Here is a 60948-nt window from a genome sequence, read left to right as displayed (position 1 = left end):
AATTATTTAAAAGGAGTAGGGGGCTTCCCTGGTGGCGCAGTGGTTGAGAGTCCACCTGCCGACGCGGAGGACACGGGTTTGTGACCCGGTCCGGGAAGATCTCACATGCCGCGGAGCGGCTGAGCCCGTGAGCCATGGCCGCTGAGCCTGCACGTCCGGAGCCTGTGCTCCGCAACGGGAGAGGCCCGCGCACTGAAAAAAAAAAAAAAAAAAAAAAAAAAAAAAGGAGTAGGAATTCGGATCATCAGGATGAATGTGACCTAAAGTTGATTGAATTAGTGTTGAGGACATTGGTTCAAGTTTAGGGATTGTGTGGCATCGGAGCCTTTTCTACCCTGCTCATTTATTGCAAGTTCCCTTTAAAAGGGTAGACATGTCTTCCAATTTAGGGACAAAAGTGCAGTAAAAATTCAGCCTGAGGAACCAAGTGTTCCAGGTGGACTGTCTGCTTTTTGTTGGATCACCAAAAATATCATACAATTCCAAAATCATTTTGGAAGACTTCTTCTAGAACAGGGATAAGTTCAAATACTGGGAATCTGGGAGAGAAGTTTTTAAAAAAATGTAACTGAGAAAAACTCCAGCATGGATTTTTCTTTCAAAACACGTCATGGGGTACATAGGAACCTAATGTAATCAAGTCTGTGTGTGTGCACACATGAGTTGTAGTTCCCAGGGAAGCCTCTATTAATTACACCCTAGAACTGTTCTTGCCTTGGACAGACAAGAGCAGAATAAATAAATTCATATTTTATTATTTTGCAAAGGATCTGGGTTAAATAGCATCACCAAAAACGGGCACCACCCTTTTGAGCCATGTGCATCAAAGCGCAGACATGCAGACAACACGCATACCTTTCCACTGCCATTTGCGGCCGAATGGCAATGCCAGCTGGACAGTGGGGCAGAGCTGAGAATGTCTCCCTTCACACCTGGAGAGCTACAGTTCCTGACCCTCAAAAACTAAACCCAGTTCCAAAGTCACTTCAAATAAAACAGTTTGGTGACGGCTTCAGCAAGCAAGGAGGCAGGGTTGGCAACTCTACACATAAAGCCTTCTCCAGGAAGCGTGAGCGGCACCGCAACAAGAAGCTATTTGAGTAAGGAGACCGTACACAGCTGACACAAGGATGGATTGAAACAATGGCAAGAGTGGGCTTATTTTTTTGTTTTTCTGGGCTCAAGAACTCCTCCTATATCCCCACACACCAGGCAGGGCCTTTGTTTTGGAGGAACTAGTTAAAATCTATACATAATGGCAAATAGAAAGGCTGCATCTTAGACCCCAGGTCTGAGTGTCGTGGTTATGTAGGTCAGGAGCCTTTGCACAGAAGCTCTGACCAGAGTTGGAGTAAGATCCAATCCTCGCCTGCCCCCAGAATCTCATTCTACAGATTGGGGTGCCAGGGCCACTTCAAGACCAAAACCCTCACTAGGACAAAGGGCACCTTGGAAAATTCTCGAATTGGTCAGCATCGTTAGCTGCTGGTAACAACACAGGGAAATGATGGATGACCTCAGCTCTCGGAAGAAGAGTGTGGGCTCAGCTATGTGCTACTGTGGCTTGATGTGTCACATAAATGAGCGGTTTCCAGTGACCGTGGATGGTGCCAAGGCTAAGTCATAGACTATTTCTCTACTGTGTGTCCTTACAGGCCACAGGATAATGACACAACCTCCAATGACATCTTCAAACTGGTAGGGACTTCTGCTGTCAGCATGACTTGGTAGAAATGAATGCATAAATGAAAACAAGATTCATGCTTTTCTTTCTTCTCCTCCATCTTTCCTCATCTACCAGTCTGAGAGGTGCTCAATCTGTGGAGACAGGAAATCAGGTTAGCACTCTTCAGGAGAGCTGTTCAGCCATAGGATGGGCCACATTCCCATCTGGAAATGGATTATGCAGAGACGCGAGGTGCCAAACCTATGAGGTCATGGGGATACCTTTATAGGTTTTCCATTTTTGTCGTACTGGTACACCAGCATCTTGATACAGTGTGAGTTGGCCGGCGAGATCCAAGGGCTACTTGTTATGGAAAAGTTATGGTTGGTGTAGAACTGTATTGGTTGCTTCTGGCACTTGAAGAAGGCCTTGAGGGTAGCGGCCGCCATTTTGCGGAACCGCTTGCTGATGAAGCAATAGAGGAAGAAGTTGATGGCCGTGTTCAGAAGGGCCAGCATGTTGGCAATGTCGGACATAACGTGCATCAGCCAGCGGTTCTGGATGGGTGCCCCATACAGGTGGTAGAGGATCATGATGATACGTGGGGCCCAGAGTGTGGCAAAGATGGAGGTAATGGTAAACAAGATGGCAGTGGTTTTCCCTGTGGAGTAGCCACGGAGGCGAAAATTGCTCTTCCGCCTGAGCTTGTATACAATGATTGAGTTCAATATGAAGAAGATGGAACAGGGCACCAAGTACACAGTGAAGCAGTGAATCCAGATAAGGACATGGTGCACGGAGGTGCTGATGTAGTCTTCAGTCCAGATGTTGGGCCACCAGTAGTAGGGGATGCTGGTCAGGAAGCAGGTGACATAAACACTTACGATGACTTTCCGGGTGCGGGCTGGGTAGGAGACCATGTGGTACTTGAGCGGGTGGCAGACCGCAATATACCGGTCAATGGTTAATGGAACAGTAATCCAAATTGAGGTGTGGATGGATGAGAATTCCAGCACTTCTATGATCTTGTCGGGAACCTGAGGCATCTGCATATTCAAGATGAAATCTTCCAACAGGAAGTCCACGAACACAATGAAAAAGAGGACCAAGATGTCAGCAGCAGCAAGTGCCAAGAGATAGTTGTAGGAGGACTTCTGTCTCCTGGCCACCAGCTGAGAGAGGATGATCACGGTTAGGATATTTGCTGTGGAGAGAAGAGAATCTGGCTTACGTCTGAAGCAAGATGACTTTATTGGCTACTAGGGGCCCCTAGGCATAGTGTATCAGGCACTCCCACGGAAATCAAAGGGACTGAACCCATGCTCTTGAGGGACAATCTCTGCACTGCAATTGCACCTCATACAAACATCTGGATACGATTTTGACAAAGTTTCCTGTTCACATGGTACTTAATTTGTCCCTCACACAGTCATGACAGTGGTGCTGCCGTTGTCCTCGCTTCAGAAATGAGACTGGGTCTCAGAGAACTTAAGGAACTCACTTAGAGCCACAGAGTTAGTCATTCATGGTGACAGGGACCAAACCCAGATCCTCTAATCCCCAGTCCTCTGCTCTTTCTTTTGTCTGACTGCATGGAGAATATGGGGCTGGGATGGCATTTCCTGTTTCCCGTGCTCAAGTAGGACATTGGACTATACAACCTCTTAAGAACCTTTAGAACTTGGATTTTAAGACCTTTCTTTTTTAAGTGGGTTCAGAATTGAAGGAATGGAGAAGATCATGACCTTTAGATTAATTTAAAAATAAATTATATTTATTTTTAGAGTTGGTACACATGGTACATAATTAAAGTTAATAGAAAAGTAAAATTTCCTTCCACTCTTATTCTGCAACCACCCAAATACCCCTCCCTCAGGGCATTCATAGTTAATAAATAATCTGTGCTTATGCATGTCTGTATAATAGGTGTGTATATAGGTTTTGCAAATATAGTAGCAATACATTATTTTTCTGGGGGTCAGAATTGTTTTGGAATGCATCCACATAATTCTGATCAGTTTTAAAAAAACAAATGTCTCTCTGAATAAGATACATCTGGAAGGTCATTAGGAACTGACTCTAAAATGATAGCCCAACGGATAACATCTGGAAGTCATTCTACACACTTATTCTCATTAAGTCACAACCAAACCTGAAATTTGAACATTATTAATCTTAGTTTGCAAACAAGGGTCTGAGAGAATTTATGTCCCCTGTCTGAAGTGCAGTGGCAGAGCTGGAATCCAGGGCTCTCTTTCTCGCATGTGCCTTTAAAATTATTTCACAATAGTTCACATGTGAAAATGTCTTTAATATGCACACTCTGGTGTAGTCATCACTCAGGTTAAACACATTTTAACACTTTGCCACATATGCTTTAGTTCTTTTTAAATAAAGAAACGACACTATAGATGCAGTTGAAGTCTTCTTTGAAATTGTTCCGGCCCATCATTTCCCTTCCCCCTTTCCCCGCCAGAGGCAGCCACAGTGCTGCGGTCTTCAGGGCCACGTTTGCATACTCTTAACTTTCTTTTATACAGAACCTGCCACTCTACATGCTGCTTTTTTTCACACAAGTTGCTTTTGAGACCTCTTTTTTTGGATACATGTAGATCTATTTCACTCATCTTAACAACTATAGAGCAATTCCATTAATAACCTTATTGCAATTTATTTATTCATATATACACAGACATATTTATACATATACACACGTGTCTATATATGTATATATACACATATTAATGTAGACATATACATCTAGCTGTCTATATGTGTATATATATACACATATACTATATATAGACATCTATGTGTCTTTGTATATGTATATATGTGTGTGTGTATATATATATATATATATATATATATATACACACACACATATTTAAATTGGTTTCAGGATTTTGCTGTTATAAACTGCTGTAGTTAATACCTTGATATGACTCTCCATGAGAAGTAGCTATGTGTCAGAGTTTCTCTCAGGTAGTATATATATATGTAGAAGGGTGTTATTTAGAATATGTGCATCTTCATCTTTACCAGATATTGCTGAATTGCTCTGTAAAGTGGTTTTACTAATCTGCACTCCCAACAGTAGAGTATGAGAGTTCCAGTTGCTCCATAACCTCTCATTACTTGGGCACTGTCAGGTTTTTTTGTTTGTTTGTTTGTTTAAGGCTGTGCTGTCCTTGTTCTTGCTCAAAGCACTTTGAAATAACATTTTGAAGTGGTGGAGAGTTAAGGTACCAATTATATTAATTATCCAGTATTCATTCCCAGTGGTTTAGAGCATTCAATACCCATGCTTTAAACCACTCGGCAATATCAGTACTTCTAAGCGGGAGTGAGGGCACCATGTGAGTATGTTACACCCTGGACAATAAAGAAAAATTATGAGTAAATTTTACTTTAAGTCAATATCTAAGAAAAGAGGTCCATTAAAGCAAAATTCTTTATATTCTTAATCCTGGAATTTCAAAAGTTTACTTATGCATCCAACAGTGTTTTTCCATAATTACTATGAGCTATGCCCTGGAAGGAGATGTTGAACAAAATAGACATGGTCCGTCTTAACTTCATGGAGCTTAGAGTTTACTATGCAAGAAAAGCTTCAACCGAAGAATCACAGAAGAAAATGTGTAACTGGAAGCTCTAGTAAGTGCTATTAGTGATCAGAAGAATTTTTACTGAGGAAGTGATATCCAAGCTGAAATTTGGAGACCCAGTAGGAGGTAAATAGGCAAAAAAGGTGGTTGGAGAAAGTGTTTCAGGCAAAGGAAACAGCATGTGCAAAGGCCCTGAGGTGGGGAAAGCATGAAGAGTTGAGTTTATTAAGGCAAGGAATACTCATATGGATTTCTACTTGCTTTGTATACATTTTTGCACTTCATAGCTCTCTTTTATTAAACAGCCTGTTGAAAAGTGTTCGAAAATGTCTTATTCATTTAGACATCCTTTCAGAAAACATCTAGCATCTTCCTTCTGTGTACGTGGGCCCAAGATGGATACAAATTAGTATTGTAGACATTCAGAGTCTCCACTCAGAGAGTGTAGAAACAGCATGCAAGGGGCTGAATATTAAAGAGACAAACAAGAATACACACAGTGATACATGAGCCACAGGTGCATAGATACAGAATGAAGGGCAAAGGCTTTGGAGGAGGTGATGGGTCAAAAGTTAGGCTACTCCGACCTGACAGTCAGAGTTTCATGGAACTCAAGCTGTAAAACCAGCCGCATAGCACAGGGAGATCAGCTTGGTGATTTGTGACCACCTGTGGGGGGCGGTATAGGGAGGGTGGGAGGGAGAGAGATGCAAGAGGGAAGAGATATGGGAACATATGTATATGTATAACTGATTCACTTTGTTGTAAAGCTGAAACTAACACACCATTGTAAAGCAATTATACTCCAATAAAGATGTTAAAAAAAAAAAAACCAAAAAACCAGGTCTGATGCTTTCCCATCAAGCCAAGAGCATCAGAGCACAGTGATTTAGAATGTGGAGTTTGGGGCCAGGCTGCCTGGGGTTCAGTCCTGGCTCTATTATTTATTGACTCTTTGGCTTTGGGCAACTTTATTCAATCCCGCTGTGCCTTAGTTTCCTTTTTCATAAAACAGGTTTAATAGGGTTATTCTGAGGATTGAGTGAGATAATTTTTATAAAGTGGTTAGAACAGTATCTGGCATGTGGTAAGTTCTCAATGAATGTTAGTTCTTGACTGAGAATCCACTCATTCAACAATTATTAACGGAGCATTTACTATGTGTCAGGCACTGTATGAGGTGCTGGAGATGCAGGAATTAACAAAATGGGCAAGTTCCCTTTTATCATGGGGCTTATAGTATAGTGGGTGAGAGAGACAACACATAAATACAAAAATGTACAACAGCATTTCAGATAGTGATGCTATACAGAATAAAACCAAGGGATGAGACAAATCGTTGGGGGGTGTTGTTTTTTAGATTGGACATTTGAGTTCAATTAAGGATGAGGAGAGGGGATCTGCCATAAAAAATCCGTGAGAAAAGAACTCTAAGCAGGGGGAATGGCAAGTGCAAAGGCTCTGAGGTAGGAAAGAACTTGGTATTCATGGAACTGAAAGAAGGACTCTCATCCGTCCTATTATCATCCTTATTTTACAGGGAAGGAAACTGAGGCTTTGATATTTAGGTTATCTCTCCATAGCCACAAACTGAGTAAGTGGGAGAGCCTGAAGTTGACTCCAGCTCTCTCTGACTTTATGGCATATCAAGTTCCGCTTCGTTTCCAGCCGGAGGAAAGTGATTCCTGTTCTCTCAGTTGCCCCTGACTTAGAAAAGTGCCGTCATTTCTCAGAACCTCTTTTTTCCATTCATTAAACAACGTCCACACACTCTCTCACGTCCCTGCTCTGCTCCCCAGCTTATAAGGGGGGTAGGGATGAATAAATGCTGGGGCGTCCCCAGAAAAAAATGTTATACAGTCATCCTTTAGTATCTGCAGGGTACTGGTTCCAAGACCCTCCTGTGATACCAAAATCTGCAGATGCTCAAGTCCCTTAAATAAAATTGTAGAGTACAGATGGCTCTCTGTCTCCGTGGGTTCCGCATCCACGGATACAGGGGGCTGACTGTATATATTCTGCGGAGAGTCACTTTTCAACACCATCTCTTACTTCCTCATCGAACCCTGTTTGTAATGTGGTGCTAAAAATGTTCCCTATCCAAACTCTTCAAAAATATTCCATCTCCATCTAATTAATGCTTTAAGTCAGGCAAGTCATCAACTCCAAATTAAATTTCCAGCTATTCATATTTGACATTTCCTTAAGTTTCTAGTAATTGCGTCTCTCGAGAAACTAACCCGCAGACATTGAGTTTCCCATTGCTTTCGTGCAGGTCGATTTGCTCCCAAGGCAATATCAAGAACACTTAGAACATCCTTGGGATGAGAGAGATGTGTGAGCCACAGAGACCCAGAGGGGAATGGAACAATGCCTGTGTATTGATTTTCTGAAAAAGAAATGAGAAGGTAGAATTTTCAACTCCCAAGGTCGGCATTTGCTATAATTCCCCACATTGAAAAATCCTTTCATTTCCACTGTGACAGTTTTTTCCCCAAAGAAAAGGAGTGGTATTGACAGGGTCTGTGTGTATTTATAAAGGGTGAATAAGCAAAGAAACGCAAGTCATCACCACCTGAAATTCCATTTCATTGCATTTTTACTTTAAAAAATATTGCATTAGGGCTTCCCTGGTGGCGCAGTGGTTGAGAGTCCGCCTGCCGGTACAGGGGACATGGGTTCGTGCCCCAGTCCGGGAGGATCCCACATGCCGTGGAGCAGCTGGGCCCGTGAGCCATGGCCGCTGAGCCTGCGCGTCCGGAGCCTGTGCTCCGCAGCGGGAGAGACCGCAACAGTGAGAGGCCCGCGTACCCAAAAAAAAAAAAAAAAAAAAAAAAAAGTCAGTGCTTCTAAAAAGCAAATCTTTTCTGTCAATGGTGTCGTTGGACAGGTGGGTAATATAAAGCCCATGTTTTGTGATTGCAAAGCTTCTTTGTTATATTCTTGGGGGAATTCATTTCCTATACTTTGCAGCTTACCATGCTCAAACTTGAGAGGATTTAGGGAGCGCTAAAAGATCAACACAGGTTGAGCTGTCAGACCCCACCACTGGACGGTTGACTGGTGCAGAGGGAAAGGGTCAAGGTCTTCCAGAGGTATTTTCTGTGTCTGTGAGGACTAAGAAGTTCCTGGAGATTCCTTGGAAGAGCCCTGACTGGGAGTTCTGAGTTTATATCTCTTAATTCTGCTACATTTCTTGGTTTTTGGTTGTTTTTTTTTGTCTTTGAAAATTATTTTTTTTAATTACAAAAGTAAAATATACCTTTAAAAATTAAACATATCAGTGTATAATAATATTATTAGCTCACTTTTATTGAGCATTTACTTCTAAGCATCTTACACACATTTAATTTCATTTAATTTTTACAACCACCCTATGAGGTTGGAACAATTATCTGAGAGCATCGAGCCTTAGAGAGGTTATAAGTAACTTGTTTGTGGTCACAGAGCAAGCGAGTGGTGAGCCCAGACATTAAGCCAGGCTTTTTGTCTCCTGAGTTTGTACATGTAACTATTACATTAGACACTGGAAAGTGAAAGTCTGTCCGAATCGCATTTTCTAGAGATATTATGGTATCTAGTCTCTTAGATGGTCCTCAGTGAACCATACCTCCTGGTGTTCATGCCTTTGTGTAGTCTCCTCCCCTTGAATTGGAGCTTGTCCTGTGATTCACTTTTTTTAAAAAATAAATTTATTTATTTACTTTTGGCTGCGTTGGGTCTCTGTTGCTGCGCATGGGCTTTCTCTAGTTACAGCAAGTGGGGGCTACTCTTCGTTGCGGTGCCCGGGCTTCTCATTGTGGTGACTTCTCTGGTGGCTTCTCTTGTTGCAGAGCACGGGCTCTAGGCATGCGGGCTTCAGTAGCTGTGGTATGCGGGCTTGGTAGTTGTGGTACACACGGGCTTAGTTGCTCTGCGGCATGTGGGATCTTCCCCCATCCAAGGCTGGACCAGGGCTCAAACCCGTGTCCCCTACATTAGCAGGCAGGTTCTTAACCACTGCGTCACCAGGGAAGTCCCTGTGATTCACTTTCGACCAATAGACTACTGTGGGGGTGACACTGCATGAGCAGGTTGTACGTGGGCCTTTTGAATACCTGCTTTGGGACGCTCCATCTTGGAGCCCAGCTGTGAGAAGGCCAAGCCACATGGAGATGTCGTGTGTAGGGACTCTGGTTGAAAGCCCCAGGTGAGCTCGTAGCCGACAACCAACATCAACTGTCTGTCATGTGTCTGTCATGTGAGTGAGCGCTCTTGGATGTCCAGCTCCATGGAACCCCCAAATAACTGCAGTCCCAGTGCCCTGCGGCTGCCACTGTGAGAGACCCTGAGAAAGAGCCATCCGGCTGAGCCCAGTCAGCCTAAGAACCAGGACAAATAATCCTAAATGGCTGTATTAAGCCTCTAAGTGTTCGGGTGGTTTGCAATGCTGCAACCAGAACAGAGGTTTATTAACCATTTGGTGTTTGTATCTCTAGAATATTTATATGCCTATAATTATAAATATAATTAGTAATAAGATTATCACCACAAAATGAGATCATACACTAATACTGTTGTGCAAGTTGGTTTTTTATTATCTTTTTTCTCTTTTTTAAAAACTTTAAATAATTAATTTAGTTTTGGCTTCATTGGGTTTTCGTTGCGGTGTGCAGGCTTCTCATTGCGGTGGCTTCTCTTGTTGCAGAGCACGGGCTCTAGGCGTGTGGGCTTCCGTAGTTGTGGCTCGCGGGCTCTAGAGCGCAGGCTCAGTAGTTATGGCACACGGGCTTAGTTGCTCCGTGGCATGTGGGAAGCCCCAAGTTGGTTTTTTAATCAATTAGAAATAAATCGTGAATTTTTTCCTATGTCAATTATATTCATGAAATATTCACTTATGGCTGGACATTACTTATTTTATTTTTTATTTTATTATTTTGGCCACCACAGAGCTTCATTAAACATCCTTGCATATTTCTGTAGAATAAATTCTCAAAAGTAGAAATGCTGGCTTAAAGGGTAACACAGATTTTTTCCCTTCCTCCCTCTCTCCTCCCTCTCTCCCTCCCTCCCTCTCTCCCTCCTTTCTTCTTAAAGGCAGCTAATAGAATTTGTAAGAAGGGAAAGAGCTCAAGGTGAAGCTACAAAAAGATTTAGTTTAGACACCAAGAAGCACTTTCTGACTACAGTGGTAGTTATGGGAACGAGAGCAGGCCACTGACACCACAGCTGTTTGGTCCACGCAGGTCTTCTGAAAAGAACAAAGAGTTGTGTATCTGGGCTGATTAAATTCCTGGCGTTACCTTCTGCAAATCCTCTTTCTCTGCATCCTAAATTATATTTTCGTGAATTTCCAAAAAGAGAGCAATTCACCCCTTTCAGCCCCCATCCCCTGTGACTTAAATGCATCCCTCCTTCCTTCAAGGTGCCTATCTTTTGTACTAGAAGAGTCAGCCCTCATGTCCTACAGACACATGACGACCCCTGACACTGTGAGCCATTCCAGTGGTGCTATTTATATGGTTGCTGGAAGGTGCCTCAAGGACAGGTTTTTAGGCAAAGCCATTTCTAAGCCTCGCAGGCAAGAAGTCAGCACTGCCCTTGTTTAGATCATCTGGGGAGTGGGCACTGAATTGGGTGATGGGGCATTGCTCTTGAGGGCTGTCATCTCCCTTACTGTTACCTGCTCCACTACAGGTCCCGGAGGGATCTTGGACCAAGGGGAGATAAAGGGGAAAGGGGAAATAAGATGCTGGTGCTGGCTCTGGAACCCTGAACCAAGCTGCTGCTGCTGCCCCAGCTCCCCCGTGGTGGGCAGGGCACCAGGTCGCTGCGTCCAGAGGGGCCAGAAGGGGAGGGAGGCGTGGCCTCGACGCGGCAGCTGCACCCACCATGCACAGCATCAAGCGAGTGGTGGTAGGTGATGGGGCTCCTCTGCTACACAGCTGATGCCTTCCCCAAGGAGTCCACCCTGCGGCGTTTGACGATTACAGTGCCCGAAGTGCACCTGACTGGCGCACGGTGAGCCCGAACCTGTGGGACGCGGGGCCAGGAGCATGACCGTCTCGCACACTCTCCCACCCTCAGCCCAACGTCTTTGTCATCTATGTCTCCACTGCCAGAGAACGTGCGGCACAAGTGGCATCCAGAAGTGTGTCACCACTGCCCTGAGGTGTACATCCTCCTGCTGGGCACCAGGAAGGACCTGAAAGCTCAGCCTGACACCTGCGGCGCCTCAAGGGCAGGGCCAGGTGCTGGCCGAGCAGATCAACGTCGTGCGCTCCCTGGAGGGCTTGACCTGGCAGCAGGACGGCGCTTAGCTTGGAGGCTGACCCGCCCCACCCCGGACAACTGGTGCCTTGGTGCCTCGTCTGCCCCCAGCTGAGCCTGAAGGACAATTCTAGCACCCCTTGGGGGGGGGTGCTCCCTGAATGCCTTTTTCTCCTTAAGGAGGCCCACAGCGAGGGGGCCTTGGGTCCTGCCCCACTCTGCTTGGGAACACCAGGTATTCTCGAGAGCTCACCCAGGCCAAGGTTGGCTCCCTCCCCAAGAAGCCAACCCTTGCCCCTCCCCATTTCCCCACGCAGACGTTGGTGCCTCTGTGCTGCGTCCTCTCAGGTTAGGAGCTCTCAGCTGTCCAGTCCCTAACAGCTCCCTCACTGCTCTTTGACTGGTTCCCCTCTAGATGCTCTCTCCCTTCCCCAAAGAAGGAGCCACGGAACCCAAGAACGGTGAATATGTCCTAACCTACTCCCACATGCCCAGGTCTTATGCATTTGCTGACTGACTCAGCCCCCCATGCCCCCCGGGCCTTTCCTACCCCATCAGCATTATTAAAATCTCGTCTCCAGTAGGGGATGGGGGGAGATGATGCTGACGGGACTTGGTGTTCAGTCTTTTTGACCTCTGTGGATGGTGCCAGGAGGTCTTCAGGCAGTTGTGCCCTGAGGGCTTCTAGGAGAGGATCAGGGAAGGGTTTCCCAAGGGCAGCTGTCCATCCATGTGGTCCCAACCCCAGGCACTGCCCGCTGGCCAGTGGCCAATCTTGTTTCCCATTGTTCCACTTGCTCCAGGGCAGAAGCCAGGGAATGTGGAACATACTTCCTGAAGTTGGCTATTAGAGGCACGAAACTGACTGTGGACTAGTGGGGTGGAGGTCAGGCAGTGGGGCCCCAGCTCATGTGAAGGCAATCCCTGAGGGATAGCTTCCAGGTTCCTGCAAGGGCTCTGAAGGGCCATTTGTTCTTTTCCCTCTTTGCAGGCTGAACTTCACCCCACATATCCAGGTACGTAAGAACCTATCATAGGACTTCCCTGGTGGCGCAGTGGTTAAGAATCCTCCTGCCAATGCAGGGGACTCAGGTTTGAGCCCCGGCCCGGGAAGATCCCACATGCTGCGGAGCAACTAAGCCCGTGCACCACAACTACTGAGCCTGCGGTCTAGAGCCCGCGCTCCGCAACAAGAGAAGCCACCGCAATGAGAAGCCCGCGCACCGCAACGAAGAGTAGCCCCCGCTCGCTGCAACTAGAGAAAGCCTCCGCGCAGCAATGAAGACCCAACACAGCCAAAAAATAAATAAATAATTTAAAAAATTCTCACTTAAAAAGAAAAAAAAGAAAAAAGGAACCTATCGTAGCTGGAAGAGGTTGTGAAGTGTAGTGATTAATCTCCCTGAACCTCAATTCCTACATCTGTGAAATCGGCATCAATATAAATAGCACCCTCATAGGTTATTAGAAAAATAGAGGAAATAATGTGTAAAATACTTAGTACAGCCCCTGGCACATGGTGAGCACTCTGTAAATGTTAGTTTTGTTACTTTTCACACCTGGCCAGTTCAGTTCAGCAGACAATTATTGAGCTAGAGGCCAGACACTTTGCTGGAAGCAGAGCTGAATAGGAGAGAGTCTGAGCTCTCAAGGAATCCATGGAAGATTCTCGTTTACCTCCATGGATCATTCCAGGCACTATAGTCCTGTCACCTTATCTGGAAATTCTTTTTTTTTTTGCGGTACGCGGGCCTCTCACTGTTGTGGCCTCTCCCGTTGCGGAGCACAGGCTCTGGATGCACAGGCTCAGCGGCCATGGCTCACGGGCACAGCTGCTCCGTGGCACGTGGGATCTTCCCGGACCAGGGCACGAACCCGTGTCCCCTGCATCGGCAGGCGGACTCTCAACCACTGCGCCACCAGGGAAGCCCTGGAAATTCTTCATTCCCAATTCCTCTAGCTGCAGCTGTGTCCCACCAACAACCCCTCTCTATTTTTCTCTGCTTGGTGGAGAAAAACATCGGTCTTTATCTATGGAACTATACCCTTAAGAGCCATTACTATATGATAACTTAGTTGTTTCTTGCATTCTCTGAAATAGCTTCTGTTCTTTTAAAATTTTAGTTCTTATTTGACAGCTCTTTAATTTTCTTTGTAGCTTTACTATCATGCCCTTCACTGTTATTTTTTTGTGGAGACCCTACTTGTCACCACATTTAGCACTTGAGTGGATCCTTTTCAAAGCTAGGATCTGTGTTTCTTCCTTTCTTTGAATCTCCCTTTCTAGGATCTCCTGCCCAGGGTGATAGCATAGCCGGAGGCAGGGATGACAAAAATGTTTACTCTTCAATTGACTGGTAGGGGCTGCTGGGTGCCATGTTGGAACATTCCAAAACCACACCTGGGTTTAGCAGTGCTGCAATGAATTGGTGATGCCTGCCTTGGTAGAAGAAATGCTGTGGATTTGCCACAAGGAAGTCTTGGGACCTGGATACATGGTGCAGGTTTCCTTTTTCCCAGAACTTAATAAAGTAGTGTTTTCCAGTGTAGACCAGGACTAGTTGAGACCTAGCAAGCCTGCCCTTGTGGTTGAGTGGTCAGCAAGAGCTAAGATGGCTACCCCAGGGCAGTCTGACTCAGGGTGATGGGGAGAAGTGAGTCCTCCTCCAGGCTACAGGCCAATCAGTTGGCCTTCTCTTGACAGTAAAATTGCTTCTGGCTTTTTGACTATGCACAGCTTCTTTGGGTAAGCATGACAACAACTAGATTCTCAACTGGGAAATCACATTCAAGTTGGCCAACAGACTCAAAAGTTTCCAAACCATACTTCTCAATGCCAAGCTTCATTTTCTTATGACTACCATACACTGAGCACCTACTGTGTGCTGGGTGGCTCTGTATAGATGAGATGATTTTATGAGATTTGCTGATGAACATTTTTACTTTCAAAGTTATACATTTAGTTTAAGTGGTACTAGAGGAATGTTATTTTTCCATTTAGGGTAGTGATAAAAGCCTGTTTATAAAATAACTTTATCCAAAAAGTGAACTGACTTAAAGAAATATTTAAGGAGATGACAGTGCAAGCAGAATGTAGGCTCTCATCTCCATTTTACAAATGAGGAGAAACTAATATTCAGAAAGGTTTAGCCACCTGTCCAAGACGGCACAGCTGGGAAGTCAAAGAAGCATTCTGAAAGCACTTGACGGTGCCATTCTGGGTCAACTTTTGTACTAAGTGATGGATGCGACTGTGTTTTTTCAGCTCTGGGGGTTTGTCACAGAGACAGATGGGGGCAGCGCTTGAGGTGGCTCTCCAGCAAACACAGAACAGAAGAGTTATCAGAAAGGACAGGCTCCTTAGAGAGGCATGAATTTTGAAGTCTGGAGGAGCTGGGCTACACCCCAGATCTGCACATTTCTTGCTAGCACTCTTGGGCAAGTAAACACAAGGAACAATCAATAAAATGGGAGTAACGATGCTGTCCAGTTCAGAGGGCTGTTGTGAGGGTTAGAGGGAATCTCTCACACACACAAAGCTCTTAGCACGGCGCCTGGCCCAGGGAGAGTGTGCAGTATAAGTGGTCACAGTTATTGTCTGCGAGTGTGATGACCAGTCCTGTGAAGGTGACAAACTGAACCAGGCGAAGGCCTGGTGCAGGCGAAGCAGCGCCCGCAAATCTAGGTGGGGCTTCTCCTGGTGTAGTTCTTGAGGATGGGAGAACTGGCTGTAGAAAAGGCCTCTAACTTGTTTCTCACACTCGGTCAGTGAAAGTGTCCTTCATGCTGCTGTATGTTACAGATGAACGTTGTTAAGAGAGTAAACCCTAAGGGTTCTCATCACAAGGAAAACATTTTTGTTTCCTTTTCTGCTTTTTCTTGTATCTCTGTGAGATGACGGATGCCAACTAAACCTATTGCGGTGATCATTTCACACTATCTGTAAGTCAAATCATCATGTGTATATGTTAAGCCTACACAGTGATGTAAGTCAATCATATCTCAATAAAACTGTGAAAGAAACAAGAAAGCATCTTTAGCCTTTCCATTTTTGTTAGGAGGCCCCTCGGGTTAGACTGAGTTTTCACATAGACGCTTGTGTGCTCCTGGACAAGTCCCTTCCCTTCTCAGAGCCTCAGTTTCCAGATCTGCAAAGTGAGCCGGTGAATAGTAAAGAAATAATTTAAAAAATAGTATCATAGCTCCCGTTTGGTAAAGGTGGGCAGGGGTTACACAGGCACACAAGACAAGGAGAGGCTCCCAGGGAGAGTGAATAGCACGTGCAAAGGCAGGAAAGAGGAAGGTCCTCAGGGCAGCTGTTTGCTGTTTGTCAGGCCCTGAACTCACTGCTTCATATACATGAAGCATATTTCATGTCTACAATATCAAACATTATCTAATATTATAATATCTAACATTAAATATCCAGTATGTAATCCTTGCTAATAAAGTAGGTACTATTTTCATCCCCTATTATAGATGAGAAAGACTGAGGCTCAGAGGGTGAAGAAGTTGACTGAGGTTGGATGCAAAAGTGTCAAATGCCTCTTCCAGTTCTTCCATTCACGCAGACCTGTAATACAAGGGCTGAGCACATGCAGTAATAACTGGTACATTTATTAACAACAATTCCCTTTATTAGGCACTTGCTATGTGTGACTCACTTGCTAAAGGTTTTACTGGCATCAAATTTAATCCTCACATGACATAATGGGATAGATGCTATTAATATCCCCATTATAGAGGTGAGAACACTGAGGCCCAGTGGGTTAAGAGACTGGCCCAGATCAGACATCAAATGTATGCTGGACACAGGATTCAAAAACAATTTATTAGACTCTAGAGCCCATTCAATGCACCTGCTCATCCAGATGCTTCCATCATTAGCTTGAGGGAACTATTAAGTAGAAATGGGTCAGTATTTTGTTTCTTTTTCTTTTTTAACAGTGTGTATCAGCTGGCATGTATGGTGGCATGAGGTAGCTGAGGGAAGAATTCCCTTCAGAGGAGTTGTAGGTCCTTCAAGAACACCCGCCACCCACAGTCCCTGGGAATAAGCGAGGGTAAAGAGACAGGGGGTTCATCTCTGCCTCTGAGGGTCTAATCACTTCCTCCAAGTCCGGGGCTTACCACCGAGACCCTCTCCATGGCGCCTCCCGTATGGAATGGTGCTCGCGCAGGCTAATTCTCCCTGGGATTCACCCCAGGTGCATGGTTTCCGCCCACATGGCCGTCCCCAGACTTGCAGCTGGTGGCTGCCATGTGCACAGAATGCTCATTTGTTTTGCTGTTTTGTGGACCCAGAGTGATGGTCACTGGGTGTCAGGGGACCAACAGGAAGTCAGAGGCTTCTGGGCTCTTCGTCTGGAGTTCACCGTGGTGTCAGAGGCTTTTGTGGCTCTGCTCGGGTTGTTGCTGTTTGATTAAATGTCTTGCACTAAGCACCATTCGTCTCCCACTGGCTGTCGGGGGTAGGTATTTTTAGCTGTGGGCAAATAGCTTATCAATTGTGCATGCAAAACGCAGCCAACACAAAGCCTTCATTCCTGTTGCCTGTCTTCTTCCACACAGGCAAGGACAACAGAAGAATTAAAGGAGGTTGGCACTCATTTGCTCATTCCACAAACATTTACTGAGCTGCCCACCGTGCACCAGGCACTGGGCCAGGCACTGTGGACGCAGCAATGTGCAAACGCACAGGTGGCGTGAGTCCACATGGGGCTTACGATCTATGTTGACAGAGTTGAGGTCTGCTCTGCTGCCTGCTAACTCTGAGGCTTTTGGTGGGTCACACATTTCTCTGGACCATTTTTCATTCAAAAAGCACGTGCTGGGCATATACTATGTGCCATTCACAGCACTGAGGTTGCTGGTGTGGAGAGACAAGTCTCTCCCCACTAGCAAGCGAGGTAGAAAGGGAAAGAGGTTGCACGACCAAGCAGCGAGCATGACCCAGGTGGCCCAGGCATTTTCTCAGGCCCATGGGAGAAAATGGCAATGAGTTCTGACCTCGGGGCCTGGGAAAGTTGCACGGAAGCGTGAAGGAGGGGCTGGTGGGATCCAGGAGCCACATGGGCAAAGGAAGCAGGACGGTGGGCAACACAGTCAAGAACTAGGAACATAACAGATAAATTAAACAAATAATTCTTCAGCTAATGACCCAAGCTGTCTTCCTAGCCTGAAGGCTTCTCTTCCCAGGGGCCACTTCCGAGGGGCAGCTGGCTGCCCTGCAGCTAAGGCCACGTATAAACTGCAGCAGTCAGCTGTCACTTCGCGCCTCCAGCTGCTTTCTAGTATTAGGTCTGCATCAAGTGTCTCCAACTTAAAAGAAGGAAAAGCAATACCATGTGATGTCAGGAAAAAAAAAAAAAAACCACTCACTATTATATACAAAGGTCCCAGAACATGTTGTTATGGTTAATCTACTTACCCAGGGTTCCATTGCTATAGACACCACCAGTGCTGACCACAACTATCACAACCATCACTTTGATGATTTGGGAGTCACTTTAGGGACTCCCAGTGTCATCCCAGAAGGATAAGAGGCAAAGAGTACAGATTCCGGAGCCATGCTGCTAGGGTTCAAACCTGCCTGTGCCACTCTAGCTGTGTGACCTTGGACAATCTACTTAACCTCTCTATGCCTCAGTTTGCTCATCTATGGAAAGGATGATACGGCACTTATCATAGGCTTCTGTGAGGATTAAATGAATTAATATATGGAAAGTACCAAGCACAGTGCCTGGTACCATACAGGCTATATAATTTTACCATCATAACTATTAGGTTAGAAATCCAGACGAGCAGGAAGTGTGTTTTCTTTTCTTCTTATTATTAATATATTGCCAACCTCTCACACAGTTCTGGGCATATGGTAGGTGCTCTAAATATCTGTTGAATGAATGAATGAATGACTACGAACATAGATTAACATGGCATTTTAGACATGCAGAAGGGCTTTGTCATAGTTTTGAATAGACTGGAAGACTGCTAAGTGTTTACTGCAGAAAATGAGTCAGGTGATGTGATCAAGGGTAACTGGAAATTAATTGGAAATTAATTTAGTGTTCACTGTGTGAGATCTTTTAGAGACTATCAGCTTCTCCAGAAGAGGTTTTGTGCCAGAATCTTCCATGTGAATCCAATTTCAGCTCAACATAAATTTAGTGATGCTCAACTATGTAGCCAAGCCTGGGTCAGACTCTCAAGGAGTACAAGACCCTGCACTCAGGGTGCTGAGAACTTACTGAATAAGTCATCCCAAGGCAGCATGAGGAGTCATTCAAACTCCCTGCTACCTTCAATGGCTCTATGCCAGGGCTTATAAACTCAAATGGCACAAGGGACCAGTCAGGTGACATCAATGTGTGAGGTGAGCCTGCGGGGGCCTTTAGCGAGCTGCCCAGCTTATACCCCCTTTCAAGAGGGCAGCCACTGTTTAGTTCCCCCTGGTGGTTTCCCAGGAGGGAATGACAGCCAACTGTGGCCAGGTCATCCAGTGTTTCAAGAGAGGCTTGCAGGCAACACACACACACAGGGCGTGGCCCATGGGTTTGAGACCTCTGCTCTGTAGCAAAATCCAGTGTCTTTGCACAGCCGACCGGATACCCCCCACACCATCAGCGCCCTTCTGCATCCCACGCAAATGCTCTTCACTTTACGAGCTATTGCCTAAATGTGCCGTGTTCTGCCTCGGCTTTGTAGCATCGTATGGGCTACTTCTTCTGCCTGGAAGGCCTTCCCTGCCTACAGCACTTTGCCTGGCAGACTTCTTATTTTTAAAGCCTTTCCTGATCTCAGTGCACTGAGGTAAGCACCTCACTGGGTAGAGTATTTAGAACATTTTGGTACTGATCTCCTTCAAAATCTTTATCACCCATTCTCTGGAAGGCAGAGACTGTATCTTTTTTCTCTGAACCTTGAGGGCCTATCACAGGGCAGTCAAAGAGTATGCACTCCGTCAGTGTTAGAGGAGTAAAAGTGTGACAGATGGATGGATGGACGGGTGGATGAATGGGTTACCCAAGGCGCTCTCTGTGGAGTATTCATCTGCTGGCTGTCACTTCTGTGGTTCTCCATTGTATCCGTGACGACTTGGTCTTATCCCTTCCCTCTGTCTTCTCTCTAAACCCAGTCTCTCTAGGTAGCCTCTCGGGAACATTTTCCTGTTTCCTCTTATGATGGCTGATGGATCTGGACTCAAATTCCCCATTTACTTGTCCAGGCATGATTTAACTCAGTTTCCTCACCTGCGCAAGGGGGAAAATACCATTTCCCCAAAGGGCTTATTGAGAAGACTGAGTAACTTCATATATAAAAGCATTATTACTATGCCTAGCATTTAGTATGTACTCAAAAGTATTATTCATTTCTCTATTGGGTGTGATAGTTTCTTTCTTAGAGCACTGACTCTTTCCCTTGTTGGAAAGTGGGGAGCACCGATTCTGAAACCAGACTTCGTGGGCTTGAATCCCAAGTTTGTCATTTCCTAGCTTTGTGACCCTGGCTAAGTTACTTAAATAACTCTGTGCCTTAAAGTTCCTCATCTGTAAAATGGGGATAATGATACCTCTCTCTTAGCGTTCTTATGGGAATTAAATCAAGGGCTTAGAAGAGCCCTTTGGCACATAGTGAGTGCTCAGTAAGTGTTAATTTTGTCGCTCACCAACCCAACCCAAGAGACTCAGGGCTGAGGAGAATTTTGCATATTCACCAAGACTACTCAGGCCGACTTCCAGACCCTTCCTTCTATTATAGACATTGACTCCCTGCTGGATTCAGCCACCTTGCTACAGCCGTGGACGTCATAGTAAACCCGAGGAAATGGTTTCTTCCTTTCTGTGGCTCCTATCCTGGCAGAAGCCAGATAGATCACCAGAGAGAAGCTCCATGACAGCAGGAGGCATTGTGCTATGGGAGCACTTAGGAAGGGGTAACGAGTCTAGCCTAGAGGATCACGGAAGACTTCTTGGAGGAAGTGGCACGCGTGCAGTGACATGGAGGAATGGGAGCCAGTCGAATGACTGGGGAGCAAAGTGTGTCAACAAGAGGGAACAGAATGTGCGAAGGCCAAGAGGCGAGAGAAAGAGGATGGCTGTTGCAGCAGCTCAGCTCCTAAGCTCAGCATGGAATGGAGGCCACAGACTGGGGGCTTAAGGGGCTGATTCCAGGCTGCAGATGTGTTTTTAAGACTTTTGAATCAGTTGCCATGTTTACAAATTGGAGTATTTCACGTCCAATTGAGGGTTTGAACTTCTTTTGAAAATCAGAAGGAGAGGCCACACTGGGCCCACATTTCCACTTGGGGCTACCCTGCAGCTCAACAAGTCCCCATGGGCCGCACTCATTTCTGCCATCTGCCTGCCCCTGCCCAGAGCCGGGGAGGGAGTTGGAGGGAGGCCTGGCGGGAGAAGAGGTAGAGAAGTAACAGCACTTGATTCTAATGATTCAAACTGGGTTTGAGTTGAATTTGTCCTGAGGTGATAGAGATTCACTGAAGGGCTTTAAGCATTAAAGGGTTTTACTAAGTAAGATGCTTGTTATTTAGACGTCCTTGAAGGTAGTTGAGGGGGGGGGTGGAGAACAGAGGGTCCTTTATATAACTCATTGAAACTTTCAAACATGGGTTGGTATTGTAGCTTCCTCCTATATAAAATTTGACAGGAGCAGCAGAAATGCCGAGAGGTACCATCTTCCTGCAAAACGTGTCCCCTTCCCCTCTTAGGCCGGCAGGGGAAAGTTCCATGGGATCTGAATGTCCAAGAACATTGGAAAATTCCCTGATGTACACCACCTGGCTGCACTTTCTCCAAGGCCAGCATCCTGGTGGTGGTTGTGTTCCACGACGGGACCTGCATTCTCCCAGCAGATGCGGGGTTGAAGCGGCAGCACCTGTGCCAGAGGACATGGACGGACAGGGAACAGGCCATGCCCAGAAGACAATGTCTAATTACCTGGGGGCCTCAGGAAGCAATTTTCTCTGGTTGGAGAAATTGATTTTTGTGCCACACGGCCGAAGGACATGTAGGTCAAGGAGGTGTAATTATATGGAAATGGATTTATGTTTGGGAACTTCTAAGGACCCACCTCTGCACACTGGGAGGTGGCAGAGAGAGAGCGTAGCTTCCATTCTGCCCAAGCTGGGTTCAGCAGGTGAAAGTCGGCTTGCTTCCTTGTGATTTTGAGGGGGTCTCTTTCTTTTCTAGCTTGGGGACACACACCTGAATGTCACAGAAGAAACGAAGCAGTGCCCTTCCTAGTGCTGTGGTGATGAGCATGGGCACTGGATCCAGATGTGACTCCTACTGGCTGTGTGACCCTGGGGAAAGTTACCTAACATCTCTGTGCTTCCATGTGCTCAGCTGTGGAATGAAGCCTATTGTGAGGACTAAATAAGTCAATGCATAGAAAGTGCTTACAAAAGTCAGGGCTGCAGAGTTGACACCCCTGGAATTGTGGCCTCGGCTCCCTTCTCCATCCCATTTCACTCACGAGTGCTGCCTTCCCTCTGTCCCAGCGGAGAGGAACCAAAGCACGTGCAGCTCCCCAAACAAGCCTCACTGTCTCCAGCTCTGAGTCTTTGCTTATGCAGTTGTCTCTTCCTAGAACACTCTTCATCCACTTTATCTGGTTGACCCTTGTCCTTGACCCTTCAGGAGTCAGCTTGTCCAGCCGCCTGGATTGATGTCCCCCATGCTTTGCTGTAGCCCTGCTTATGACAAAACAATCTGCCTCCCTTTTTTTTCTGAGCAGAAATATCATTTCCAAGAGAGGACAGGGAAAGTGTCAGTAGAAAAGCAAGTGGTTTTTTTTTCTCCCTTTAGAAATAAGAGAAAATGTAAATAATAATAGCAGTAGTGGTAGTAACGGTGATGATGAGGATGATGAGTGATTCTATACCTTTTTCTGCCATGAGGGAAGTGTTTTGTTTTGTTTAATAATATTACTATTTTAAAAAATTCAACCCAGCTCTCCAGGCTGTTTTTTGTTTGTTTTGTTTTTTTTTTTTGTCTGCATTGCACGGCTTGTGGGATCTTAGTTCCCCAACCAGGGATTGAAGCTGGGCCCTCAGCAGTGAAAGCGTGGTGTCTTAACCACTGGACCGCCAGGGAATTCCTGGAAGTGTTTTTTCTTAACATCTTTATTGGAGTATAATTGCTTTATTTACAATAGCCAGGACATGGAAGCAACCTAAGTGTCCATCGACAGATGAATGGATAAAGAAGATGTGGCACATATATACAATGGAATATTACTCAGCCTTAAAAAGAAATGAAATTGAGTTGTTTGTAGTGAGGTGGATGGACCTAGAGTCTGTCATACAGAGTGAAGTAAGTCAGAAAGAGAAAAACAACTACCATATGCTAACACATATGTATGGAATCTAAAAAAAAAAAAAGGTTCTGAAGAACCTAGCGGCAGGACAGGAACAGAGATGCAGACAGAAGTGGTCTTAATAATAAAAAGAATAGCTTCCACTTAGCAATCTATTATATGCTAAAAACTGTGATAAGCGTTTTACACTTAATAGTCACTGCTGGGCTTCCCTGGTGGCGCAGTGGTTGGGAGTCCGCCTGCCGATGCAGGGGACGCGGGTTCGTGCCCCGGTCCGGGAAGATCCCACATGCCGCGGAGCGGCTGGGCCCGTGAGCCATGGCCGCTGAGCCTGTGTGTCCGGAGCCTGTGCTCCGCAACAGGAGAGGCCACAACAGTGAGAGGCCCGCATACCGCAAAAAAAAAAAAAAAAAAAAAATAGTCACTGCTGCTCCCCTCACTTTAAAGGTGGGTATTATCAGATCTTTTCTATAAAGGAGGGAGTTCGGGACTGGGTTTAGAGACTTGCCCAAGTTTATAGAGCTAGTAAGTCACAAAGCCAGGATTTGAACTCGGATCTGTCCAACTTCAAATTGTTAACTGCTACACTCTTTAAGAAGTCAGAAGGCCTTGGGACCATTGCTTCTAATGACACCCAAATCAGCTGTAGGACAGGCCCTGTGCTCATTGGCCTGCTGGTCTGCCTCTGACATGGGCCCCATCCTTGGGGGCTCCTGACTCCAGGGTGTCCCAGGAAAAAAGGCCTTTCCCTGCCTGCCCAGGGTTTTCCAGAATGAAGAGGGCACTCCTTGGTTGTACAGGGAAGGGATGGGCTACTTTCTTGGCAGAGGGAACTACAAGTACAAAATCAAGCCAATGTGAAACCATGTTGTGTTTGCAGAACTGTAAAGTGACAGGCTTGGCTGGCATGTGGACCACAGGGAAATGAGGTTTGAGAATTCAAGTCTCCAGTGTGATAACCTCAGTGAAATTGCTTTGCAAACTCCCAGGGTTGTCGTGGGGACCAAAGGAGACACTGCACGGAAGCGGCTTTGCAAACTGGAAAGACGTTAGGCAAATGTTAATTATCACAAGATATTTTGGAGGAGCCTCAGTGGTATCGGGAAAGAGAGAGCAGAAAATTAAAATACCTGCTAACTTCTCTTGAATCCACATTCTCAAAAGAATTCATAAATGAAAAATTCTCATTTCATTGCTCTCATCTGTTTTTCAGGTTAGTGAATTGTAATAGATTTTGGACTCTAATAAAAATTCAGTCAATTTCCTGGTCATTATCAATTACACTAGCAGGTTTTGAGACTTGTAGGAATTTTTGTTGCCCACTATTCGTAAAACTAACTTAACTAATGTTACATACTAATGCTACTAATGAAGGGTCCCAATCTACAGTTTAACCAAAACACTAAGGTAGGAAACTAAACAAAGAGGTGACACTATTCAAGAAAGCATAATTATTCTTATTCTTATTTGCTGATTATATAGTAGTATGCTTAGAGAACTCAAGACAAGTAGTCAAAACTTTATTGGAACCAGTAAGTGAGACCTCAAGAGTATCAAAGCCCAAACATAACAGCAATGGCTGATCAGAAGATGGAATGGGAAGAAGATTCCATTCACAGCGTTCTAAGCGCCCACAGGTGGGGAGGAGGGCCTCCTTTGCGATGACTCTGGGCTGTCCTTTGTCTCCTGGGTCCCGAAGCAGCCCTGCTTGTGCCTGAAATCTCCCTAAGTCTCTCACAAAACTGATGGAAAGCGCTATGGAAATCTCCATCCCTTGCTGCAGCTAACAAGGAGCGCACAGGCTCTGGCTCCCAGCGTCTGGGTCAGAAACCTGTCTTTGCCACGGCATTAACTGCGTGACCTCGAGCCACTTAACAACTTGCCATGTGCCTCAGTTTCCTTACCTGTAAAATGGGGGTACTAACAGAATTTACTTTGTGGGCTTATCAGGATTCAATCAGTTGATTCATGGAAAGTGCTTGAAACAGTGCCCAGTAGGTAGCAGGCACTCGATTAGTGTCCACTATGCTTCTACCATCAAGGCTTCAGCAGCCGCGCTCTCCAAGCTTCACCATGGACACTGCCGCGGGGGGTGGCGGAGGAGGACGTGTGCCTTATTCGGCTGAGGGTGGGGGGCTTTCACATCATCCTGAGTTTTTCTTCAGAACAGCATGTTATTACATTTATAGGATAATAGGTTGAACCATACAAAATGGACATTTTAAAAGGCAAAAAGTGGCCCAAAAGTGGCCTAATCATTTTCAATTTGCTTGTTTTGCCTACTGGACTGTGTATGTCTTGAAAGCCTGGGCAAAGTTCATTCCTCTTTCTGGTCTCCAGTCCTTGGCAATGGTTCTGATGCTGAAGGAGGTGCTCAGCGCGTGTGTGTGATGAAGAAAAGACTTGTGGTCAGAACACACATAGCACGTCCATCCCAGAAGGGAGGAAGGGGAGTTCCAGAGAGCAGGGGCAAATATCTGCCCCGATAGCCACACCCCATCCCCAGCACTGCCCCTACCCCAGGATGGGAGTTGATGCTTTCCTCTCTGTTCCATGGTACACAGGCTCCCTTCTAGTATATCACACTTCAAGCTTCACATTGAGGTATCTGCTTTTTCATCTCTCCAACTAGGCTGTGCTCTCCCTGAGAGCAGGGTCCCAGATCTATTTGTGGCACCTGTAGGAAGCGCTCAGTTCTCAAATGAATGAATACTGGAAAGTCCTAGCAGGGTTCAGTGGGGTGGCTCCCTTTGTGGGGACTCATTCCTATCTTTAACAGCTTTGTATATTTAGTGAAACAAGGAACCCTTGGTTTGAGGTCCAAGGATGTAGCTTTGGTTTTTCAGGCCCGCTTACTAGGAGTAACTTGGGAAAGCTATTTGACTCCTCCTAACTTCAGTTTCATAATGGATGAGAAAGCCCTTTGTAAATTTTAATTCACTTTGCATATTGGCCAACACTATATTGACATTAATAGCTATTACTGATGACTCTTTTTAAGCATTAGAAACAGAGCCTGGCACATAATAGGTGGTCAATAAACATTTACCCCATGGACTAGATTTGGAATTCTGAGCACTTGATTGAATTGAGTCCACTTCTGGCTGATAAAGGAGACCTTGGAAGGCTCTGGAAGACGGCAGAGTTTTCCAGGGAGTTGTTTCATCAAAATGTGCCACTTGAAAAGAAAAGAAGCAACTCAATTTCCTTTTTGTAGATTAGGTGTGGAGTGGAGAGGGAATTCACCTTCCTGTCCTTGCTTAAAAATAATTTCAAGTAATTAAACTCTCTGCTTGGGGAAAGGGCAATGCGGACGCCGGGAGAGTCCTCGATCACGAAGGAAGACATAGTCCCTCAAGATGCCTGCAAAGACCAGGCTGGAAGGGTGAACCGAGGCAGAGGTCTGTAGACACAGCATTTGTCTTCTCCAGTGCTCTGAATACCAATGTCCGCTGCAGGCCCAGCGGCAGCACAGGTACCAGCAGGGGTGCACAGGCTTGTCACAGCTCCGCTCTGCCGCTCAGTGGCTGAATTCTCTTGGGCAGCTCACTTTACTTCTCAGAGCCTCGCTTTCCCCATCTGCCAAGTGAGCTTAGAATTTCCAGGCTCACAGCCACTGCCGTGAGGATTAAATGAGGCATCGTGGAGAAAATGTTTGATCTAGTGTTTGTCTCAGAGTAAGTGCTCAATAAATGGTAGTGGTGGTGATGACGATGATGATGATGATGATGGTGATGATGATGGTTATAGTCAAGATGTTTTCTTCAGTCTCGTCAAGATTAGTAAGGAAATTACACTTAAGGAATTAAGAAGGCAGTCATCTGCTTATTCATCCATCCATCCATCCATCCATCCACCCATCCACTACTTAACAAGCCTCTTACCACGTGCCATGCGCCAATGCCAGAGGGCATTGGAGTCAAAGAGATGACTTAGACTCTATGCCTACTGTTAAGGGCACATCGCTTGACTCAATATCTTTTTTTTTTTTCCCCCGGTATGCGGGCCTCTCACTATTGTGGCCTCTCCCGCTGCGGAGCACAGGCTCCGGACGCGCAGGCTCAGCGGCCATGGCCCACGGCCATGGCCCACGCTCCGCGGCATGTGGGATCTTCCCAGACCGGGGCACGAACCCGCGTCCCCTGCATTGGCAGGCGGACTCTCAACCACTGCACCACCAGGGAAGCCCTCAATATCTTTTTGATGCTCCCAGGCAGAGAGAAGTTTGAGTCCCTACAGGAATTTAAATGCCTCACCCTCACTTCTGTTATAGAATGTGTCACATTGTATCATGATTATTGATTTGCCTTCCTACCTAACTAGAGTGTGAGTGCTTTAAGGGACCATTTCACCATCATCTTTGTCTTTTCCCACATCGTTATCCCCTATAACCTTCGGCACAAAGCAGGGCCTCATGAAATGGAGCCTGATCCTTTATGCAGCGTAAGAGTACCAGTGGGGATCAGATGAGAAATCCTTGTCAGTCTCTCCTTTTTTTTTTTTGACGTGGACCACTTTTTAAAAGTCTGTATTGAATTTGTTACAATATTGCATTGCTTTTGGTTTATGTTTTGGTTTTTTGGCCCCAAGCACCTGCTATATGCCAGGCCCATGATGTATATCGTCTCATGTATTCTCAGCAAGGTGGGTAGCCTTATGTTATAGATACGGAAATAGAGGCTCAGAGAAATTAACTACACACACCTAGAAAGTCCAGTGGATCTCAAATCCAGGTCTTACCAGCTTCCTTTCTTGCAGTAAAGCATTTAGAGTGGTAGGAAAGTGGCTGTGAGGCCAAACGTGTGATGGTGTAAACGGATATGGCATGTGTGTGTGTATTGTACACATAGTTAAATTTGAGGAAAGGCATTAACACAGAAAATTCCAAATCCTAGAGGGCAAGGCAGGAGACATAAGTGAAAGAAGCAGGCCAGCTAGAAGAAAATAATCTTTGTGCTGGGTATGAGTAGGGAGAGGTGGGGCTGAGGTGAACTGGACGGCACCAGCTTCATGTAAAGTGACCAGAGCTGCCTTGTTCTGGGCAATTGATGACAGTCAGGGAGAGCTCAGTTTTGCCAGACTTTAAAATTTCTCAAGAGTCATGAGAAATCGGAATTGTTATGAGCTTGTCTCTGAATGTTAATAGGGAAGGTGCTGCATTTTAAGAAAACCTTGAACAGGCTTCTCTCACATTCTGAAAGTTCTGAGACTGTGACCCCCAGTCCAGGCCTCTTTGGAAAGTGAATGAGGGGCTTGAGAAGGGTGTTCACCAGCAAGCATCTGACCAGCATTTAGTGCTGACAGTGATTAAGAAAAAAAAGCCCTCTCTTTTCTCAGAGCCCACCTCTTCTGGCCAGAAGGTCTATTCCGAGAAAATCCAAGAGGCGACCAGCCTTTTCTTCCCTCTTCCACGAGCTCTCTCTGCTCATTGTCAAGATGTCCTCAGTGTCTCCACCTCAGTCTTGGGGACATTACTCCCTTCCTCTTGCTGGACCCTGGTCCTCAGAACTGAATGCAGTCACAGTGACAATGTCCCTCTGCCACAACTGGCCACAGCTCGCTCCCGTTCATTTGCAAGTGACAGAGCTGAAGGTGACCCCATTCTTCTCACCCAGGCACTAGCTTCCTTTCTGATCAGGACTCTTGCAGCTGACAGCTGGGTCATCAGCGGGACTTGCCCATGGCCATGACCGAGACCATGGCCCTCCCAACGCGGGTACCCCCCACGGCCCCGGGGCGGGCACACGTCCCAGAACATCGTTAGTTGGCTCACTTCTTTTGGCTACTTCTGTTTTACTTGGAGACGGAGGAGATGGTGGAAAGGGCAGGAGTGGGATGTGAGGGCTGTGAACGTGACCCTTGACCTGCACTCCCACCGTGTGCCCTGTGCCGGCGCCCAAACCTTTCACATCCCTTCCCACGGCAGCCACCTCCTCAGCTGCTCGCTGTTCCCCTCGTACCACCTTCCCTCGATTCTTCTCACAGCAGCTAGACAGGCCTTTGAAAACCTCACATTAGGTCATGTCACCTGCTTAGTGTGTCTTGCAACACTTAGAGTAAAATCCAAGCTCCTCACCGGACCGAAGGGCCCGCAGCATCCAGCCGGTGACTCCCTCGTCCCCACCTCTCGCTCGTCACATCGCAGCCCCGAGGCAGCGTGCAGTCCCCACTCCCGGCTTTCACCCTCCTGGTCCCTCTGCCCGCATGCCCTTCCTTCCCCGCTGCCACTCCTGCCTTCTCGTCATTCCAATCTCCACTCAGACATCAGCTCTCTGGAGAGCCCTTGCCTGCCCCCCATCACTCTACCACGTCTTCTTATCCCCGTAGCGTGCATCACTAGCTAACATGACTCTGTGGACGCGCGGTTTACTTGCTGACTGCTCGTCCCTCTGCTTTTCCTCCAGTGACAACAAGGGTTCCTGGCGCGTGAAAGGGCCTCCACATGCATACGCTCAGTGGAGGCTCGAAGGAGGGCAAACTACCTGCTCCAGACCTTACAGCTAGCAAAGTGGAACTCAATTCCTAAACCAATGTTACTTCCCTGATCCCTCTGGCCAGGAGCAGTGGAGTTCTGGAAGGGTCCTGTGTGTGGAGGGCGGACATGTGTAGGAACCGCGTTCTGTGAAGGTCAAGAGCATGGGTCGTGTGATTCCTTTAAGGAACATCCATCCCCACCCTCCTCAAAAACTGGCCCCACTGGCTCGAGTTCCCTTTGCGGTCACTGCTCTGTTCTACCACCTTCCAGGGAAGCCGGTGCTTTTCTTTCAAGAGGCAGATGGTGGTTCTTGTCAGCGGTTCTGTGGAGCTGAACCGTGGGGTGAGGCGAGGAATGCTAAAAGCAAGGGCTGCAGCCAGGACGGAATCGCTGGCCATTCTATGACTTTGATTGTGGAGGGTGGTATCTGGGTGCGTGTCTCTGTGTGTGTGTGTCTGTCTATATGTCTGTGTGTTTGCGTTTGCGTGTCTGTGTCTGCGTATCTCTGTGTATCTGTGTGTGTGTAGAGGCCCTCAGTTGAAGGGATGTGGCTGATAGTTTGCTCTGCACTTAGCTGAAAATGCTAAGAAATGTCTGTGGCAGAAGAGCAATTCCCTGAGCTCTATCGATGGCAAACGATGGGCAAGGAAAGAAGTCGCTGGTGGACCCGTCAGTCCTCACACTGCAGAGCGTGTTGTCCCAACTCAGGGTCAACGTGCGTGGTTTTTATGAAGCTCTGGCTTCCTGTTCCCCTTGGCTCTCATCTCACACCATGTTCTTCCCCCACCTCAGCCACCTTTTGGCCCCCAGACTTGGGTGACCCTTCTGTCCCACTGTGCGGGCACCAGCTCCCCTCCTGCCACAGGTGGCTGCACAGCCCGCTCCCGTCGCCCTCATCCTTCCTTCCTTCCCTTTCTCCGCCTCAGTTTTCAGCTGTTCCCCTCGAGGGTCCCCATCCTTGGGCTCCCATTTGGGCAGGCCCCCATAAAGAGCTCTCCATGTGCCTCTCTCTCCTTCATGATCTTTTCACAGGTGACTGTTTACATTTATTCGGGTTTCTGATCATGCTGGTCTTCCCCATCTGTGTGTGTGGTTGTGTGTGTGTGTGTGTGTGTGTGATGTGTGTGTGTGTATGTGTGTGTGTGGTGTGTGTGTAGTTGTGTGCACATGCGCACAAAGGCAAGGCAGGGGTCTTCTTTGGTTTGCCATATGCCTAGTACAGTGCCTGGTACTTGGCACTGCCGGGCACATGGTCAGATGGATGGATGGACGGATGGGTGGATAAGTGAATCAATGAATTCAGATGCTCTCTGGATTGAATTTTGTGCTCTCTGGTTTCTCATCTCATCCTTCTTCATCATGGGGCAAAATGAAAACATACCTGTGGGTTAAAAGCCCTAGCTTCCCCTCAGTGTACTTCAGCTGGTCATGCCTTTCCTCAAGAGAAGCCCCAGTCATTCTGCTTCCACTTGATAGGAAGACCAAGCTCCTGGGTCGTCCGTACAGAGAAGTTCCCTCCCTTTGAAGCCCACCGGGGCCCAGGGTAGCCACTTCCTCCCCACACCCTGACCCTACCTTCCTTATGTTTCCCTTGGTGGGGGTAGAGATGGCAGGATTATCCCCCCTGCAATGGCCAAAGCTCACTTGATTTGGAATCTGGAAGGTTTGGGGTCAAGGTCACCCCTAATTAGCTCTGAAACCTTGGGGGAACTTCCTTGCCCTCTCTGGGCCTCAGTTTTTTCATCAAGAGCATTGTACTAGATCAGTGTTCCCCAGATTTTAGTAACTGGCCCACCAGTGTTGTGACTTTTGCCATGTTCTTATGTCCCCTGTACTGTTACTTACTTAACATCTTGTTTTAAAGTGGTTTGACATTTTTTTCTTGAATTTATATTTTATATAATACTACTCTCCAATATAAATGTAATATGAACTACATATGCACTTTCAATTTTCTAGCAGCCTCATTTAAAACAATAAGAAACAGGTGACATAATTTTTTTTTTTTTTTTTTTTTTTTGCGGTACGCAGGCCTCTCACTGTTGTGGCCTCTCCCGTTGCCCAGCCGCTCCGTGGCATGTAGGATCTTCCCAGACTGGGGCACGAACCCGTGTCCCCTGTATCAGCAGGCAGATTCTTAACCACTGCGCCACCAGGGAAGCCCCAGGTGACATTAATTTTATTTTTATTTATTTATTTTTTGTTGTGGTGTGTGGGCATCTCTCTAGTTGTGTCATGTGGGTTTTTCTCTCTCTAGTTGTGGCACGCAGGCTCCAGAGTGTATGGGCTGTGTAATTTGCAGCACACAGGCTCTCTAGTTGAGGTGCAAGGGCTCAGTAGTTGTGGTGCACGGGCTCAGTAGTTGTGGTTGCCCCGTGGCACGTGGGATCTTAGTTCCCCAACCAGGGATTGAACCCACGTCCCCTGCATTGGAAGGCAGATTCTTTACCGCTGGACCACCAGGGAAGTTCCGACATTAATTTTAACAATATATTTTATTTAACCATGTTCATCCAAAAATGTAACACTATAAATTACCCAGATATTTAACTTTTTCTCATACTAAATGTCCAAAGTCTGCTGTGTATTTTACACTTCCAGCAGATCTCTCTATGGATGCTAAATTTTCACTGGAAATCCTTGATCTCTGTTTAGATGTCATAAAATGTACAGTTGAAAGAGTTGAACAACTCAAGTTGTTCCAAGCACACAGTTATTTTCTAATAATTGAGTCAAGTATCAGATTTTAATTGTAAATTAAGTAAAATGAAATGAAATAAAAAACTCAGTTCTGCAGGTTGTACTGCAGGACTTCCCTGGTGGCGCAGTGGTTAAGAATCCGCCTGCCAATGCGGGGGACACAGGTTTGAGCCCTGGTCTGGGAAGATCCCACATGTCGCGGAGCAACTAAGCCCGTGAGCCACAACTACTGAGCCTGTGCTCTAGAGCCCACGAGCCACAACTACTGAAGCCCACGTGCCACAACTGCTGAAGGCCACACATCTAGAGCCTGTGCTCTGCAACAAGAGAAGCCACCGCAATGAGAAGCCCGCGCACCGCAACGAAGAGTAGCCCCCGCTCGCCGCAACTAGAGAAGGCCCGCGTGCAGCAACAAAGAACCAACGCAGCCGAAAATAAATAAATAGATAAAAAAATTTTTTTTAAATAAATAAATAAATAAATGTCACGTGCTCAACAGCCACATGTGGCTGGTGGTGACTACAGTGGACAGCATGGACATATGACAATCGTGGATAACAAACCCGCCTCCCTGTTGTAAACAGAAGGTAGCCTTAAAAATAAATACAATGACAATACAAGAGTGACATTAAATTCTAGCTAGATACTGCTGCCTGCTGAGGTGCCGAGCCCTAGGTCTGCTCTGTGTCTGTTAAAAAGGGAGATTTAGCACATATGAAAAGGTGTTAAAAACACACTGGCACCTAGCTGAGACTCTCCTTTTGATGGAATCAAAAGGATTAAGAAAACTGAAAAGGAATTGAATGCTGCAGCCTTGTACCACCTAAAATAATCCTGCATAAAACATCAACGGACCACCCAAATCTAGATGATCACTCTGCACTCTGAAATTCTGTAGCCTTTTGCTCCTTTACTCTTATCACTTTGCTTCCTCTTCAGAGACCACTAGCATGGGATCTTGCAAAAAGTGAACTAAGCGAGACTTGGAAAAACTAAGTTCTGGTTCAGACTCTGTCATTGCCAGCTCTGTGACTCTGGGTGAGGTCTCAGTTTCCTCATTTTGTGAAACGGAAGTGTTTGGACTCACCAAATACCAGCAGCCATGGAGTGGCGGGCTCTGGGCCCTGGCTAGCCGCGAACTGTCTCATTTTGTCCACAGCATAAGCCCTGTGAGAAAGGCACTGTTCCACTCCTGCAGGCGGAAACGTGGAGGCTCAGACAGATTTGAGCAACCTGCCAGAGCCCCACCAATAGAAGCCACAAAGTTAGAACTTGGATCCAGGTGTGAGGACCACTGAGCCCACGCTGTCAGGTTCTCAGGGCAACTCCCATCCCCCCAAATGGTAGGTTTGTGTTTCAAAACATAATCAACATGAAATGTGCGGTATTTCTTGGAGCTTTTCCTTCCAGCTTATGCCACGTCCCTGGTTTCCTGAGTTGGCATGCTTTTCTGATTTACCCACATTTTCTTTGGGTCTCCATCTCTGTTATTTCTTGCTCCTCCTTTTAGCTTCTTGCTTTTATTCTCCACTCCCTGTTACCCCCTTGGTGTTTCTTGGTGCTTCTGGGAGATGTACCCACTCTGGAGTTTGTGAACTGCAGCCTGGTGGGCCGTATCAAGCCTGCAGACATGTCTGATTTGGCTCAGGTGATGCTGGCTCACATAGTGTTTTTAAAATTTGTGAGTTAGTTGCCAACATTTAAACACTGGGACATTTCAAATAAAAATCTGGATTTCTAGAGTTTTGGGAACAATTTGGCAACACTGGACCATTGGCTGGAAAGCTGAGTGGTGGCAGCGCTTTCTAACTCCCCCAGGTCCCCCTCCTCCCTATTATCACCCCCACCCCTCAACCCAGCCTGACTGTCAGTTGTCAGCTGTCATTACACGTGTGCTGCCAATTTCTTATAATAAAGCTGGACAGCAGTACTGAATATTGCTCTGTCATTTTCTAGCTATGTGACCTTGGGTAAGTGTCTCAATGTTCTCATCTGGAAAATGGGCATAATATTTATCCATGCCTCAAAGGGTTGTCGTGAGAATTAAATAAGCTAATGTATGTGAAGTGCTTTGAAGAATCTCTAGCACATAATGAGTGCTACATAAGTGCTAGCAATTATTAAGAGGAAAGGGCAGTGTTTTTGGCATATGTCTCTATCATTGAGAGCCACGTATTTTCAGAAAAACAGCAAGGAAGCACAATTCTATGGATAAGTGAAGCAGTTCTTAAAACTGGCCCATTTTGTTCATTTATATTCTCTGCCCCATGCAGGTATCTGAATTCAAGACACCTGCCCTCCCCAACCCCTAGCATTGCAGGGCTGCTTCCCCTATAAACATCGTCCACGTATTTCAGATCTACAATGGAGGTTCAGTGGCGGGATCTGTGTTCCCCTCCCTGCTCCACTTCTGTTCGCAATCCCGGCTGCAGCATACAGGGTGATCTTGCTGGTGGTGCTTGTCATTCTCTGCACTAGCTTTAGCTGAAGACCATTTCGTGTTCTGAACTGATATTATTTCTGGAGGTTTCACTGAACCACAGGCAGCCCTCTTAGGGGTACAAATTCCCTAGGCTTATGATGGCATTGATTGCTTAATCCACTGGATCATTCTCTCCTAGTTTGCCAGGACATGGAGCTTCATATCTGGTGGGTACACTTGGAGTGGAATTGTGCATTTATGGAAAAGACCTACGTACAAAGCAGTGTGTGGCTTCAGGGCTTGAACACATTGACATGTTAGGCAATAAAAACAATGTGAACTACTATTTGTTGAGCTTCTACAATGTGCGAGGGACTATGAGAAACCTTTGTGCACTTCCCTGGTGGTGCAGTGGTTAAGAATCTGCCTGCGAATGCAGCAGAAACGGGTTTGAGCCCTGGTCCAGGAAGATCCCACATGCCGCGGAGCAACTAAGCCCGTGCGCCACGACTACTGAGCCTGTGCTCTAGAGCCTGTGAGCCACAACTACTGAGTCCACGTGCCACAGCTACTGAAGCCCACACGCCTAGACCCTGTGCTCCTCAATAAAAGAAGCCACTGCAGTGAGAAGCCCACACACGGCAACAAAGACCCAATGCAGCCAAAAATAAATAAATAAATAAAAATTAAAAAAACAAAAGAAGCCTTTGCATGTTTTATTTCAAATTGCCACAAAACAATGCAGGGCACAGAAGTTTAATAACACTTATTGAACTCTTAGTCAGAGACAAGGATTACAAAGCTACTGTTCTGAACCCCAACCCAAGGCCAGCCCAGGCAGCCTCCAGCATAGATACGTCATTGGTCTGTACTTATATCCCATCTACGGGCCATGTCTCCAACTGAGTAACACAAGCAGAGCCCAGCTTTCCTGGGCCATTGACAGACCCATCAAGAATGACTTGTCCAATGTCTCACAGTGACTTATTACCAGAACCAATCCTGGAATTCAGGATTCCTCATGTAGTAGTCTTTCTCCCACTGTTATAACAAGAATCCTAAGACCAAATGAGCATTAAGAGGGGCCAGACAGGTTTCAGAGGAGAATTAGGTGCACCATGTAGGGAATGTTTCGAACTGGGGTGCATGTGTGCTTTTGAGGGGGCAACCACTAAATTATGGTACAAATATACAATGGAATACTATGCAGTTTCATTAAAGAATGAAAAAAGCATTATATATACTGTTCTTGGTGATATATTAAGCGAAAAAACAGCAAGATATAGGATGGTGTGAATAATGTGCTCATTTTGGAGAGAGTAAAAAAAAGGGAGAGTTGAAATCCTCTATTCATATTTGCTTGTATATATACTGAAAAACTCTGAAAGAATAAATAGGAAACTAAGATACTAATGCAGTGGTTACTTGTGTGGTGGTGGTGATGATGGGGTGGATTTGGGAACTGGTGAGCAGGGGAAAGGAATGGGAGGGAGACTTTGCAATGTGTGCCTTTTTTATACTTTTAGGTTTTCAAATAATATGAATGTTATTACCTTTTTAATGTGTGTGTATGTCCACACACACACACACACACACACACACACAGCTGCATAGGAAAAGCAGCCTATTACTCAGCTCTAGTCAATTGCTACTTTCTGGGAACATGAGCTTAATGTTTTCAGTTCTGATTTTTTAAGGGAACCTGGAAATCTACTTTTTTTTTAAATCCAATTTTTCATTTCAAACTGTTCATTGTTAATATGTAGAAATACAATAGAATTTTTGCATATTAACAGTGTGCAAACATGCTGAACTCAGTTTGTTTGTAGGAACTTTTATTGTGGAGTCTTTGTGATTTTCTATGAAGGTAATTATATCATCTGTGAATAGAAACAATTTAATTTCTTCCTTCCTGTATACCTGGGTTTTTTTTCCTTTTTCTTGCCGTATTGCACTGGCTAAAACTTCCAGTATGATGCTGAATAGGAGTGATGAGAACATCCTTGCCTTGTTTCAGATCTTGAGGGGAAAGCATTCCAACTTTCATCATTAAATGTGATGCTAGCTGTAGATTATTTATAGATGTCCTTTATCAGGTTAAAGAAGTTCTCTCCCTGTTCCTAGTTTGATAAGGTTTCATCAAATGGATGGATGTTGAATTCTGTCAAATATTTTTCTGCATCTGTTAAAATGATTATATGGATTTTCCTTTTTAGTTAATATGGTGAATCACATTGTTACTATGGTGAATGATTTTTAAATGTTGAACTAGCCTTGCATTCCTGGGATAAACCCAATTTGGTCTTACATATTATCCTTTTTATATATTGCTGGATTAGATTTGCTAAGATTTTGTTGAGGATTTTTATGACTATGTTCATGAGGACTATTGGCTGGTAGTTTTCTTGTAATGTCTTTTTTTTTTTTTTTTTTTGCGGTACACGGGCCTCTCACTGTTGTGGCCTCTCCCGTTGCGGAGCACAGGCTCCGGACGCGCAGGTTTAGTGGCCATGGCTCACGGGCCCAGCCGCTCTGCGTCATGTGGGATCTTCCCAGACCGGGGCACGAACCCACGACCCCTGCATCGGCAGGCGGACTCTCAATCACTGCGCCACCAGGGAAGCCCTCTTGTAATGTCTTTGTCTGGTTTTGATATTAGGGTAAAGCTGATGTCATAAAGCAAGTAGGGAATTTTCCCTTGATTTCCCTAATTTTTAAATGGTGAAAAAATGACTTATAGAGTGCTTCCTGTGTGCCAGGCATTGTGTTACGTGCTTAACTTATTTAATACTTACAGAAACTCTATGAAGTATGTACCATTATCATCATCATCCCCACTTTATAGGTGGGGAAACTGAGGCACAGAGGAGTTAAAGCCACTTGCCTAAAGTCACACAGCTTATAAGTAGTAAAGCCAAGACTCAAAACTCCAGAAGTCCAGCTCCAGACTTTGTACTCTTAATCTGTTTACTACATCTTCTCTAAAGATTTTACAGGCGAAAGAGAACACATCTGGAGGGCTCAGCCCAGCTTAGCAGCCACCATTCTTCCACCTGTGGTTAACAACAACAGTAACTAGCACATGTCAGAGCACTTACTACCTGCCAGGCTACAGACTCATCATCTCCTTTCATCTTGCACCAGCCCTCAGAGGCAGGCAGGCAGTTGTAGAAATGCTCCCTTCTGCTGGGTGGCATGCAGTTTCAGGCTTCATCTTCCTCACTTTGTCTCCCTTAACATCCACTGTGCCTTTCAGAAGGTAAAATTTTAAAAATGTCTTTCAAATCTCAGTTTAATTTTCCACTACTCCTTCCTTATCAGGGGGGCTCAGCCGTCCTCCCTCCCACTCTCTTCCCCCAGGCATTCAGGCTCATCTTTCCCTCTTGCACTGCCTTTTGCTTTGCACTGTCTTGTCCCAGCTGTGGCCCAATCAGTGTCCCCAACTCTGCTTTGTTGGCTTATTGTATGTGTTTTGAAAAGTTGGAAACATTTTGCTTATTTAAAATGGAGGAGGAAAGAGATGGAGTTTTAGGAACAGCTGGGACACCAATTTTCTCCAGTGAGCCCACAGCACGGAGAACTGAAGTTAGTTAAAAGAACTAGTAGTAATGAAGGCACTGGATGCAATGGAAAGGTGTTTGCACGCTGGCTGGACTGTGTGACTGTAGATGAGACGCTCCACTTCTCTGAATCTCAGTTTGCTCTTCTGTAAAATGCGTTCAGGGCACATACAGGTCACAGGGATGTGGTGGGGATTCACTGCAATAATATAAGCATTTAATACAGGAAAAGATCCAGCGTGGTCCACAGTCCAGGCCCTGTGCTAAGCCATTTTAACATAGGTTATCTTATTTAATATACACTGCCTGTGCACTACCGTTACCACCATTTTATAGGCAGGGAAGATTGTGGTACAGAGAATAAGAATTCTTAAGTGGCAGAGCTTTGCCTATACTTCACCTTAGAACCCTCTGGATCCCACACCAGACCAGTTAAGTTGGACTGTCTGGGGTAATTCCTAGAGGCAGGGGATTGGACCACATGGCCTTTCCCAAGCTCTTCCTTTCAATCTAGAGGCTGAAAGTGCTAAGAAACAGCCCAGCTTTCCCCTAGTTACTAGCTCCCCTGTTGCCAAACAGCCATTCCCCATCGCTCTTTCACTCTCCAACCACCATGGCGAGAATTTGGAATTGGGGTGAGTCCACTGCCAGAAAAAGTGACTCAATTAAAATCTCAGTTTTCAACAATATTACCAAGCCCTGTGGTCTGTTACTTCACACCCAGCATAGCTGAGCCTCCCAGTCGGAGGCCAGGTAGCAAGGGTTTGCGAATTGCTGGGGCTAGGGGCAGGGCAGGGAATACTGTAGTGAGCTCAGACAGAGAAGCACTGCACTGAGCTGAGTGCTCTTCTCAGCATGCTTCCCAGTCCCTTCTCTGGCGCAGGCAGGGCTGAGCAACCCCCCTCCTCCTTATAACCAAGGCAGCTTTATGATAACCACAACTACAGCAGCACAGCAGCAATCAATGTGTGGTGTGTCAGGCACTGAGCTGTGCACTTCACTTGCACCCTTGCCTCCATCCACATCTTTACTTCTCACCACAATTTCAGGGGTAGGTACTCTCATAATGCCCATTTTACAGATGTGGAAACTGAGGCACAGAGACATGAAAGGTTCATAGATTAATACCCAGCTCTGCTTCTTTCTACAGTCTGCATTCTTAGTCACTAGGACATACTTGTCTGCCCTTACGGTTTTGAGAGAATGACTTAAGGATTTCACTCTTGAACCACCTTGCAAGCCATTAACAAAACCCATGATCTTCCTGCAAGCCTGGCTTCTCCAATCGATTTTCTCCAGAATGTTTGGTCCTTCTGCATCCATCACAAGCTCCATGTATGAGCTCCTTGACCTCAGAGGCTGCACCTCAGGGGTCTCTGAGTCCCTTTTGTACCCCTCCTTAGCCCTTGGCACACAGTAGGTGGTCATAACTCTGAATGTATGAACACATCAATGCCTTCAAGTTCTGATCACAATCCTCCACTCTTTTAAGTCTCTAAGTCCTGAGCTCAGCCTTGAAGAGCATGTGCCTGGTATATAATAGGTGCCGATGTCAATGGGTCAGGAAGGTCCTAGCTGGCCTAGGAGTTAAGCCGTAAAGGTGTGTGGTACCTTGACTCCCACCTTGAGGTGTTTGAAGGTCTGAGCTTTCCTTCATTCTCCCCATCCTCATTTCCCTGCTCTGGACCCTTAGAGTCTCTCCTCGTCTTTACGGTTCTGTCCCTTAAGGGGTTTTCAGAAGAAAAGCCTGAGAGCGTAGTTACTCTTGAGTCCAAAGAGGAGATGGAGGGGTGAAGGGTAGGAGTCAGAAAGGGGCCCTGTCACTTCTCTGGTTCAGCAAATAACCAACCTTCTCAAAAACACTCCCCAACGGAGAGCTCTGGAGAGGCTCAGGGGGGCCAACATGGGGAGGTGGGAACTGGGCCGAAATCAATTCCAGCTCTAGGTAATTACAGGACACATCACCACCCCAGCAGGGCGAACCAGGCTAGCCTCTCTGCGAGGGCAGCCAGAGCAATGTTAGTGATAAAATTCCCATCACTCACTGGGGGAGAGGCTCAGCCTTAGCAAACTTATGGTTTCTCGAACCTGCCAAATTTGGGAGGGAGGATTTATTTAAACAACCTTAGCAGGGTCCGTGACTACCAAGATGAATGTTTTGGAAAGGAAATCTCACAAGGCTCTCAGAAATCCAGCTCCCAAGTTCCCAGGATCCCAGGATGCTAAAGACAGTGGGGTTGATGAAGCTACGATTCTAGGCTTTACATAGATTGGATTTTTTTTTTTTCCTTTCTTTCTGTCGCTCTCTCCCATCTGCATGGAAGTGACCTTTAGGAATCTTTCTGCCACAGAGACTGTCTCAGGGACTAGCTGGAAGAAAGGTCCCTCTCAAGCTGGAGCCTCAGGAAGCCCGCCCCCGCCTCAGGCGACCATGGCAAGCACCAACTCCCCCCTCCCCCCTCAGTAAGCCCCTTCCCAACAGCTCAGCTCTCTTCAGGAACTCAGGACAAGTCTCAGCTATACTTTGGACAGGAGGCTAGGATGTGGGACCCGCCAGAGATGTGCAGCAGCTCTGAGCTGCCTAGGGTGGGTGGACCAGGAGGCAAAGCCCAGGGGTGAGGCATGTCCTCAAGGAGACTGTGACCCCCTGAGGTGGCGGCCTCGGCAGCCCGCGTGTACCTCTGCACCCTTGCCCTGTCCAGGGCATGGCTCCGGAGCCGCCCCGACTCTTTCTAGCCGGTCTGGAGACGCGTTCCTCAGGGTGGCAGCGGGGGCTCATCCCTCGCTCCATCCCAGCGCCCCCCGGGGGCCAGAGAGTGCCCAGGATCAGGGGTTCCAGCTTCATCTCGGGTCAGGCGGCGACACGCCGCGGGGCAGAGGGGCAGAGGTGCCCCTAGTCTGGGGGCGACGGGAGAGGGGAGGCCCCCGAGAAACCATCTGTCCGGACTTGCAGTCGAGTCACACGCACAGCCCCCTCTGGACCCCCTCACGGGCGCCGACCGCTTCAGTCGCGCACACAAATACACACAGACACGCTCGAATCCCGCGCACTCACACCGACCCCACTCACACCCTGCCCATCGCCTGCCGCGTACACTCGTGAGACGCACACACGCACGGTCCCCGCCAGGCCACCGCAACTTCCTTTCCCCCAGCCTGGAAATGTCCGCAGTTGCCCTTAAGGCGTAAACTTTTTCAGAGGGGGCGTCAGGGATCGCTCCGAGAAGGTGGCTAGGCCTGGGGGTCCCGGGCAGGGTCACCCCGCATTCGGGGCTCCCGTCTTCCCTCCCTGTCCCCCACGCCCCTCACCTGGTAAACCGAGGCACAACAAGAGGCTGTAGTAGACCACGGGCACGAAGCCCAAGCCGCAGGCCCAGCCGGGGGACCAGGACAGCGAGCTGTTGGCTACGAGGTGGGCGTGCGTGTGCTCCATGAGCGCGCCCCTCGCTCGCCTCAGCTCTGCGCCCGGCCTGCCAGCCCTGCTCTGGACGCCGGCTCGGTGGTGGCTGCCGCCGAGGCAGCAGCTGGAGCAGCAGCGCCTCTCCCTGCAGGACTTGCTTCTACCCTCGGCCGTGGTCCCCTCTGCTCCCTCCGCACCTGCTCGCCTGGAGTCCCGGCTCAGCCCTCCCGCAGGGCGCAGGGCGCAGGGACTCGGGAGGGGCTCCCGGAGCCCGGTTGTGCACCTCCCACCTCCGACCCTCTAGGCTCCCGCCTCGGAGCCGGGGGGCTGGGACGCCGCTCCCCGCAGCCAATCAGCAATGCCTGGACGCGGTGGAGGTGGAGGGGGGAGATGCTCGGGAGGAGGGGGTCCCAGCTGCCTCTCTCGGCTTCGGATTCTGGATTAGAGATGGAGTTAGACCTGGGAACACCAGAGGAAGTCTGGGTGGGAACAGACTACCCTCATCTCCCCACCGCATGGGAGGGGCGTGGTGTGGGTGGGACCTGCTTCTCCCGCAAAGGCTCCGTACTCCTCCAGCGTGTCCTCAGTTTGCCTTTCTCAACCTTCCCCCCAGCCACTTCTTTTCCCCCCAAGCGCCCGCACGCCACCCCCTGCCAGGGCTTCGAGTCCATCTCCATATTGAGGATTCTCCACCCAGGGCAGGAGGTGGGAAGAGGAGGCTGTAGGAGCGAAGATGCTCTAGGGTTGTCCGTTCTCCTGGACCAGAGGAGCTGAGCTTAGAACTACCATATGACCCAGCAATCCCACTACTGGGCATATACCCTGAGAAAGCTGTAATTCAAAAAATCATGTACCCCAATGTTCATTGCAGCACTATTTACAATAGCCAGGACATGGAAGCAACCTAAGTGTCCACGCACAGATAAATAGATAAAGAAGATGTGGCACATATATACAATGGAGTATTACTCAGCCATAAAAAGAAACGAAATTGAGTTATTTGTGGTGAAGTGGACGGACCAGAGTCTGTCATACAGAGTGAAGTAGGTCAGAAAGAGAAAAACAAATACCATATGCTAACGCACATATATGGAATCTAAAAAAAAAAAAAAAAAGGTTCTGATGAACCTAGGGGCAGGAGGAATAAAGATGCAGACGTAGAGAATGGACTTGAGGACACAGGGAGGGGGAGGGGTAAGCTGGGACGAAGTGAGAGAGTGGCATGGACATATATACACTACCAAATATAAAATAGATAGCTAGTGGGAAGCAGCTGAATAGCACAGGGAGATCAGCGTGGTGCTTTGTGTCCACCTAGAGAGGTGGGATAGGGAGGGTGGGAGGGAGACACAAGAGGGAGGGGATATGGGGATATATGTATATGTATAGCTGATTCAGTTTGTTATACAGCAGAAACAAACACAACATTGTAAAGCAATTATACTCAATAAAGATGTTAAGAAAAAAAAAGAAAACAAACAGAAAAAAAAAAAAAGGAAGTGTGCGTTCATCTGAGTGTGTGTGTTGGCTCTGGGGGAGGCCAGAGGTGGACTGTCCCTGAGCTGAGTGCCTTTGAATGGAACATGGGCAGGGTTGCAGAAGCCCTCCACATGGAGCCCTCCTGCCAGGGATGGGATGTTGCAGCCACTCAGACACACTCATCCACACTCACACAGACACGATACTCAGTCATGGGGACACAATCACACTCTCAGGGGGCATGTGGAAGCCCTCTCATCCCACATCCAGACACGTGAAAACACAGAGGCATCCTTGTCAACGTGCACAATGACCACACTCATGCGACACACCAAACACACACTCAGACTCACGTGGGAGCTACCTGGGGGTGGTCTAGTGTTTGAGGGTTGAGTGAAGGATAAGAGAGGTAAAGCAGGTGGGATCTAGGCAATCTTGGAGAGTTGGGGAGAATGGGCACCCCCTTCTCCTCAGGGTAGACAGGGGGAGAGTTCCCCATGCAGCTCTTCTGTGGGCCACAAGAGAATTGGGAAGGGAGATACACCTGGGGCTCAAGGCAGTGCATGTGAGAGAGTTAAAGATTCTGCAGAAATCCCAAGGAGAGGTGGGGCTGAGCAGCTGTCATCCCAGGAGCATGTGATGGGCTCAGAAAAGACTATGACCCCACTCTGCGCCCCACCCCCCAATAACATTTATTGCAGGGGGAAGGGGACTGGGTGGGCTTTCCCCAGCCTCTCCAGGTCTCCCAAGATGGAGGGGACCTTTGCCCCTTCTGCCCAACAAGGGGCCTGTGTCCAGTTCCCATCACTGCTAGGATTGTTAGATCATTACATATCGTTGTTAGAATATTACACAGTCATGTGGGCCCAGTGAGGCCAGGTCTGATATCTCAAGCCAAGTTAGATATCAAAAGTTTGTTGTGCACTCTCCCATTTAAATGTGACTGCCCCAAACCAAAACAAAACAAAGAACCCCAGTGCATTGATAAATAAAGCAGTGTCATCATAGAGGCTTGACAAATAATTGTTCAAGAACCTATAGATTAGATGTGTCTACAGGCAACTAGACTGAGATGCGAAACTGGGGTTGGGGAGGGGCAGGTGTATGTGATTTGACAAAGCTCCCCGTCTATTCAGAGATCTCCTTACCTTGCGAACCATGGATAATGCCTCAGGGCTTTTGCACTGGCTCTTCCCTCAGCTTGAAGTGCTCTTTCTCCATAAAGCTGAATTAACCTGCTTCTGCAGGTCTTTGCTTATACGTCTCCTTCTCATTGAAGCTTTCCCTGACAATACTATTTAAAATGGAAATTTTCACACAACCCCTGTCCAAAACGCTCACTTCCTCTGCCCCTTCCCTGCTTGATTTTTTTCCATACGCTTAGCACCATGGACATACAGTATACAATTTAATTATTTAGTTTGTTTCTTGTCTGTGCTTCTACACAGAGCTTGCATTTTGCAGATTCTCAACAAACATGGAAAGAATAGAGGGTCCCAGCACAACTGACCTAGGGCGTGCCGGGCAGGGGAAAATGAGTTTATCTTTGTCTTTGTGGAGTGTCAGCACATTGGATGCTGATAGGGTTGGGGTAGGGCACAATCCTAGGTTTAGCATGTCGTTATCATATATGGCTGCTACTTTAAAAATAATTTGTGTGGTTTGATTCTGGGACTCTAGTTAGAGACTCTTTATAAAACTAGAGACTTGACTGGGCAGAGGGACTGGGCTGCATGGGGAATCTTAACACGTCTTGTTTCTGAGCCTCCCTTTCCCCATCTGTAAAATGGGGATGAAGGAAACCAGGTATGCCTCATTCTAGGAATGCGGAGCAGGGAGAAATGGTATGGAGTAGCAGAGACGGTGCAGACTGCAGTTCTGGAGAGCAGGGAATTGGACTGGGTTCTCTGCTGCTCTATTGAGAGCCTTGGCAGCCTGTCAATGTCCAGGTTTCCTGGGAAATGGATGGGTGGGAAGAGAAGAACTTTAAGGTCCAAGGTCAGGCGTTGGGTGTTCTTGGTCCTGGGGGAGGGACATGATGAGTCAACAACAAAGTCTGTTTAATTTTGCTCAAGCGCTGACCCACTTGACCGGCTCTGTAAGACAATGGAGTATGTGAGCTGACAACTGTGGTTGGTGAAATTCATATACTTATTCATTTTCAACAGACTTTCACTGGACATTTGACATGTGTTGACCAGGACTGGCTACATAATTGCAGGGCCTGTTGCAAAAATGAAACTGTGGGGCCCTTGTTCAAAAATTAAGGATTTCAGAGTGGTAACAGCAGAGCATTAAACCAAACATGGAGCCCTTCTAAGCGAGGGGCCTGTGTGACAGCACGCCCATGAACCTGGCCCTGCTTAGGGTACAGAGGTGGGTAATAAGAGTTAACATTGATTGGGGACTTATGAAACAGGTATGTCTTCACTCATTTTATCCTCATGATAACACTGGAAGGAAGGTACAGTTATTAGCCCCATTTCACAGGTGAGAAAAACAAGGCACAGAGAAGTTTAGTAATTTGCCAAGGCCACCTGGCTGGGATTAGGTTGCAGGTGGTCTGGCTTCAGAGCCTGTGCTGTAACCACTGGGAGGAGCTTAGTTTAGTGGAGAGACATGTATCCAACAGAAAACTATTACACAATGTAAGGTGGGCTCCATGTGACACTAGGGCTGGGACTTCATCTGTCTTGTCCTCTGCCGTATCCCAGTGCTAAGAACAGTGCCAGGTAGGTGTCCAGCGATAAATCTTAAATGAATGAGTAAATAAATATAATAGATAGATATGGAGAATGTTAGGGACGGGGGTTGCAAACTCAAATACCTATGAGCCTGGGCAGGTAATAAACATGAGTGAGGCAGAACCATTGTTCATTCTTCAGTTCCATAAGGAAATAGGCTATTTCCCATTTTTCTGGTGACACCTAGCCTTTTTGGTCGAGCTTTCATTTCTCCGCCCTTTGACAGAGACAGTGGTATAAAGTAATAATTCTTTAAGAAAAACAGTAGCACAAATACAATATAAATTGTAACTAACACTTTATTCAGTGTTGGGAAGGCAAAAGGGAGAAGTGGGGACTATAACAAACTAGAATTGTCTGCCAGCCACTGTACTGAGTTCAGGGTATACAGTTGTTCTAAAAAGTTGGTCTCTGCTTTCCTGGATCTTAAGTGCAAAAGACAGGCATGAATTAATCCATCTGATACCATAAACAGACAGACAGACAGACAGACATACACACACATAATTATAAACTTAGATAAATGCTTTACAGAAAAAGTCATAGGAATGAGAAACCACATACTAGTGATATCTGATGTGGTTTGGCAATCAGGGAAGGCTTCTTTGAGGAAGCAATATTTAGACCTGAAAAAAGATGTGAAAGATGAATAATAGTTAACTAAGGAAGGGATGCGGGGCTGGGAGTGAGGAGAGCATCTCAGGGAGAAAAAAGAGCAAGTGAAAAGGTCCTGGGGTGGGAGTGAGAAGGACTCTTTGAAGAACCAGAAGACCAGGGAGACTGGGGTGCAGTGAGCTGGAGAGTACATGGAGCCGGTTGCGGTTGGAGAGTGGGAAGGGCCTTGTGGCCTGTGGTGAGGAGTTTGGTCTTTACCTCTGGTTTTCAGCAGGGGAATGCCAGGTTTAGATTTGCATTTTAAAACATTTGCTTTGTCAGAGAGGTGGAGGACTGATGGAAGGGAGACAAGAATGGGGGTGGGAAGACAAGTCATGAGGCTGTCAAGTTGGACATGTGAGAACTGATGTTGTGTTGAACTCTGGTGGTGATGGTGATGGAGTAGACTGCCTCCCAGCAGTTATAGGAGAGCGAGTGTGGGTGGGGGGAGGAGGAAGTGGAGGGGGAGGGGGACAGAGAGGGAGAGACAGAGAGGAAAAGAAAAAGAGAGACAGTGAGGGAGAGACAAAGAAGTGGAGAGACACAGGGAGGCAAGGAATAGACGAATAGACAGAAAGACAGACAGACGGATAGGGAGAGAGACACACACAGTGATTATGACTGAAATTATTCAGGATGGAAGGGCTGGTGAAAGGGCGCTTGGAGCACCCTAGGCCCACGCACGGTGCGGACCTGCCCAGTCCCCCACCTCCCATAAGAGTGTAACTTGTCCGCTGGTCCCTCCTCCCTTTTACAGACTTCTCACCCTCGAAGCCTTTCCTAGTCTGCACACCCCCTGTAGCTCCCTGCACAGATCGCCCCTCCTCTACAACACCACACCCTGCTGCTGCTCAGGCGTTACCTGTTACCTGCAGTTCCTGGATTCAGATGGCCTCATGGGCAAGGTCAGTTTCCTTCCCTTTTGAATTCTTAATGTAGGAATTCACTGAGGGGTGTGTAGTGGGTCCTTGAACATAGACCTGGGCGTGAATCCCAGATCAGCTCACTACTGTGTATTCATCAGGAATCTTTTTATTGAAATCAATATAACAAAGCTCAAACCAGCTTAAACTTTAAAAAGGAATGTATCAACTCATAACTGAAAAATATAGAAGTTTGCTGAACTTTAGGACTTGCTGGATCCAGGAGCAAAAGGTACTTGTCCCTTTCCACCAATGGGCCCTGCTTTGCTTTGGATTAGCTACATTCTTATACAGGCTCTTACAACATCATAAAAAGATGGACTCCAGCATCCCTGGATGTATCCTAACAGCTTAGTAACCTGAGCTAAAATAGAAGTTTCGCTCTTGTCGGACCAGCCCTTCTCATGTGCCCATCTCAATCCAACGCACGAGTTGAGTTGGATTTCTGAAGACAGACCCAAACGCACTGGTTGGCCGGGTGGGGCTCACGGGTCCAGCGATGGAGCCAGAAGAAGGAGTCAGTTCTTCCCAAACCACATGGACTGTGAGATAAGGTAGACCATGTATCCAAGGGAAACTTGGAATTCTGTAACAGGAGAAATGGGGATAGATGCTGGGCAGGTACAACCAGCACATCTGCAGGCTGAATTCAGCCCATGGGATGCCAGTTTGCTAGTCCTCTGTCATAGCGAAGTCATAGGTTTTGTTCCATTTTAAAATGATTTATTTAATTTAAAAACCAGACCTTATATTTTAGAGCCGTTTTAGGTCACAGCAAAATTGAGCGTAAGGCAGGGAGATTTCCCATATCTCCTCTGCCCTCACACATGTAGATCCTCCCACATCATCGACATCCCGCACCAGAGTGGCACATTTGTTACAACTGATGAACATGACACACTATTATCACTCAAAATTCATATTTTACATTAGCCTTCACTCTTGGTGGTGCACATTCTATGGGTCTGGACAAATATATAAGGACATTAGCCATCATTGTAGCATCATAAAGAATATTTTCACTGCCCGAAAAATTCTCTGTGCTTCACCTATTCCTCTCTCCCTTTCCCTAACCCCCCCTTTTATTTTTATGTCAAAAGTATCTTGTGTATGAACCATAAACAAACACTGAACTCTAGTTAGTGACATGCATACTGAAATTCTGGAGTTAAGTGTGTCACTGTGAGTGGCATGCAACAAACAATGAAATGGATTGGTGACTAGAGGGAAGGGAGGACAGATATGTGTTAAAGCAGGAGATATTAATAGTAGAGTCTAGGTCATGGGTATATGAGTTTTCACTCTCTTTCACTTTTTACGTATCCTTGAAAATTCTAATAGTAAAATATAGGAAAAAATATCTTGTGTAAGTTCTCTTGGCCAAGCAGGTTATTACAAGCTATTGTTGAAACCAACCCCTCCTGGTGGTGGTGCAGCTCTTTAGACATCCAGCCTTCAGAGATGTTGCGGGAGACCCTTCCGTCCCTGCTATTACGCTGTCAGAATGGTACCTGGCATTTTCCCCTGATGCTCCGGGTTCTCTGCTGCCGTTGGCCAGCTCTGCTAGAGCTCTTACCAGTTTGTCTGCAGCCTCTTGTTTGCTTTCCTTGCGTTTTGGGGCTGTGTTGGTTTTACTCCGTAGGCATGGCTTGTGGTTGAGGCCGTCTTGGTGAGCTGCTGAGGATTCATTCCAGCACTGTGTGTAACAGCCATGGGCTAAGTTCTTTGAGAGGTGCATCGATTCTCATAGAATTTGGATAAAGTCTTTTGTTGCTTGTCATTGACCTGTCAAGTGGTCAGGGGCTGCCACAGAGCAGGAAGAGAATATTTCCGCAATTGCGTGCTTCTCTCCCCCTACAGCCCAGTGGGGGGATAAAAGAGTCCAAGTCACAGCTGGGTAAATTTCATCAGCAGGCAAAGAATAGCTGTTGATGAGGTGAAGGAAATGGGCCTTTGAGAGGAAGGGAGGTGAGGGTTAGGAGAGAGAGAGAGTGTGTGTGTGTGTGTGTGTGTGTGTGTGCACATGTACATGCACGTGTATACACGCACAGGTATTTATATATGTGTGCATGTGTGCGCATGCCTGTGTGATGTACCTGCACGTGTATATGTGTGTGTATGTGTGCACACACGGGTGTATGTGTGTGTAGTTGTTAGATTGAGGGAGGGCACGTGTGTGTGTCTGTACGGGTGTGTGTGGGTGGTAGATTGAGGGAGGGTGTAATTGACCAGACTGTTGCAGCAGGAGGAGCACAGTCTTTTCTCTCCTTCAGAGAGACACGTGAGACTTCTGAATAGCCTTTAAGACTCACTTTGCTCCTGTCATCTTACCTGACAGAAGTGAGTTGGAGGAGAGGGAGAAAAGAGACAGGAGATGGAGGAAAGAAACAAAACCAGTCTGTCTCACCGAATAACCTGTTTCCTATCAGGTGGGGAAACGTGTTTATTGGCAAAAAGTAAAACAAAGAAGTCATATCTGAGAGTGACACATGGTGATTACTTAAGCATTTAAGTAGTCTCTGGGCAGTGGTTACTTCACATTTAGGGGCTGTGCAGAATCTTATTCCCCTTCTTAACACATCCTGATTTCCTTTTAGAGCGTGAGCCTCCTCGCTGGATGTGCTCTCAGGAGAGTGAATTCAGGAGCCTGCCAACACTTTACGGAAGCAGAAGAGGCCAGATCCTTTGAGCCAGGACAGCCAGGGGCACACAGGTATCCTCAATTTGGTCAATTAGACTCCGTCCTCCGGGGCTTAGAATCTTGAATGAGTAGAACATGGGCAGGAGAGGTAGATTTCATTCATCTCCGTGGGGATGGCCCAAGAGGACTCACCTGCTCTGGGTCCATTTCTGTGATTCATGTTTCCTGCTCACTCCCAGATCTATGGCTTCCAGCTTCCTTGTGAGCCCTCTGATATCTCCTCACGCCCATGTTCGTGGCAGTATTATTCACAGTCGCCAAGATGTGGCTACAACCTAACGTCCATCAATGGATGAATGGACAAAGAAAATGTGGTGTATACATACAACGGAACATTATTCAGCTTGAAAAAGGAAGCAAATCCTGCCATTTGTGGCAACATGGATGAATCTGGAGGACATTAGGCTGAGTGAAATAAGCCAGTGGCAGAGAGACAGGTACTGCATGATTCCCCTTCCATGGAGTATCGAAAAGAACAAACTTATAGAAGCAGAGTAGAGTGGTGGTTGCCAGGGGCTGGGGCTGGATGGGAATGGAGAGTTGCTACTCAAGGGGCATGAAGATGAATAAATTCTAGAGATATTATCTTTAACCTCGTGCCTGTAGTTAACAATATTGTATTATACACTTAAAACTTTGTTAAAAGGGTAGATCTTATGTTAAATGTCCTCACCACAATTTTTTTTAAAAAATCCCCCAAACATAAAGATGGTCTAGATAAGGCTCTGTAGAGATGTGAGGAGCACTTCTCAAAAAAGCCCCTAAAACCCTCCCTTTCATTTAAAGGACACGCACTGATCAGCGAAGGATTTTGTTTTTTTAGAATTCGAAGATTTTATTTTATAATTTTTGTTGGAGTCGATTTACAAAGTTGTGTTAGTTTCAGGTGTACAGCGAAGTGAATCCGTTATACATACACATATATCCGCTTTTTTGTTTTTTAGATTCTTTGTTCTCATTACAGTAACACTTCATAATTGATAGGACTTTACTTTTAACAAAGTACAGGCATACCTTGTTTTATTGTGCTTTGCAGATACTGCATTTTTAACAGATTGAAGGTTTGTGTCAACCCTGCATTGAGCAAGTCTATCGGCGCCATTTTTCCGATAACATTCGCTCACTTCGTGTCTCTGTGTCACACTGTGGTAATTCTCGAAATATTTCAAACCCTCCACTACCAAAAAGATTACGACTAGCTGAAGGCTCAGGTGTTGGTTGGCATTTTTTACCTGAAGTATTTTTTAATTAAGGTGTGTGCATTATTTTAGACATGATGCTGTTGCACACTTAATAGACTGCAGTTTCGTGTAAACATAACTTTTATGTGCACCGGGAAACAAAAACATTCGTGCGACTCACTTTATTGCAGTATCTGCTTTATTGTTATGGTCTGGAGCTGAACCCGCAATATCTCCCAGGTTTGCCTGTGTGGTCACATAAACCATCCTGTGTGAATCCTCATCATTACTGTGTGAAGGGGCCGGGGCTTAATTGGCTCGTTCTACACATGAGAAATCCGTGGCTCAGAGAGAGGAAGCAATGTGCCCATGATGACCTGGTGCTTGAGAGCTGTGGGACCCACAGAGAGAATTCTGTCCAATTCCCCCACTTTACAGTTGAGAGAATGGAGGTCCAGAGAAGTCAAGTGAGGTGTCCATGACCACACACAGTATTAGTGTCAGAGCTGGAACACAAATGCAGCTTTTAAAACTCAAAGCTGAATCCATTCTTGGCACGATGGAGAACTGGCTTCAAAAGAGACAATAACAGTAGAGTTACCATCATGTCTATGTATTGTATGAGTAAAAAGTTACCAAATGTCATTTTCATTTGATTTGCAGAGTTACAGAGGCAAAGAATTCTCACACACCATATAACACCTAGAACATTCCAGGCACTGAGGTTGTCAAACTAGAAGAGAGGGTTTGAATATCCTTTCCAGCCATCTATCATGGGAACATTCCCCTATTCCTTGAGCTTTTTTTCCTCCAATCACTGCACTATAACTGCCAAAAATTCAATTTTCTTTAAGAGCCTTAGAAATAGTCCTAAGAGGGAGGCACAGGGTATTGAGAGCAGTGAGAGTGAAGGTATTTACCAGAATCTTTCCCGCAGGGATAAAACATTGAAATGTACAGAAAGCATGACTCATCAATGTACAGATAAGGCCAGTTCCACCACGCAGCAATGGGCACAGAAGCAGAGCAGCTAGAAAGGCCAGTAGGTAGGTCATCTAATGGCTGGACCAGGCTAGGTGGGGGCAGAGGAAAGAGCTGTCCTGCTCGGGAAAGTTTCAGAGTGTCCTGAATACCTGAAATGTCTGGTTCTAGTATTGCTCTGCCTTTCTCTATAGCTGTGCTGTGGGAGGAGAAGCTGCAGCAGACTTGAAGAGAGAATTGAATGATTTGCCCAGGCTTTCCCAGGTGAGGGTTACCCAGACACCTGGCTGCTAATTTCTAAAGCCGGCAGGTCCCTGAGCTTCCTTAAGAGATGCATAGGCTTTCCCAAATTGATAACTTCTGATTCTGGAAATAAACACCATGATCTATCAGTGTTGTAAGATTTCAAACTTTGGAGCCTGAAGGAATTGTGTTGAAGAGGCTTATGTGACCTTGGCTGAATCATTTCTCCTCTCTGTGTTCCAGTTTCCAGGTAAACCAGAGATAAATAAGGCTTCTGCCTCATAGGTGTAAGATAAAAGAAATAACCTAGTGTTTCCTGAAATTTAGCAATTTGAGTACCATGTGCATGATTTTTGCTGCTTGTACTATTATTTACATAGTATTTTTCTTTAGGTTGATTCACTTAGAAATACTTCTATTTAAAAATTAGATATTTAAAATTAATTTTTGAATTAGTTTTTATCACATATAGTCAAACTAGCCTCTCTCGCTCATAAAGAAGGAAATCGTTTAAGAAATCAAAGGGGAAAAAAACTAATGTCATTAGCATTCTAGCTAGTGTTGTAGCCTGCCAAGGCTCTGAGTCTAAGGCTTAACTCATTCTTTGTTGAAAGGGGAGATTGTTAAGTGTTAGAGAGGCATTAAAGGTATGCTAGCACCCACTTGAGACTTTCCCTTGCTGCAATTGGAATGATGGGAAAGGAATGAACTCTCTCTCCTTGCGATTCAATGTCATTTAGTGCTGGGTATAGGAACCTCTAAAATTATCTTCCCCATAGTCTCTTGTCTTAGTTTGTAAGGCTGCTATAATAGAATACCACAAGTGTGGGTAGCTTATAAACCACAGAAATTTATTTCTCACAGTTCTGGAGGCTGGGAAGTCTAAGATCATGGTGCCAGCAGATTTGGTGTACTGGCTGGTGAGGGCTTACTTCCTGGTTCACAGCCAGAGCCTTCTCATTGTGTCTTTATATGATGGGATAGGGCTAGGAGGCGCTGTGGGGCCTCTTTTATAAGGGCACTAATTCCATTCATGAGGCTTCTACCCTCATGACCTAATCAACCCCAAAGCTCCCACCTTCTAACACCATCATTTTTGGGGGTTAGGATTTCAACACATGGATTTGAAGTGTGGGCACAACGGTCAGACCATAGCATTTTTGTGACTATATTTGGGGAAACATGGTGATGATGTTTGTCTTACGTAGTGCTTGGCCCATAGACTATACTTAACACGTGTTTATTCTCTTTCCCTTGTCCTTTTGTCATTGCTACTTTTTAAGTGACTGTCAGAGGGTCAAACATGGTGGCAACACATCCAATGATGAATACACTTTTTTTAAATCAGTTGCCAGGGCTGATTTGGTTTGTAGAAGGTGAAACTTTGTTCTCAGTTTAAAATGCAGGTCAGAACCCATCTGCTATAGCGTATTTTCTGGTCTAAATACAGCATTAGAGGTCAAAATGTGTTGTAGCAGGAAAGGGAAAGAAATAACCATTTTGAGGACTTCCTATGTTTTGGTTCTTTCCACACATTGCACAATCATTTCTCACAATTCTTCAGAATAGGATGCATTGCCCCCACCTCTCTATTAGATAATACTATAGATATCAATTATGGAAATCTTGTTATGTGGTAATGTATTGGCTATATTTTCTTATCTTCTGTATTCTTGATGTTCTGACATCTAGGGCCTTGATGCTAGAGATATGGCCCCTTCCAGGGCTAGCTAATTCCTAGAAACAGCAAACAACTCTTTCTGAGTGTGCTTTTGATATACAAACCAACCAATACAGATCCCATACCCCCCAATCATTTCCTTTATCAAACTCTCACACACCAAACCAATGTTCCCCCTGCCCTAAATCACTCCAGGGCCAGGTACTAGACAACTAGGGACTGCCCCTATACTCCAGAGCCCATCAAAATTATTCAATCATCCGTTTCTAAAGTTACTCAGTATACCTACCCTGCCTCACCCTTTCTTTCCTGCTAGTACCCCAATAAAGGCTCTGGGCCATACTCTGCCATATCCCACCTCTGACTCCTGACTGACCATGGTGCTTCCCTGTGTGGCCCTGCCTCCTGTTTCTAGGGATCTGTGAGTATAAACTTCTTCCCTCATGACAGTCATTTCCATGTCTGCGTGTCTAACCATACCTCATTAAAACAAACCCTGGGTATGAATTTTAGAATAGATGGCAATCTGGTAAGAAATGGCTTTATTTAAAAACCTCCTCCAGTGCTTTCCTTTCTCAAGTAAACTCCGAAATAAGAGTGATGAGGCTTCCCAGGGTCCAGCCCTTGTCTACCTCTCGCACTTCACTTCCCTTTGCTCAGTCCAGATGCAGTGGCCTTTTAATACTTTCGTCCATGATTGTGCCAAACACAGTTTTGCTTCTGGGCCTTTGTACTTGCTGTTGCCCCTGCTCCACCATTATTCAACTTTCTGTTCAAACTTCCCTCTCTGTCAAAAGCAGCTCTAGTTTGATCACTGCTTGATATTATTTTTTATTTTAATTATACGCGTATCATGTCTTACCTCACACTCCAGTGTGAGCTCCACGAGAACGAGGATCTAGTCTGTCTTGTCACCACCAGAACGTGACGGTCATCCAGGAGGTTCTCAGTAACTACTCACTGAATATATGACTCATATAATTTCATCTCCACCACTCTAACAGGTAGGTAAAGCTATCTTCCCCATTTTACAGTCGAGGAAACAGCCGGAGAGAGCTTATAAGTAAATTATCTGAGGTTACACAGCCAGTAGGTGGCGGACCCAAGATTTGAATCCAGATAGTCTGACTCCAGAACAATTATACTGAGGGCCTAAGGGTCGAGCATTGTGCGTAAGATCACCTAGATCCGAAGGATTCCAGACCAGCTCTGCCTGACGCCAGATTTCCTACTGTAGCTACCTGATCATGTTTTTGTTTGTTTGTTTTTGTTTTTTTAGAATAAGATAGTTTGAGACTTCAGAGGCCCTGATTGCCCAAATACTCAAGGTCCGTTTGCGCCCAGGTTGGCTGGTGGAGAGGTGACTGAGCCGTAACCATCAGCAACATCTCATGGATTTGGGGCAACAAAAGTGCATAATATTCTGATACCCATTCCAATATGTAGGGGTTTTCCCCCCACACCAAGCAATTCTCCAACACCAGCTGGGTGTCCTACAATTTAACTCAATTCTGACACTATCTACTTGGAGATAATGTCAGGTCCCACAGGTTACAGGCTCAGTCCCACAAGGATGTCCCTCGTGCACACTCTGTCCTACTCTATCGCTAGTCAAGGTTGTCACCTGTGCTTCTGACCAACTGGCTATAGATGGGAGGTTCCAACAACCCCCTCCTCGGGTTCAATTGATTTGCTAGGGTGACTCACAAAACTCAGAGAAGCATTTTGTTTACTAGATTACTAGTTTATTATAAAAGGATAGAATTCAGGAACAGCCAGGTAGAAGAGATGCGCAGGGCAAGGTATGGGGAGAGGGGGAATGGAGCTCAGCACCTCCACATGTTCACCAACCTGGAAGCACTCTGAACCCCCTCCCTCTGGGTATTTACGGAGGCTTCATTACATAGGCATGATTGGTTAAATCATTGGCTGTTGGCTAGTGATTCAGTCTCCAGTTCTCTCCCTGGATGTCAGCAGGGTGGGACTGAAAGTTCCAATCCTTCAATCACAGGGTTCGTTTTTCTGGTAACCAGCCCTCATCTAGATGCGGTCCAAAACTCACCTCATTTACATAACAGAAGACACCTTAATCACTCCTAACACTTAGGAAATTCTAAGGGTTTCAGGAGCTCTGTGCCAGAAACAGGACAGAGACAAATACATATTTCTTATTAAAAATCACAATATCACAGTGCACAAGCAAATCTAATAATTAATGAGGCAATCCCATAGCCATCCTTGGAGAGTGTATCCCCAGAGACTGACTGCATCTCTGGAGACTGAGGGTCACCCATCTGGCAGCGCTCACCTTCTCCTGTTCTCCACTGCCAGCTCTAGACCATGCTGCCTTCTTCTCACAGTCCCACAGCCTCAGTTCAGAAATGTGTTCCCCACATTCCTTGACCAAACATGAAGAGCTCTTCACAACCAGTGCTTAGTTCATCCTTCCACTTCTCTGTCCCAATCTCAGACCCAAACAGCCTTTGTCATGTAGCCACACCAATTTCTTTGAAACCAAAAGAAACCTAGTTAGATTTGAATCCCAGCACCCTGATTCATGCACACAATATTTGTTGATTCAATGAATTTCCTTTCATTCTAACAACACTTTGAGATAGATGCAAGTATCATCTCCATTTTAAGGATGAGGAAACAGAGGCTCAAAGATAATATTTTATAAGTACTTGCCCAAGATCACAGGGCTGGTAAGAGATAAAACTGGATTTGAATGTAGATGGTCTGACTCAGGAGTCTGCACTCTTAGCCATCTCCTCAATGTCCCAAGAGGTTAAGTATGTATGCTTGTAATCTACAAATGTTGGTTTTCTTTCTTCCGCTTTATTACATATCTGTAAAATGGAGTTAATAATAGTATTTACTTTATGAGTTTGTTGTAAGGGTGAAACATGTAATATTTCAAAGGAAATATCAAATCTAAAAAGCTTAGTACAGTATTTGAAACGTAGTAAGTGTACAATGAATCTTATTCTTAGTAGTGCAGGTATCATTATGGCTGATTTTATCGGGATGAATTTGGCCGAAAATAACAGAAAATCTGATTCAAATGGATGAAACAAAAAGGAGATTAATTTTCTCCCATGAAAACCAGTCCTAAGACAGAGCTATCCAGGGCTGTTAAATCAGTGCTTGGTTGAGTGATATCGTCAGGGCCCAGGTATCTTTATCATCTGCTCTGCTGTCTTTGATGTTTCAACTTTCCTCTCCAGTTTGTTCTTCTCATGCTTGCAAGGTGGTGGCAGCTATTCTGTGCATATCACACCAAAGAGGGGCCATTTCTTCCCCTGTGCACCTTTATTTTTTTCAGTGAAGGAAAGCTTTTTTAAAAGCTCCCTTAGTCTTTGAGACTTTTCAGGTCTTCATGGCCAGAGTTGTGTTGCCATCCCACACTTCAACCAGTCACTAGAAGTGCAAAAGCATGAGCGGTAGGGCTTCATACTCTTAGGGAACTGTTGACCCAAACCACCCATTTTGGCCAGGTCCACTTGCCTGAGTGGTCTCACAACAGGTGGTTCCTATAAGGAACATGGTGCAGCTGCTGAAAAGTAACCTGGAGAATTCGGGAGGGGCCAAAAGAGGGAGGAGATGATCAACATCTCAGAGTCCTTCTTGCTGGAATTCATCTTGGTTGAGAGATGTGCGCCCCACCAGGAAGAACCCTGAGTCAGACAATGGGCCAAACAAGATGATCGGCCCGAGACAACCTGGAAGCTAACCCAACCCCATCACCATAAAACCCAAGACTGCAAGCCATGCGGCAAAGCAGTTCTTCTGGGTTCCCTTACCCTGCTGCTCTTCACCTGGGCGCCCCTTCCCAATAAAGTTTTTTTTTTTTTTTTTTTTTTTTGCGTTACGCGGCCCTCTCACTGCTGTGGCCCCTCCCGCTGCGGAGCACAGGCTCCGGACGCGCAGGCTCAGTGGCCATGGCTCACGGGCCCAAACGCTCTGCGGCATGTGGGGTCCCCCCGGACCGGGGCATGAACCCGTGTCCCCTGCATCAGCAGGCGGACTCCCAACCACTGCGCCACCAGGGAAGCCCCCCAGTAAAGTTTTTGCTTTGTCAGCATGTGTGACTCCTCGGACAATCATTTCCGAGTGTTAGACAAGAGCCCACTCTCAGGTTCTGAAAGGGATCCCCCTTTCTGCAACAGCTGATGACTCTGATGGGACCCATTCTTTGCTACAACTGACATCCCGACCACTCAGGGTTCTTGGGGACCAGCTCACCCACTGATGGACCAGACCCAACAGCTGCTACCGGGACCCTTTTGTCCCTGGTCTCCTCCTGACATGGACGACTGATCAGAGTGCCCCAACCGGGTAAGGAACAAGACAGTTTGTTGCCCTCTTCCCCTACCCTCTCCCTTTCCTCTTTTCAACCCCTCCTATCTGTCCCCTCCTTTCTTCTGTCCTGGACACAGGAGTCTGGTTGAAGGGCCTCAGCCTGATCTGAGGGCCAGAGACTGATCACCTCCGATGGGCAGAGAACTCAAATTATCTGGTATCTGGTTTCTGGTTTTTGGTAGGGCTGAGTTCCCGTCCTCCCTTCCTGTAAGCCCAGGGAAAAGTCCTGTCATGCCTGGGCTTCTGCGGGTGGCAGGAGACGTCCGTAAGGCCACCCCTTTTGTGTCTCCTCCTTCCCTTCTTCTTTCAACCTAGCCTTCTTCCCTCCGTTTGAAATCATTGAAGACCCGAGATATTTCCGTTTACTCTGTCAATACTCTGATCTGAAGTTCTGTGTCTCTGTAGGAGGTTTTCTGAGAAACCGCAGCCTTGTATTTAAGGGAATCTCTGGTTAGGACAGCTGTGAGTATGTGTGTTTAATACTTTGTGTTCTGTGCTGTGATTTGTGATGGCCATTCTGCCTCGTAAAATGGGAAATTCTGGTCCTGTTCTACTGTGAAGCCCTCTTGGGCAAATTCTGCCTGACTGGAAAGATTTTAGCTATGAGCCTATGACTAAGAAAAGATGATATTTTATTATAACATTGTGTGGCCACAATATTCTTTAGACTCCAGAGAAAGTTGGTTTAGGTAAAACTCTTGAAAATTCCCAAACTGGTTCTTTTTGCATGTACAGTTAGTAAAAGCAAGCTTGATAAAACATCTTTTCAGAATTCTGACCTTGAGGGAATAAGTCCTTCTAGAAGAATTTGCTTTTCTCACCCTGTGCCTTGAGACCAGGGCACTCAGGATCACTTACCTAGATCATCCCTAATTCCTGAGACTGAGGAAAAAAAGATAGGGGAAAAAAGCCTTTAAAATTTTTACTTATTCCAACTGTTATTTATAAACTAGTGAGTTTTATATTTTAACACCCAATTCATGACTAAGTTTAGAAAATGAAGCTATGAGATCTCTAGTTGTGTTTTTCTATATGCCTGTGTGCATTATATATATGTCCTTACCTTTGGATGGTATTATCAGATTAATTTGTCAATGAGTTCTACTTAATTGGCTTAAAGGAAATTAAGCGCTTATATAAATTCTTAAAAATACGGAAGGTAACTGGCCAGAATTAATTTCAGGTTCACGTGAACTGGGAAATATTCAGTATTAAATTAATATATGGTATTAAACTTAGTTTAAGTTTGTAAATTTAATTAATATAAACATGTCTTTAGAGTCATCGACATTAAGTATAATACCTTTATTATACCTAAGTTTAATAAAAGTCAAATAAAACCTTATTATATCTGTTACAAATCTGTCAACAAGGAAAGTAACTAAAAAAAAACCTTTTAAGGAAAGTAAATATAAATGATATAAGAGCTTTTAGGTAAACTCTATAGGAATAATTCTGTTTTAGGAATGTCTACTTGAGGATGATCTCTCCAGATATTTGGCAACATTAAATTTTAGAGTTGTGTTAAATTAAGTTAAATGATGGAAGTTTATTGAATAGCTGGGTCATTCCCAAATAAAATTATTAAACAGAGAAACTAAAGGTATTTTGGACTATTAATGAATATGTTTGGTACCTCCCTGAGATGTTTTTAGAATTTATCACTGGCATTTATGTTTAAGGCTAATGTAAAAGACAGTTCATGGTTGCTTAAGGAAAGTAGGATGTATGTTTTCAGTGAAGAAGGTATGAGGCATGGAATTACATTTTATTAAGGAAAAAGAAAGTGATTCTATCTTGGAGCTGGTTGTTTTGGGATGGAAAAATGAGGGATGTGCGAGTATAGATACAGAAAGTGATGGAAGGTTTGTGGGAAGCGGACACTGAGTTTTGTGTGTGGTTGGGACTGGCTGAGTTTAGAATGAATTTAAATGAGTAAATGAATTTTAAAAGTAAGCTGGTGCCAAACTTGAATTTGGTTTTTCTCTCTTTTAAAAGAACAAGTTTTCTTAAAATGTTGAAGTGACTTTGATAACAGATTTTAAGTTTCTTTACCTTTTAAGTGAAGAGTTCTGTATTTACCTTTGAAATCTTTCATTGTCACTTTGGCTAAGTGAATAACTGTTGTTTCACAGTGACCTATGATCCTGTCTGACCAAGCGTTTTAAATCCTTTTTGGTATTTTTAATTTTGGACAAAACTTCCTAAATCAAATTCTAATGAAGTCCTTTTGACTGCTAGCTAACTTTGGGATGCTTCAAAGGGCCCCTGAAACATCCCAAAGAGAGATATTAAACTCTATTAGGTTCGCTTGGTATGTTAAATTACATGGGAAGTATTGTCAAATGAGTAATAAATCTTCTTAGGCTCTATTGTATGGTAAATGTTATTAATAGAGATATCCTAGAAATTATATGGGGTTCCTAAGAATCTGATATGTCCTGGTAAAATGTTATCAGTCATAATTATAGTTATTATCTGAAAGTGTATGTCACAGCAGTAATCAAGTTTCTTTGTCAGTTGCGTTGTAATCAGATTTTAAACGTGCCTTCTTAGGTCTTTTGTCATTTTAGATAGCTATGGTT

The 60948-nt window shown here is 45.9% G+C and overlaps 1 protein-coding gene across 1 annotated transcript; it reads right to left on the bottom strand.

The window, feature by feature from the left end:
- Positions 1–1935: 1935 nt before the first annotated feature.
- GPR139 (G protein-coupled receptor 139) lies at positions 1936–41447 on the bottom strand. Its single transcript, XM_004325407.2, has 2 exons — positions 41324–41447; positions 1936–2870 (listed from the first exon to the last, which is right to left on the bottom strand). Exons 1-2 carry the CDS (start codon positions 41445–41447, stop codon positions 1936–1938), a joined length of 1059 nt encoding a protein of 352 aa, XP_004325455.1.
- Between the last annotated feature and the right edge of the window lie 19501 nt (positions 41448–60948).

The sequence above is a fragment of the Tursiops truncatus genome, chromosome 15, assembly GCF_011762595.2.
Source record: "Tursiops truncatus isolate mTurTru1 chromosome 15, mTurTru1.mat.Y, whole genome shotgun sequence".
Lineage (NCBI taxonomy): Eukaryota > Metazoa > Chordata > Mammalia > Artiodactyla > Delphinidae > Tursiops > Tursiops truncatus.
Note: the sequence above shows the minus strand (reverse complement) of the source record. Positions and strands in the feature narration are given on the sequence as shown.

Bases quoted from the DNA above. Each gene is read 5' to 3' on its own strand.
- GPR139 (XM_004325407.2), bottom strand. From the start codon at position 41,447: ATGGAGCACACGCACGCCCACCTCGTAGCCAACAGCTCGCTGTCCTGG. The intron at 2,871-41,323 runs GTGAGGGGCGTG...TTCTCTCCACAG, and splicing joins GTTGTGCCTCGGTTTACCAG to CAAATATCCTAACCGTGATC.